The sequence below is a fragment of the Sceloporus occidentalis genome, unplaced genomic scaffold, assembly GCF_023333645.1.
Source record: "Sceloporus occidentalis isolate IW3139 unplaced genomic scaffold, rSceOcc1.0.p SCAF_186, whole genome shotgun sequence".
In the NCBI taxonomy this organism is placed as follows: Eukaryota; Metazoa; Chordata; class Lepidosauria; order Squamata; family Phrynosomatidae; genus Sceloporus; species Sceloporus occidentalis.
The window spans coordinates 427,115-493,436 of NW_028317166.1; the positions used below are offsets into that span (position 1 = coordinate 427,115).

The 66,322-nt window shown below is 38.8% G+C and overlaps 3 protein-coding genes across 3 annotated transcripts; all 3 read left to right on the forward strand.

Annotated features, from left to right (window-relative positions):
* Positions 1-8,140: 8,140 nt before the first annotated feature.
* On the forward strand, positions 8,141-11,616 carry LOC149278660 (regulator of G protein signaling 9-binding protein B-like). The gene is made up of 3 exons (XM_089501880.1): positions 8,141-8,233; positions 9,997-10,306; positions 11,270-11,616. The coding sequence occupies exons 1-3, from the start codon at positions 8,141-8,143 to the stop codon at positions 11,614-11,616; spliced, it is 750 nt and encodes a 249-aa protein (XP_089358006.1).
* Positions 11,617-15,787: 4,171 nt separating this feature from the next.
* On the forward strand, positions 15,788-28,870 carry LOC149278661 (mitochondrial calcium uniporter regulator 1-like). The gene is made up of 9 exons (XM_089501881.1): positions 15,788-15,890; positions 16,002-16,118; positions 21,411-21,514; positions 22,257-22,358; positions 23,475-23,516; positions 23,894-23,965; positions 27,584-27,637; positions 28,163-28,277; positions 28,815-28,870. Exons 1-9 carry the CDS (start codon positions 15,788-15,790, stop codon positions 28,868-28,870), a joined length of 765 nt encoding a protein of 254 aa, XP_089358007.1.
* A 6,955-nt stretch (positions 28,871-35,825) lies between these two features.
* LOC149278662 (ran-binding protein 9) lies at positions 35,826-60,720 on the forward strand. The gene is made up of 14 exons (XM_089501892.1): positions 35,826-35,973; positions 44,313-44,424; positions 49,226-49,278; positions 50,284-50,451; positions 50,972-50,994; positions 52,907-53,082; positions 53,476-53,588; positions 54,183-54,291; positions 54,509-54,600; positions 54,939-55,086; positions 56,100-56,218; positions 56,777-56,928; positions 59,874-59,985; positions 60,590-60,720. The coding sequence occupies exons 1-14, from the start codon at positions 35,826-35,828 to the stop codon at positions 60,718-60,720; spliced, it is 1,656 nt and encodes a 551-aa protein (XP_089358018.1).
* The last annotated feature ends 5,602 nt before the right edge of the window (positions 60,721-66,322 follow it).

The following is a 66,322-nucleotide window of genomic DNA, read 5'->3' on the forward strand; positions in this document are numbered from 1 at the left end:
AGGCCCAGCTGGATGTATTGACTAGGGCTCAACCCAGGTAACAAGGCACACCTTGGGCGCAGGGTGGCCACTAGTGGTAGCAGATTTCTATACCACAGGTATGAAAAAGCCATGGTTCAGGCAGTGAAAAAGTGGTTCCTGACAATTGGTAGGGTACTACCATCAAAAGAGGAAGATTGGAACATAACCTGCACAAAAATCCTGAACAATAATATGGCATGTGCAATTTTGTTTCATGTAACCTCCAAATACCACAAAAAAACAATGCTTATGGGGTATTTCTATAATACATGGATGGATGGAGCATGGATGTGTACATTTAAGTGAGTGTGAGCATGGATGTGAATGCGAGCATGTGTATGTGTGTGGGTTTAATCATGGATGTGTAAGTGTTTGTGTGGGCATGAATGTGTATGTGTGAGCATGGATGTAGATGTGTGTGTGAGAGGGAGATTGTGTCTAAAAATGTGTGCCAGTGTGTATGAGTTTCTTGTGTGGGGCAAAGGGACAATGGGGAGGGTGTCAAATATAGGAACCAGGAGGCCAGGTTCACACAGAAGCAGATGAAGAAATAAGACACATGGAGAAGTCCATTCATTTTCAGACAACAAATTTAGTTTGCTGCCCTATCAGTTCAGAGGAAACATTGGAGATTTTTTTTAATTGGGAAATGAAATTTGTTGTCACTCATCCTCATTAACTCTCTCACACGCCCAGGGCCGGCCTTAGGGGTGTGCGACCTGTGCGGACGCACAGGGCGCCATGGCAACAGGGGCACCTGCCCAGGACTTAAATTAAAACATCGTTTTTTGTTTTGTTTTTTTTTTAAACTTTATTTAACATCCTCCATGGATGGATGTTAAATAAAGTTAAAAAAAAAAAAACAGAAAGTTTTAAGTCCCGGGCAGGGGCGCCGAGCGGTCGTTCGTGAAGTTTTCAGCAACTGCTCGGCGCCCCGCACTCTCCGTGACTCCGTCGCGGTCCCAGCATTTCATGCTCAGCTGTGAAGCGGCACAACGGGAAGTCGGACGCCTCCCACTCCCACCGCAGGACTCAACAAGGTAAGTAAGGATAATGAGAAGTGGGGGAGGGGAAGGCAGTGAGAAGGGGCAGAGGAGGGGAAGACAGCAAGAAGGGGCAGAGTTGGTAGATAGTGATAAAGGGTGAGAGGGGATAGATAGTGACAAGATTTTTTTCCTTTCTTTTTTCGTGATGCCAGAGGAGTAGTCCGCACAGGGCGCCAGAACACCTAAGGCCGGCTCTGCATACGCCCTCTCTTCGGTCCCTTTTCGGCAGCTCTACTTCTTGTCTTGCCTCTTCTTGTTCTTCGCTTCTTCTGTTTTTTTGGTCTGCTTCTCCCCGCTATCCACTGCATTATACAGGCCCCCTGGAGTGCTCCTGAAAAAGGGTGGAGCCTTTATGTATACCCTCTCCCTCGATTGGAGGAATGACCCTGTTGTGGAAGTACTACACCAGGCCAGAATAATGCAGATGGATCTGCGGATAAAGAGAAGTGTATTTCCCACAGGAGCTAAACAATTTGTATTCTGGGTCTGTTTTCCATATTATGCATCAGGCTGATCACACACTTTTTGACCCCTGCTCAAAGATTTTAGAGCTTAAGCGCCTTTTACAGAATTGCTTGCTGTGCGTGTTGCTTCCATTGAAACCTTTTGTGTTCAGTACCCACTATGTGATACTGTCGGAGTAGGCTCTCTTTAATGAAAGAAAATGTTTCTACTGTAATTAGATAATATTTAGCTTGAAATGTGAATAGTTGCAATTTTTTTTACCATGGTCTAGTTTGTATTTTGTGGTAATGCACCATCTCATTTTGCTGTTGGTCATCAAATGATTGGTATACCTCACATTGTCTAATGTATATTTTCAAATGGGCATTCACACCCTCTCTCTAGCCTTTTACATACATTCTTTCACTTCCATATGTGATCAATCAATCTGGATCATAACATCTATTCTGAGTTACTTTTGGAATGACTAACTGCTCCACTTTGATGTCAACCTGTAGGCTTAACTACAGGCTCATCTTCTAGACTTGGACTGATGCCCATGGGCATCGAAATCCAGTGGTACCAACCAAAGGTTGTTCAACAACTAGATCTATTGTAATCCATTTTTTATATGAAAAAGTATCTTTGTTCTTGTCAGTTCTGGTAAGATGTGATCAACCATTGGCAGTGGATAGTGGCTCCCCTTCATTGCCCTGTTCAAAGGGCTTAGGGTCAATTAATATTCTCATTGTTTCCTCCAATTTCTTCTCTTTGGAATTCCAGTTGCCCAGGTGACTTCCATGCTATTTCTTCTTAACAGAGTTTTGCACTTTTATGCCTTTAATCTTGCCAACCGTTGGCAGTGAATAGTGGCTCCCCTTCGTTGCCCTGTCCAAGGGCTTTAGGGTCAATTAATATTGTTTCTTCCAATGTCTTCTGTTTGGAATTTCAATTGCCCAGGTGACCTCCACGTTTTTTCCTCTTAATAGTTTTGTACTTTCATCTTATTGCCAACCATTGGCATCTTATCGCCACAGTCTGCCGCCACCATGTTTCAGTTTAATTGTCTAAAATGTAAGATTTGTGTCTCTGTCCTTAACAGAATAGGGTGACTGGGACACAAACATTCCACATGTTCCACACTTACTGCAGGGTACCATATATGAAATGTATAAATGCCAATGTGCTCACCTGTAGTGATTTTATACTAAAGTATTCATAATCTTGTAACCCTGTTCATTTCAATATATTTTCCATCCCTTTGTCACCCAAAAAGCCAAGCTTCTAAGTAGGAAATTGTCATAATTTTTTTTCCAGTCAATTCACCTATCTGTAAACAGTATGTTATTTGTCAAACCACTGATACTTCATAAGCTTCGAGGCATTAAAATCATGTTGACATTAAAGAGCAAATGTATTTAGCAGATGCCCATACTTAATATCTTAATTGGTCTACAGAGAATTTGCTTGGATGGCATCCCAAAAAACAAATAGCTAATGCTTACAACTGTACTGGAGTACAAAGTAACTAATGGGAAAATAAAGTGAGTAGAATATGCACACTGACATCACTTTGCAAATCACTGATGAAAAATACATTCTTCGTATATTTCATTGTTTGAACCGTTTTAGTCCGACCATTCCATTTTAATTATACCCAAGTGATAGGATGAGAGCTCCGACATGTTATTTCTAATATGATTTTTGTGTGTGTTTGAGCCTTTTGTCTGTGCGTGGACACATTTAAATGTATCTTAATTATTTATTTATATATTAAAAAAAATGCCTAAGAACTGCATTTCCTCCAGATGCGTCAAACAATTTATACCAAGACACCTCTATGCTGAATGGTTCCCCTCCCCAGGCACTAGAGCCACTTACAGCTTAAGACAATAAGCAGAAAACCCTTCACACGATCCCTTAATAAGCTTCTGGCCTTAATACGTAGATATGCTTACAAATCATCTCTTTATGTGAACTACTACTATAGCTGTGCATTGCATGATTTATTGGTTTTTGAGATATATTTATGAAAAAATGGTGAGAGTTGTTTGTAATCAAATTAATAAGATAAAACCATTGGGGACTTAACCACAGTTATAGAAGATATATTACAAACATGATTTGTCTTGACAGACTAGAAATGCCTGGACACTATTTAAATATCTGTTAACCTACAGATCAGCACCCACTGTGTAGTCTATTATTATGATATAATATTTGCCTTATTTTTTTAAGATTTTCTATGCTTTTTTAGGAGCTATTTCAAGACAGAATTAGGGAGAAAGAATGGGGTGAGAGGTGGAAAAAAGAGAGGTATCCTTTAACTTTTTCAAAATCAAACTGTTAGGCACCCCAGGGCATGCCCAAAGTGTAAATGGAAAGCCTTAGAGTAAATAAAGAGCTTTTAAAGTAGATGTTTTATTGAAAAAGAGACTTTGGGCTTTCTAAACCATTAGTTTCTTTGAAGCATGCATCTCGCTAATTTATTTGAAATGTGCGCAATTAATGTAATTCAAAGTACTGCAGAATAAATAGGTGTCTTGTAAGTGACTGGTATAATCAATCCTTGAGCACATAAGAATTATATAGAGGAAAGTATCCTGTGAATATGAGAGACTCCTTATTATTACCTCAGCAAGAAGGCTATTTAAAAAGCTATACAATTGTCATTTATAATGCTAGTGGATAAGAGTAAGATGTATAATTGTAGCCTCACCTGCATTTTCTGAAAACTATTTACTGGTTAAAAAGGACAGAACAAGTTAGTAATTACACACAAACCGGGGCCATTTAATAGTTTGGCATCTTATACTCTATGAATTCTACCTGAAACTCCAGACCATTAATTAACTTGTTTTTAGTATACAGAAAAAAGATGCAGTAATGCTTTTTTTCTGAGGTCAAGCTCAAATGTGCAGTGCCCCCTAGACCATATTGTTGACAAGCACACGTCTAATTAGTAGGTAACAATATTGAGACCAGTTGTATGGTTATCCCTGAATTAATCATTTCATTTTGACATATATGTCAAATATGTAATCATCTACATTCATGCAATTACTGTATATCTAAAAACCCAAGAAAATTGTACTATCCTAAGGATAAAAGGGGGTAAACTTTGGGTCACTGGGTGTTTAGGACAATACATGAGCAGACAAGCATCCCCCCAAATCTTCTACTCTGCCAGTTTCTATATAATGATGTCTAAGGTATGCTATACACTGATGTCAGGGACATCAGATGCTCTGTGCAGTTTTTTTTCTGCATGGAAGGTTGCTGGATTCCTTTCTTCCCAAAAACACAGTCTAGACATCCTTTAGGTGCCATACCTTCCATATAAGGGGATAACATAGTGGGAGAAAATGCAGCTTTTTATTGGTACAATACAGTATTTTCCCTCACTTTGCTTTACACTGTAGGTATAGACAAACCCCAAATGTCATTAAACATCACAAGGACTCTACTGTGAAAGGACCAACAAACAATACAGGTAAAACCTTGAATTTTTGCACATTTTTGCCATTTGCTCAGAAGGCATTCATGAGTGTAAATGTAATAGAATACTGTGTCTTATAGATAAGTATTAGGGTGTGTTGGGTATTGTTTGATGTAGTCAGAGCTCTTACTTGGGCTCAAACATCAAATTTAAATAGAAGAGCATTGGTTGACAGTTACATTTCAGGCCCCTCTATATATATTTAAAAAAATCCCAAAGGCCTAGAAGGATGCCCATTGGTTGTAAATTAGTAAGACATGAGCAGAAGCAGATAAGATACCCGGAAATGAGCAGGACATAAACATGAGTGTATAATCACAAGTGGACAGCGCTACAGCTCCACCATTTTGCTCCATAAGAACAGAACTATGGGGGCTAAAAGTGTAGGATTGTGAAGTTACATTTGGTTACCAGCAGCTTAATATGGAGCTGTGTCAATATGCAGTGTTGCATTTAAAGAGAGTGCAATGAGCTAGGAATTGGTAGTGTGTAAATACAGGAACATGAAGGGTAACCAAAGGAACACTAGTTGCAATATTCTAACATGGCGAGTTGGTGTTTTTAGGGGTATCACAGGGCTAATCTTCCTACCAGGTAACCAAAGCAGCTGCTTAAGGTGCCCGAGTCAGGGAGGGAACGCCATGTCAATGCCCTATCAGTCCTGATTTTGGAGGACTGTTCCATTCAATTAGTGTTGGAACGGGGGAGGGGGTGTCATTTACTTCACATATAGTCACCCTATGTGCTCATGTCCTCCATGATTAGTTGAACTAAGATGGATATGTCATCATACCTGGCCATCAATTGTGGAAATGTAAAGCAGTAAAACCAAGACAATACGTTATAACACTTGTTTTGGATAATGTGTGTTTCCTTAACAATAAACTGGTAGTAGAACCTTATTCTCTATCCATTAGGTCTCATGTACAGTCACTTTAGAATAATCTGTACGCAACATTATTGGTAATAATGGTGAAAGATTGGAACTGATTTGTTGTCTCTCTGCATCCAAAAATTTGTACGAATAGCAGCAAATAGCCAATTGAATTGTATAGGTGGGGTTTCTGTCATCTTAAACATTGCATTATAAAAGAGAAATAAAAAGGATTATGCCACTGCCATCTGCTGGCTGTATACAGCATTGCATAGATCTCCTGACTCAAACACACATCAATCTTTTTATTGTGAGAGCTCAGATACAGGTAAATAGTATTACGTTTTTACTAAAAAATTATTCATTATTACCCCTTAAAGACAGGGCTGTTTTTTTTTAATATTTGTGCCCTACGTGACAATTTAATGTCACATAGTTACATAGTACATAAGGTTAAAAAAAGACCTAAGTCCATTGAGTTCAACCCTTCTATCTAACCTACCTACTCTTGAACCAAAAGAAGGCAAAAACCCCCTAATTAAGCTAAAAAACCCTAATTGAGCTAATGTTCATTTTCCTCTCATTTACTGTACCCCCAGTACTGTTTATTTCCAGACAAGAAGGGCTTTCTTTAGATAAATAATATAAAAAAAAAAATAAAATATGGTGAAAATAAAAACCTTTTGCTGACTTATCTGTCAAAAAACCTGCTAAATAGATTCTAATATTTGTCCAGAGTTTAGACGTGTTGGAAAGTTATATGGCAATAAGTATAAATAGAGTATTGCTATTTCAAAACTACTTAGTTTTGAAAACTAGACATATTTCAAATGCTGGTTTCTTAACTCTTCCCATGTGCTCCTTCTACCACCAGCCTTTGTCAAAGATTGTGTTTTTTCACACACATTCTAGTTTAGGTGTGCAATTACGACTCCTGGTATGTGTCACTGCCAAACACCACCCAACATGTGTTCAGCAACATTTCCTGAGTATAGTTATACCACCCATACATAGCTTTGTAGAGTTGTTTGGCACCTAAAATGTTTTAATGTGGAATTTTGACATCTGGTCATCCTGTACCCATGTCCTATATCTTTGAAGATGGACAATTCAATTTGCCCCATCAAACCATATATTTTTTCAAAACTAGACACCCCCATGGTATTTAAAATGGTGGTATTTGGTGAAATACACTTTCTGATTCATGATTTTTGGAAAGACATTTAGAGCCTTAAGGACTTTTAAGGGCATTTACTTCACATTTTCTTGGACCAGGATGCTTCCCCTTATAATGTCATGGTGACAATTTCCCACTCTTCCCTTCACCTGTTCCCCCTCCCTGACTTTATTATTTTTCTGCTTTGTTTTTTCCCGTTGTTTGTTTTTATTACTTTCCCTTAACCGATTTCCCTAATCCTCCCTTCACCTATTATATTTCTGTTTTTGTTTTGTTTCCCTATTTGTTTTCATAATAACAATAATAAACTGTCAGCATGATACTGATTAATGTTTTATTAATTTTGTATACAGAGGCAGTGTTGAGATAAAACATGTTTAGAAAAAAGTAATATACATGTGAATACAATTTATAGAAAATCTAAATAGTGAGGTTTGCTAAAAGAGCAGGAAGCAAACAGTTTTTAGCTGCCTTGTTTTCATAGTACTTATATTTATTATAAAGTGGTAGATGAGTACACCATAAAGAAGAGTAAAAAGGAAAGTGCACCTATTTTAATCTCATTAAGACTTTTTCAGCTATTACAGTTCTACTTGACATTTGTACCAAACTACCATTTGTAGCTACTAATTGTTGCTAGTTTTAGCAAATCAGGTATTGATTGTTTTATAGAGTATTGCACAGTAAAGCTAGGATATTTGGACGGCTCGGCATAGTAAAAATCCTGGGATAATGTGATTAGGAGAGGCCTGTCATTTCACCGTAGGTTAGGACCTCTTTGTTTAATCCCCAGGATTATTTATCAGCAGTCTTTGCGTTAGCCACTGTCCTTAACTGAAGTCAAGAGAGCTGCTTCACCTGCCTCCATTGTACTTATTTTATTAAAAAAAGATTTACTCCAAGCGCCCGCTGCATATTTTCTTCGGCATAACGGATAATGCTATTGCTAAACTCTCGTAAGAGTTTACTCACCTTATTGACTTCCTCTGTTTAATGACCTTAAAAGTCAAGGACATAATGGATTTCAGAAAACTTCAGTCTGTTTAGCATTGGAGGGTCTTCAGGTGAAGGAGCCAGCAATGCTCCCAAATATTAGGGTGGCCAATGAAGGGACTGTGAACTCTCTGAAAGTGAGAGAGGAGTGCATTGCTGCAGTAGAAGCACTGAACAAGGTAATTGAACACACTATTATTATTATTATCATTATTATTATTAGTGGTGGTAGTAATAGTAGTTTTACAGGTACAACATATTCAGAATTCCTACATGCATCTGCCTGTTGATATAATTTGCATATACAATAAGAGCTTTAGGAGACAAATCTTAGTAATGTGCTTGTTATTTTTACAGATTGTAGAATTGCCACATATGTTACATAAATCTAGATTTTTGGAGTCAGTAGCACAGGGAGTGCTGTTAAATGAGTAGTTTACAGATCACATAATTCAATTTTAGCAGCTTAATAGGCACCTAATTAGAGATACTTAAATCTGTAAATTAAATTGCTTTAATTAATTTGACTCAGATACACAGAGAAGGCAGGGAGTGAAAGGGAAGAGGGATGTTTAATATAATAAGTATAAAATAACATTGTAACATTCAAGTATATTTCAGTTGGTTTACTATTTGCTTTGGAGTGTTTAGTGGAAGCCATTCAACAGAAACATTAGCATAACACGTTAACTTTTATGTCCCGTACTCATGTAAAAGAGCTAAAAGTTTGTATAATAGGCTGCCTGTAGCAGATATTCTCATTGCATATTCCCTGCTCAAAGACTGTGTTTAAAGCAGCAAGCTCATGCGAAGGACACATAAATAAATAAACTGCTTAAATTATCATACAACAGCAGATCTCTGCCTACAATCTTCTGACTGCTTTGGAAGCAAAGTGTACATTTTGTGCTAAGACCATTAATTTTTTAAATGTAGATATTCACATATACATGTATGCTTGCAGAGCTGGTACCACAATTGAACTAGAACTGTGCTCAATGTCAGTTTAAGGTCAAAAGCTGCACCCTGTGTGGAAGGTTAGATGATAGCAGGACAAGAATAAACCTAGCTTTATAAGGATTATACGTGTGGGGTAAATCTGCTGCCTGTAAGTACATAAGAGAAAAATAGGAACATAGGGAAATAATGTGTAAAAACATAACATTTGTTTGCAGTAAATTCTGAAATGACTATCCTAATATCGTCCTATCTTACATAGCTTGTTTTATCTCTTTGCCACTTCTTCTGATAATAAAAACAAATAATTCCATGGTTTATTGCACCCATTTAAGTCTAATTGCATATAGAGCAGTTATTTATGGTGTTATGGCTGGGTAAAAGTTTGCAATATGGAAACCCAAATATTATTATACACTTGCAGATTCAACTGTACCAGAGATGGTCATCTAGTTTTACTCTGATATAACCCCTGGCAACTTTATCCATGCTCTTACAATACATAAGACTGATTAGATGTTTCAAAAACACCAAAGTAGCCAGTAAAGCAAGTTGCATGCAAAATGTTATTATTTTTATACATTCATACTAGATAAGACTGGGCCTCAGAACACTACTCTTGAGCACAACAGTTGGCAATAAAAAAAAAGCAGACCGTGATCTAGCATGGGACTCTCTGCAAGACGGACAGCCAGGCAGACAGATTTAACATATTCTATATCCATATAGCTTTTAAATTTAAATTAGAATAGCGAGGCAAAAACTCTAATCTATCCCATAGTAGATTGTAAACAACTGCAATATGTTGAATAGCTTAAATTCTGTCAAAAATTGGACAGTTTTATAAGAACATTAGAAAAAATTGTGCCAGATTTAGAAATGTCATATTTGATTTGAAACAGGTAACACAATGTTGATAATAGCATTTAACAAGCGCTTAATGTGTTTTAATGTTATTTCTTTTTGTGATTGTTTGGATGGGAAGGTGGTGTCTTGCTATAGGCACTTGGCAGCCTCAGTTGGAGGTTCATTAGACAGCATCCAGCTGCGTGATGAGCTCAGGCGCACCCGAGAGAGAGCCCAAGAACTGGCGCTGACTAACAGAAACAGGCTGACCGCAGCCCTTCGGGACAAAGAGCTGAGCAAGGACGATCGGGAAGATCTAGAACGCCTATGGGTGCAGTTCTCCTCTTGTCTGGAGCTTTTTCATACTGACATGTGTAAGGTCTATGAGTTGGGCCAGGCTCTTCCTCTATCTGCAACTAATCAGCCTGCAATGCAGACCGGTCTTACAGGTGAGCCTGAGTGAAGTGAAGTTAGCTGATTAAACTTGGGCTGGTGTAAAACTATTAATTCCATGATCAGGTAGTATGGGACAGATGTAGAAGTCTTATGTGGCTTTAAAAATACTATGCCATTTACTCAACTTTTTTTTACTGATCTTGAGATTGTTCCTCGGTGAGTTTAGCTCTAATGGTCACTGTTGCCGCATAATGCACTATGTTATATTATAGTACGGTGTGGAAGAATTGCAAACCAAATAGGTAACATTCAATTCAATACAATTAAATCTGTATGGCAGAAAGGCAGAACACTGCAAGTTATGAGATCAGCATTTGGAGTTTATCTGATTATGTACGTAGCGCTGACAGACAGAGATGCCCTATTAATGAGCTTATTCAATCTGTGTACAGATCTTTATAAAAACATTGACATATGTCAGCCCAAATGCTTGTTTTGCCACGCTCAGCATGGAAACGATTAGTTATAACTATATTCCAGTGAAGATTAAGCCATCTCAGTCTTACATAAACACATATGCCTTAATTATATTAATAAATAAGCAGCCTCCCATGCATCATATCACTTCATGTTGCTCTAAACCCCCAATCCCACCTAAATTGAGTCTGAGAACCTATGCTCATTAACTTATCATTAGTGGGACAACTGGGGTCAGGAATTCATACATTCATTTTCCCAGGTAGGTAGCCTTCTACTCACAGTTGCATATATTTAACCATAATTTAGTAGTTAGGAGGGGATACATCTATATATATATATATATATATATATATATATATATAGATATATATATATATAAATAACTCTACATAGCTATTCCCCAGCAGTAACTTCATGTTTGCTTAAACATATGAGGATAGCAGGATTTAGTTTATAAATAAGAACATGTTTCAGGTTTTTTTTTAAATTTATTTATAAAAATGTTTTAACATTTGCCTTAACTTCTCTGTTGGCAGGCGACACTTCACCGATTGCCTCCAGAGCTCTTAGTGTCCCGAATATCACCTACAATGATTTGCCAACTAACAATGCTAACATGGAGCTTAAAGAATTAGACGAAGAGATTATGAAAGTTGATCAGATGATCACCGACATGGAGGCAAAAGTTAATGTTTTAAGGTGGACTGTAGAAGCAAACACAAAGGTGAACGATGAGATTGAGAACAATGAAGCCTCCTCCGTGACTTTGCTTTCTGTGGAAGAAAGGGAGACTCGGAATTGCTGCAATGGGGGGCGGTTAATTGTGTCTTTGCTTTTGTGTGGAGTAACCCTAATCACAGTTACACTTTCATCTGTGTTATAAATTGTTACATATTGGCAGAATTGTTAAATTAGCACTGGGCCAGCATATAAATTCATATATTTAAAAAAAATATATACATATACATCTACATCTCAATTTAGAAGGTCATTTCATTAGAATTAATGTGCCATATCTACTAACCTACTAAAAAATGTATATTTTAAATTACAAATACTGGTTTATTGCTATCACTTTCTACAATCTTCTGGGCCAACAGTACATTCCTTGGTTAGATTTCACAAAAGCACATTGTTCTACCATTGTTCTACATTCACGAATAGAGTACTATACAAGCAGTTCAAGTTCGAGTTCATTCCCCTGTAGTAATTTTTGAGAATTACCGTATTATCATTCAACATCGTAGTTGTCTAGTTGCCTTGAATTTTTGTTAATGAGTCCAGGTCTAACTTTATGCCAGCCAAACAGCTGAAATCCCTGAACTAAAAGCCACAAGCAGCCAACCACAGAAGAAATTTATGTTAATATGTCAAGTATTGTGACAAATCAACAGAAAGTGAATAACGCAGTAATAATATTTCATAATGTTAGTTATAGTAGATAAGGTATATTAATTCTAGCAAAACTTTTGTATTCAATAGTATCCAATAGTTTCATGATTCTAACATACAAAGGGAACAAAAAAAAATCATCTAAAGTATGTATTTATAATAATTTAAACACAGCCTTACATAGTGCTTTTTGTTTGATTGATGTTTGTGGTGCTGCACCCAAGTCTATTTTGGAATCAGGGGTCTAAACAACAGGAAAGATGCCATGAGGACCATCTGCCAGGAGTGATGGACATACCTAGGAGACAAATCTGATCATTGAAATGCAATACTATCCACTACTTAGGAACTCATGAAAATATAGCAAGTTTGAAGGGTATTTAAACTAAAACCTTTTGGAATTCTTGTATTTTTACTAAAGACATCTAATCGCACGAAATACAAATAGCATTAACTTTTGATGCTAAGTGCGGCGATATGTGATTCCAAGTACCGTGGAACGTGCAAACTCTTCCCATAAATATTTTCTCTTTTAAAATTTGGCTTCATTCAGAATTTTGTCTGGGACACTAGTCATGTGACACACAAGGCATTGATTGGTTGCTGCTGCCACTAAAACAGATGCAGTTTATGATGCAGATACAGCGCTGTGTGAGATTAAACCTTCAGAATTAAATGGCGGGCCTGCTAATGTTTATGTGCTTAGCCACCATCCTGGAAAGTGCAATTAATGTGTTTCGCGGAACGGAACCTTTAAAAATACTAAGCACCTACCACATTTAAAAATGAACATACAAAATTACAGTAAAATACGCTTCATTTTAACAAGTCTGCCTGAAACGCGGGTATTTGTTGTGTAGAATCGTCGTACAAAATTTTTTTAGTAACCAACTTCCTGGTTCTTTAACCCCTTCGAGACAAAGGCTGATTTTACTTTTTGTACCCTTTGTGACAATGGCCTTTTTAACATTTCTGCGCTGCTTGTGTTTAGCTGTAATTTTCTTCTTTCCCGTTTACTGAACCCACACACATTAGATATTGTTTTTTTCAGGACAAGAAGGGCTTTCTTTAGATGACATTGTTTTGATTGTATCATATTATTTACTATTAAAAAAATTATAAAATATGGTGAAAAATTTAGAAAAAAATGACTGTTTCTAACTTTTAGTTGAAAAATCTTTTACTCATCTATAAAAGGTAATGAAAAAACCTGCTAAATAGATTCTACTATTTGTCCTGAGTTTAGAAATACCCAATGTTTTTATGTTTTTTTGCTTTTTTCTACCCATTATGGGGCAATAAGTACAGGTAGCGTTTTGCTATTTCAAAGCCATTTTTTCCAAATCTGGTAATTCTTCCCCCCATGTGCCATTTCGGGTATCTTTGAACCCGGCCAATGCAATTTACCCCATCAAGTCATATATTTTTGAAAACTAGACAGCCCAGGGTATTCCAAATGCTAGTATTTTAACTCTTTCCATGCACCATATCTACCACCAGTCTTTGTCAAACTTTATGGTAGTCATTTTTTTGCATTTGTTTTGTCATACACATTTTACTTCAGGTATGAATTAAAATGTTCTCGTATATGTCACTATCACAAAACACCCCAATATGTGTTCAGCAACATCTCCTGAGTACAGCGATACCTCACATGAATGATTTTGCCTGGCTGTTTTGGGGCAAAAGGGCCACATTTGGGGCATGCGCTTTTTTCAATGTTGAACTTTGGCATTTGGGATCCACTGCCCATGCCCTATTTGGTACATCTTTGAGCCAGGCCATTTCAGTGTGCCCAACAAAACCATATATTTTTCAAAACTAGACACCACAGGGTATTTTAAATGCTGGTATTTTAACTCTTTGCATGCACATATTTTACCACCAGCATTTTTTCAAAGTTTGCAGTAATATTTTTGTGTGTGTATTTTTCCCACACACACCTACTTTATGTATGAATTTACAGCTCCTGGTATATGCCGCTGTCACACGACACCCCATAATGTGTTCAGCAACATCTCCTGAGTACAGTGATATCCCACATGCATGGGTGTGTCATTTTTTGGGGGAACTAAAAGGCCACATTTGGTACGTGTGCATTTTTCTAATTGGAAATTAGATGTGTGGCCATCCTTCCCCCCGTGTTAATTGGGACGTTGTTGAACCTGGCCCATTCAATTTACCCCATCAAATCATACATTTTTTAAAAGTAGACACCCCACGGGCATTTAATATGCCATTATTTTAACTCTTTCCATGCGAGAATTGTTTTAAGCTAATATGCTAATTTTAGGACTTGCTCACAAAAATATATTTTTTATATATATATATATATTTATTTTTTTTTTTTTAAAAATTTAACATTTTTTTTCAACTTGGAGGTTCCCCTGATAGTGACATCAGTGGGAAATGATTTTTACATTTTACTGTTTTTTTCTAATTATTATTAATTTTATTTTATTTTTTAATTTATTTTTACTAATCACACTGTGATTAGAAAGCTGGGCTCCATTGACTTGCATGGTGAATGCAGTACCTGTATTCAACCTGCAAGTGGAGCCAAAGTTCTCTAGATGGTCTGGACCATCTAGCGAACTTTTAAAATTTGTGGTTCCTGTTACAGGACGGCGGCCATCTTCCTTGATGGCGAAGATTGCCGGCAGCTGCGGCTGTGACCGCTCTCCGGAGCGGTCACAGCCCATCAAAAGGTTAGTGTTTGGTGTCGCTGGATGCCTCCTGATCGAGGCATTCCAGCGACACCATTTAAGTTTAGGAGGCGATCGTCGATCGCCTCCTAAACGCTTTTAAAACGGGCGTCCGCCGCCATACAAAGTATGGCGGATGTTGACGCCCCGTGGAGGGGCCAGAGATGGCCCCTTCGTGCCGATCGCGGCGTTGCTGAATGCCTCGAGGTCGAGGCATTCAGCAACGCTTTTTGGGTGCAGAAAGCGATAGTAGATCGCTTTCTGCACCCGTTTAAAGACGTGCCGGTCCTGGCACGTCAATTGTCGTAAAGCACATGCTTTTCCGTGCCGTGCCAGGACCGGCAATTGTCATTAAGGGGTTAAGAAATTGCATGTTACCGGATGCCCGAGGATGTTGAATTCATTACATTTCAGCTTTAATCACTAGAGACAGCGCCGCTAAGCACTATATCAGACCAATACCTGTCTGCAGTAGTATGCGCAAGATACAAGCACGGCGGCCATTTTCCCGAAGACTACATCACGGACTGTCCTGCGCAGATATCGTTAACAAAATGACTCCTCTCATGGAGACAGAAAGGGTTGGCGAATAGTGTACCGTGTCCTTGGGCACGTGAGCTCTCATAGCTGTGTATATGACTAATAATGATGGCCAGGACCTCCCGCTGACGTGAGGAAAGCCTCCCTCTTTCCACTGCCTTTCATGTCATATAGTCCTCAAGAAGTTGCTATTAATTCTAATAAATTCCTATTAAATATTAGAGCTCGTTCTGCGCGATCCTAGATAGATGCATTTTTTGCAAAATGTTATAATAATGTTTTAACGATCCGCATCGCTGGTCTTTTCTCCGACCCGGAGAAAGCCGGCGAGTTTCCGCGTCGCTCTCCAGACTTCCCACAGCCCGGTTGTTTGTGTTCCCTTGTGAGGCGCCGTGCAATCTCAGGGCACGGGTGACAATGACAGGGCCGATTTTCCGCGCCCTCGCCACGCGAACTAGCACTGCATCAGCTGGCAAATTGGGCGCGTGTGCGCCAGTGACACGGAACGCGTGCTTCAGAGGTGAGAACGGTGTAAATAATCCAAGTCTGCGTGATGTTCATGTGTTTATTTTAATTATCATGATTTGATAATCCCTAATTATGTATTTATTAATCCCTTTTTTTCCCCCAGCATTAAGTTTAATTCCATCAACACCACAGAATTTGGAGAAAAGAAAGGTATTCTCCTCAGGTGAAAAAACGTTCTACTTTGACACTCATGCAGTAGTACAAATTCTGGAAGCCAAAGGTAATGTTTATGTCCTCACTGTACTTTAAAAGACAAATTTTTTTTTTTAGTGTTTGTTCCGCTCTGAGGACAGGTCATTGTGTGTGGAACCATTCTTTTGTAGCAAATGCATAGTATTGCCATGGCAACCACATCAGCCATTTTTCCCAGGACACACGTGTTTTACACGGGGTGACCGCTTTTTGCTTCTGCTGTTCAGGGACACACTATGAGATCACACACACATAAATCTCACATACGCACCGATTCACATATATACACACACCATCAGATACGCACAAAATGCATTTATATTACTTAATAGGAAGCCTTGGGGACCATGTTGATTTCAGATTTAATAATATATTTATATTATAATATACAGTCATTACCAGACATGAGCGGTTTCAGATAATTAACCTCTCTATTAACAGACATGAGTAGTTTAAGAGCATTAACCCCTCTATTACTAGACATTAGAAATACAGTAGCGCATACAGACACACAGTCACAGAATTCTCATTCCTGTACCATGCATTGTCCCTTTATGGGACTATCTCGGGCAATCCGGGTCATGTGGTCACCCCAATTTTACATGTTAGGGACCAGCACGTATAAAGTGCTACCCCATGTGGAATTAACAAATTAAGACACGAGGGCCAAAAACAGGCTAAGTATTCCTTGTATGCTTGCCTGAAAACAAGAAGTTTAATGAATTGTTAATTGAGATGTCTGTGCCCAAGCTGAGATATCCACAAAATGTGGCCTGTTGGAGGACAGGAGTTGTGCACTCTTGAATTTACAGGTATGTCCTAGAAAAAAGTGGCAGACGTAGTTGCCGGAGCATGAGCATGTGCCACACTGTCAATACAGAAGCAAGCCACTACTGTGGGGTTATGGTAACTTTTTTGTTTAGACAGCATATGAATAAGGTACATACCAACCCGCAATGGACAATGGAGATGTCAGGTCTTGTTGCTCTTCACAGCATTAACGTGCATAATATCACAATTGTACTATGTAGAAGAACAGCACCAAAATTCTGTTGGTGATGCTTATTATTGCATGTTTTGTGCTTGTGAATGCAATCAGTGTTCTTTATGGTAAAGATGTAGGGGTTAAAAGATGCCGAGTATTCTGTCCTGCAAAAAAATTGAACTGTACGTTATGCAGGGTCAGCAGAACCCTTGTCGCAGAAGAAACTTTAATAATGACTTACCTAAAAACTCGTGCTTTAATGAACATACATCAACATCTTCTGTTGTGCTAGTTAATCAAATCACTCCATTCTCCTCAATGACAGAATTCACAACCTCAAAATTACATCTCCATAAGTAGTTTAACACTTTGCTTTCTGATGTTTAGAGACACTGAATTAGGTAGGCCCTAATGAACATGTATATACAGGATATCAGTACTCCCTACAATTTGGGGTATAAAGTGCAGATTGTTTTTGTGTATAATATACACACACCGTTCAGGTGGCAAACAGCAGGAATAAATTGTAAATGCCAAAGTCAAGGTTTTACAGTCTTAGTGCTTTGTGAATACATGTTTAAACAGGTTCCTTGTAGAAAAATAACACATTCTCTTTTATGTGGCTTGTATATACATTTTTTGAATGCAAAAGAAGTACCGGTAATACTTTTAAATATAAGGGGATTATAGAGTCCCCATCCAATAACTGTTGAGGACAGGGGAGGGCTGGCAGCCTAAGGCCTGGGGAGCAAGTCAAGTGAAGTGGCCCGTTGTGCCACGAATCAGCCCACCATACATGCCCATCTTTTCCTGAACGCATATTCATTATAAAAATACAAATATTATTCAACATAAGTAAATTTAATAGCAACAAAGAATGGTAAAAAAAGCAAAACCTAATGTCCCCCTGATGCTCAGCCAGTGAAATGCCCCCATAATACTGGCTGAGGATTATGGGAAGTTTAGTACACAGCAGCAGGAAAATTGTAAAGGCTAATATGAGTATCCTACCAGGATCACACCTTAAAGTGGGCTGATTGGGGACAGAGCTGATACTGAAGAGCTGAATGGGGACAGCAATGACACGGGGACTGAAGGGGGACAGAGGTGACACTGGGAGGGGCTGATTGGGAACAGAGGTGGCAATGTAGAGCTGAATGGGGACAGCAATGACACGGGGGCTGAAGGGGGACAGAGGTGACACTGGGAGGGGCTGATTGGGAACAGAGGTGACATTGGGGAGCTGAATGGGGACAGCAATGGCATGGGGGGCTGATTGGGGACAGAAGTGACACTGGGGACACACTTACATACACACACATACCTATTTTTTTGTTTTTAACGAATACAAAAAAAAATATTATATAGCTTGTACAAAAATAAATTGGTTTACTAACCTTCTACTTCCACTTTTGGGGGGTTTCGTCTAGACCTCCATCCCCTGGTAGCAACAGACTGTTTTCTATGTATACAGGATGTCATTGACACGACATCCGCTGCTCCAGCAGTCTGAGTGCGAGGGGGCGGATCTTTCACCCCTCACGCTGCAGCCATCACGCTGCAGCCATCAGATTGCTGGAAAACTGATCTAAACGGCCGCTGGGTGCTGATGCCGCCGGCCGGAGCTACTTTAATACTTCTTAAAAAAAAAATTTAACATGGCAAGCCAGATCGGCTATTAAATGAAAAAAAAAAAGTATTCAAGTGGCTCTGGCTGTATTAAATTGCCCCCCGGCCCAGCCCGCCCCTGCCCATGTTCCTAGAACCTAGTAAAGTATAATACATTTTAGCTTTACCTGTGTGGTCAGGGGAATTTTTCATTCTGTTTGTTTGGGGTTTTTTTGGAGCTCTACTTTAACCTGCTGCTCATAATTATTTCATATTGATGGGTTTTATTATAATTATTTATTGGTTTATATAGTGCTTTTTGTGGCTACATGCACTATACACAAACACATACATACACACATACTACATACATTACATACTGTACATACATATGAATCACATACACACATACACAGTACCTATTTGAAGCTAGGAATAAAGTCTGGCTCCTTCACACTGCCCTCAGTTGATTGCTCTGTGATGTGGCTGATTCACTCTTCTTATCCAGTTTCTTGCCCTGTGTGTGAAGACTGACAAACTGTCCCGACTAGAGGTTATTTGGAAAACTGATCTAAACGGCTGCTGGGTGCTGATGCCGCCGGCCGGAGCTACTTTAATACTTTTTTTACAAAAAATTGAATATGGCAAGCCGGATCGGCTATTAAATGAAAAAAAAAAAAGTATTAAAGTAGCTACGGCCGGCGGCATCAGCACGCATCGGCCATTTAGATCAGTTTTCCAGCAGTCTGATGGCCGCATAGTGATGGGAGCAGCGTGAGGGGTGAAAGCTCTGCCCCCTCGCACTCACCTTTCACCCCTCACGCTGCTCCCATCACTATGCGGCCATCAGACCGCTGGAAAACTGATCTAAACGGCTGATGCCACCGGCCGGAGCTACTTTAATCCTTTTTTAATTTATTTAATATGCCGGATCGGCTTGCCATATTAAAAATAAATGAAGTATTAAAGTAGCGCCGGCCGGCAGCATCAGCACGCAGCGGCCGTTTAGATTCGATTTCCAACAATCTGATGGCCGCATAGTGATGGGAGCAGCGTGAGGGGTGAAAGGTGAGTGCGAGGGGGCGGAGCTTTCACCCCTCACGCTGCTCCCATCACTAGGCGGCCATCGCACACGGCCGCTGGGTGCTGATGCCGCCGGCCGGCGCTGCTTTAATACTTTTTTTTTTCATTTAATAGCCGATCCGGCTTGCCATATGAAATTTTTAAAAAAAAGTATTAAAGTAGCGCCGGCCGGCGGCATCAGCACCCAGCGGCCGTTTAGATTAGATTTCGGGTGGCCTGGGGGGCAATTGCCCCCCTGCCCAGCCCGCCCCTGGCTGTTATAAAACATAATCTGGCACACGGTCCAGTCGAGAAATGAGGCAAGTCTGCAAGAGCTTTACAGAGTATTCCCATCGCATTACAAGAGGTCATGGAGATGTTAGGTAGCTCCTAAATAAAATCTAACTTTTAATTCTTAACCCCTTTAAGGATTTTACTTCTGTAAGTAGTGTTTACGCCAATATTACTTTTACAAAATTACTGTTATCTTTTATACAGTGCCAACAGATTCCCATATTTCTGTGCAATGAAGTATTCTGACAAACAAAAACAGTAGGTATTGGAGGGCCCTGCTCATCAGACATGATCATTTGAAGGGATGGTAAACCAGATGCACATGTATAATTTACCTAAGTATTATTTTATTGCCGGAAGAAAGAACTTAAAATGTTGCATTATGTGCATTAACAAGCTGACATCTTATATGACCTAAGCTATTATTTCATCAATCTGTTCCATAGCTTGGAATTGGAATTGCAAAGTTGCCTTTGTATAAAAAGTGATTATAAAAGGAGTTTGATAAACAATTGCATGGCCCAGTCGACAGGAACTTTATGTAGCTTGCTTTGATGATAAGATCTCTTTGCACCACAATGCACCACACTTTGCACCACAATGCTTGTTTCGAATATATACCGATATTAGTGGGTCTCAATTTCATATCTGTCAATTTTAATGAATATTGCTTTCTATGACTGACCACAAATGACTCCTGCACTCTTAATGGGATGAAACATAATCTATAGGATAACATCAACATCTTCTGTTGTGCTAGTTAATCAAATCACTCCATTCTCCTCAATGACAGAATTCATTCATTTGTACATATTGTGAAATATATATATTTCTGCACATGATTGCTTTTTAACAGTATTTCTAGTTTTATGTATAAACAGCTCCCTTTCATGCAAACACATTTTTGTACCTTGCCTTTATCTAAACAATCGTAAACTTTTTAATGAGATAAAAATCAATAGTTGCTTTGCTCACTGCAACTGCTCTACTGATTATTCTTGCGGTTTCATGTGTAACTACTCATAAATAAATTACTATAACCTGCACTTTTTTGTCTGCTTTCAGTGACTCATCCCAAATTACATAATGGTGGGTTATGTATAAAAAGTGATTCTGATGCAAATTTATAAAATTGATAGCAATGAATGTAATGGTTATCTCAGCAGGACCATTTCCATTAGTTGCTCTGGTGATAAGGTCACTTCTCAGACTGTGTACTAGAATCACACTTTATACGTAACCCTTGTGACACCTTGTGTGCGGTGAATGACTTGTATCTATTGTACACTTTTATGCAGCCATGCTGACCTGGTCTCTGCCATATACAGTAGTTTGCTGAGAGTTGTCTTTTTCTCTCCCTCACTGACCCAGGATTCACAACTCAGCAATCCGAGATTGTTGTGTCAGCACTATTGAAGATCATTAATGCCAACATGGATCTCCTATACAAGGATATGGTTACCAAAGTGCAACAGGTTAGAAAAAAAGCATGTGGTGTAAGCAAAATAATGTTTCATTAGCTACTGTTTTCCTAAAAGAATAATGAAAATAAACATACTGCATTACGTATCAGGACTGCCCAACAATCTAGTGTGGATGCAAACATTTTTAGTGCCTCCCCAGCCTGCCTGAGCATTGCTTCTCTATGCTCGCCAGTATATACTAGCCAGCATCTTGGCTTTAAACATCTAGACAGCACTAATGAATCATTAAGACTCCACTAGTGAAGGCAGTTGCAACGTAAAGTTAATTTGACGGCAGATTAGAATCAGATGGTTTATTTATGTTGTACTCACCATATCTGAAAACCTCAGACTAGCGTTTTTATATGTTTCCTGTACACTTTAGCTGTGCTATGCTGGAAACCTATTCGCACATTATTTTCAAGCGAGCACCCTAATAGCTTTAAGATGAGACGCTCAGTATTTAAGTGAAACAGTAGCTAAAGTACAGTTGTATCTCGAGTCTAGTAGTGTCAGTGTCAATTTTAGCTATTGTGTTAATATATTATAATTACTATCTTACATTTTTAAAAGGCAAGGCAGCATAAAATCAAGAATACTGCAGTCACAGGCACAAAAATTTGGCAGCTGGACTCCAAGATTTTCCTGGTATCTAAAAAAAAAAATGAAAAAAAAAATAAAAAAATCATCTTTAAACATCATCTTTTTAATACAATTTCACATAGTTATTCATCTTTTTTTTTTTTCTTTACAGGAAATCAGTCTTCAGCAAGTAATGTCACACATAGCCTCTGTGAAAAAGGACATGATCATTTTGGAGAAAAGTGAATTTTCAGCTCTTCGGGCAGAAAATGAGGTATTTGTAAAGCTTTTAAGAAGTCCTTGAAACATTATTGTGTTATGCATTAGTAGGTGATTCAACTGCTGTTTGGAGTTTATATACGTCTAATCATACAACTATATGGTGCAAGTCTTGTATACACTCAGATGTGTATATACATGCACACTATTTTAAGTGAGTTATGTACATTGCAAATGTATTCACACAAAACATGTACATTATTAAGCACAAGCTCGGCAAAATGTTCTTCTATTCTTGTTGTGTTATCCCAGATGACAGCTCTACAGACAACTCTAGTGCCCAGAAGCCACAAACAGAACATGTTTTCAGGATAATATATAACATTTTGATCAAAGATGTACAAATGTTAATTGTCTGTGCACCTGCTCATTAGAAGAAAAAAAACTGGAAGTATTTTAAAAAGTAGGAGTTGCTGTTTCAGTTTGTTGAGTGTATAATTATGAAGAGCCAACCTTGGCAAGTCTCTCGTGCATAAGGTGCTGAGCCAGCCCTTCAGAATGCATGATTCATTTGATGGAATGCCTTTCAGGAAATCTCACTGATTTGACTATGCATTATGCAGGGTTAACAAAGCTCCTCCGCTGGAGAAGCTCAGTGTTTTTTTGTTTCTAAATGCATAGTGAGGTCATTGAGGTGAAACTGCAACCATCCTACAGGCTCTGCTAAATTGGGTAAGGTGTTTTTCTAATTGCATTCACAGCTTTCCTGTGGTTTTTATCTGGGTTACATTATTTTTTTTGCTTGCTAATGTCTTCTGTTATAAGAACTCTTGGTAGGCCTTTGAGACTGTCACTGTACGGCAATACTTAGCCTTTTATGTCACATCACTCAGATTGAACATGGGGATTACTTATCATTCATTACTTGACCAGACTCTCCATAAATTTGCTTATTGTATTTCATGTAGGTGAAATCTAAAGCTGCCTACTGTCTATACAATAGTAAATGAACCAACCAATGTAAATACTCCACTAAGATCTACTTCTTAGACCTGTAAGGTTAAACGTATTAAATTGAATTAACATCAGGGGGTTGTTGAACATTATACCAGTAAATATAACACTTTTCTTCGTATTATACGTAATATTACTTTACTTTTTTCCTTTCAAGAAAGTAAAAATTGAACTACAGCAGTTGAAGAAACAATTAATTGTAAGTATGTTTTGTTTTTTTGAGGAGTATAATGCCATATAATTCACATTGTTTATTTTCCTCAAATACCTGCAATGTGAATATAAGAATAGCAAAACAATATGTGCATGTTCTATTGGTAGAGTAGTGTAACTGTTGTAATGTGCATGTCGCTGAGGACATAGGCTTCGAAAGTGACAACATTCTATTTATTATGCAATGTAGTTAGGACATTACTTAATGGATAATGTAATCTTAGGCCATGAAAATCCACAAAGGGTTTCTTCTGACCTGTGTGTTGCTTTCCGGATAACAGTATTTTATCATATAATGTATATTTATCAACAACTGCATGAATGCATTTAATTTCATCCAAATTTTTGTTTTGTTTCTATAAGGATGAAGTTGTCAAGGTCCGTGCAAACAACAAACTGGACTTTAACCTTGAGAAAAGCAGAGTGAAAGAAATGGTATGTAACGATTCTTGTAGCTAAGGTAGAATGATTTACCATAAAGATGAATAGACGTGCTTTATAAACTTTATTTTTTGGATTGAAAATAAAGGTAGAGTTTGCTTCAGATTAGGCTCCAGGAAGCTTCCAGAAGGTGCAAAGGCGGCTTGTTGGTGATTTGTGAAAAGCAAACATTTTTAAAGATATAGGAACAAATTGATCTGAGGCAACTGTGCCAAGTAGGGCTGCAACAACTAATCGATAAAATTAGTTGAATCGATTTTTATCGATTATAAAATGAGGGTTTTTTCTAAGCAAATGCTCTGAAAAATACCCATCGTTTTATAATCCATTAAAGTGACTCACAGCAGCAGCTCCTACATACAGTTCCTCCCTGCAGTCACTGCCGATTGGGCCGCCCACTTCCTTTTTCCAGTCCCTCCCTGCAGTCACTGCCGATTGGCTGCAAGGAGGGACAGTGAGAAAGGGGCGTGGCCAATCGGCAGTGACTGCAGGGAGGGGGAGGGAGCAAGAAATGGGCGGGGCCAAAGTGCAAATTGGCCCCACCCATTTTTTATACCGTCGACATGGCTCAAGAACTCACTGGTGAGTATAAAATTTATATTTGGGCTGCTGAAAGTTAGGGGCAGTTATAGTTAATGGGGTGTTTAGGGTTAATTTAGGGGCAGTTATAGTTGGGTGTTTAGGGTTAATTTAGGGGCAGTTATAGTTAGTGAGGGGGTTTAGGATTAATTGTGGTTGATGGGGTGTTTAGGGTTAATTTAGGGGCAGTTGTGGTTGATGGGGTGTTTAGGGTTGAGCCTGGGCTCAAATGTGCATAACTGGGTTGGGGGGGCAGGTTGGGAAATAAAAACAAGAAATGCAGTTTTTTTTTCGGCTGTTTGTTTCTTACATCCTATGTTACTTTATTAAATTATTTTAAATAAATGCAAATTTTAAATTTTTTTATCCGATTAATCGAAAAAATAATCGGCCAATTAATCGATTATGGAAATAATCGTTAGTTGCATCCCTAGTGCCAAGCATCCCATACCTTCTGGCCATTTAAGTATAATCAGTAACTTTTTTGGCATTGCATTTTGCAATCAAAGCGAAGGCCATGTATTCCCAATATGCATTAGGATGACCAGCCCTGTATTTAAAAGAGGGAAGGCTTTGAAAATACTGGCTAACCTCTTCATTAACCATAATGTGTGTCTCAGAATAGAAAATGTATAGCTTTTGCTATGTGGAGTTTAGCCATATAAAGCATGTCAAGTATGCATTCCTACTTCTTGTATATAATATTGTGTATTTGATTTTACGTAAAACAAATATGCTATTTACAGTTTATTGCATGTACAATTAGGTGTTTAACCCCTTCGTGACAAAGGCTGATTTTACTTTTTGTACCCTTCGTGACAATGGCCGTTTTAACATTTCTGCGCTGCTCGTGTTTAGCTGTAATTTTCTTCTTTCCCCTTTACTGAACCCACACACATTAGATATTGTTTTTTTCAGGACAAGAAGGGCTTTCTTTAGATGACATTGTTTTGATTGTATCATATTATTTACTATTAAAAAAAGTATAAAATATGGTGAAAAATTTAGAAAAAAATGACTGTTTCTAACTTTTAGTTGAAAAATCTTTTACTCATCTATAAAAGGTAATGAAAAAACCTGCTAAATGGATTCTACTATTTGTCCTGAGTTTAAAAATACCCAATGTTTTTATGTTTTTTTGCTTTTCCATCAAGTCATATATTTTTGAAAACTAGACAGCCCAGGGTATTCCAAATGCTAGCATTTTAACCCTTTCCAAGCACTAATTCTACCATCAGCCTTTGTCAAACTTTATGGTAGTCATTTTTTTGCATTTGTTTTTTCACACACATTTTACTTCAGGTATGAATAAACAGGTTCTGGTTTATGTCACTATCACAAAACATCTCCTGACAAGCGATACCTCACATGAATGATTTTGCCTGGCTGTTTGGGGGGCAAAAGGGCCACATTTGGGGCATGCGCATTTTTCAATGTTGAACTTTGGCATGTGGGGATCCACTGCCCATGCCCTATTTGGTACATCTTTGAGCCGGGCCATTTCAGTGTGCCCAACAAAACCATATATTTTTGAAAACTAGACACCCCAGGGTATTTTAAATGCTGGTATTTTAACTCTTTGCATGCACACATTTTACCACCAGAATTTTTTCTAAGTTTGCAGTAGTATTCTTTTGTGTGTATTTTTCCCACACACACCTATGTAATGTATGAATTTACAGCTCCTGGTATATGCCGCTGTCACACGACACCCCAATATGTGTTCAGCAACATATCCCACATGCATGGGTTTGTCATTTTTGGGGGGAACTAAAAGGCCACATTTGGTACGTGTGCATTTTTCTAATTGGAAATTAGATGTGTGGCCATCCTTCCCCCCCCGTGTTAATTGGGACATTGTTGAACCCGGCCAATTCAATTTACCCCATCAAATCATACATTTTTTAGAAGTAGACACCCCATTTTTTTCTAATTATTATTAATTTTATTTTATTTTTTAATTTATTTTTACTAATCACACTGTGATTAGAAAGCTGGGCTCCACTGACTTGCATGGTTGAATGCAGTACCTGTATTCAACCTGCAAGTGGAGCCAGAGTTCTCTAGAGGGTCTGTAGACCATCTAGCGAACTTTTTCATCTTTATTATTTTTTTTCCCGGGCCGCCATCTTGCTGATGGTGAAGATCACCGGCAGCGGCGGCTGTGACCGCTCCAGAGGTAAGTGTTTGGTGTCGCTGGATGCCTCCTGATCAAGGCATTCCAGCGACACTATTTAAGTTTAGGAGGTGATCGTTGATCGCCTCCTAAACGCTTTTAAAACGGGCGTCCGCCGCCATACAATGTATGGCGGATGTTGACGCCCCGGGGAGGGGCCAGACATTGCCCCTGGTGCCGATCGTGGCGTTGCTGAATGCCTCGAGGCCGAGGCATTACAGCAACGCCGTTTGGGTGAAAAAATCGATCACGGATCCTTTTTTTTTTTTCCACCCGTTTTAACAAATGACGGTCCTGGCACGTCATTTGTCATAAACGACTTGTTTTTCCGTGACGTGCCCGGACCGGCAATTGTCATCAAGGGGTTAAATCAAGGGCCTCTGTTGTATGTGTGATTATATTGCCTACATGTATGTGTGCTTGAACTTTCTTTACAGTAGAATATTAGGAATGGGTCTGTACTTGCTTCAACGCAACTTGGTCATCCTTGAATATCATTGGAGTTTTTGTTTCTCAGTTACTGAACAGTGTTTTGTGGTCTTAGTACGTTGATAATATGGAAATACTCATGGAGAAGTCTCGAAGAGACATAACAACCTTGCCTTAAGCGTTCATTAGAATTCTGGCTTGAAAAATATTCCAAGAAAAGTTGAATAGGGACACATGTTAAGAGAAGGTTGTACACAGACTGCCTTTTGGAAATATTACACTACCTTGTATTATTTATAGTTTATTGAATGTTAAAAATTAGTTTAACTAAAAAAAGGCATGATGCGGTTCAACAAGACTACGTACAACTCATTAGCATTCCTTTTTGTTCCCTAAAAGATGTAAGATTTTTTTTTCTCCATGAACAGCATGCTGAAAAGGGAAGGAAGCTGCAGGAATTCAGAACAGAAATGGTAGACATGGTGAGTACCTTTTGATGTGGCACCATCATCTATAAAGCATTTTGTTTTAAAGGTGCTGTTCCACCTAGTCATTTCCCCCCTACTTTCCCAAATGCTTAAGTTATTACTACTATGGTATACCTGACATCAGGGAGCTTGATCACAGGTCTTCTAGTTTAATCATGACTGGGAGTGGTTGTAGGGAGGTCAGACTGCTGTGATGTAATACAGAGAGGAGAGTTTAGGAAGAATGACAGTTTGTGTGACTGATACAAAGTGTAACACGTGACAGCATTATGTTTAGCAGCAGCTTTATCAAGTGTATCATTTCCATTGCCAGTACCCCCCAGCAAAACAACTTTCCAATCCCTGCAACATGCTTATAACTGTAACATCATCTCAATATATTTTTTAATTTTTGTATACATTTCGTGTATCGCTCACTTTTATTATGTTTTACTGATATTGTTCCTATATCCTGTGTCCCTTGTAGTCTACTTTGTACAGTTATTTTAAACATGCTTACCTTTTCTGAATTGTATTCAGCATGCTCAACAAGATCGTGGACTGACGCAAACCAATAGGAAAATTGACACAGAAGTAGCAGGATTGAAAACCATGCTAGAATCCCATAAGCTTGATACAATCAAATACCTTGCAGGTATTAAATCATTTAAAAATGTTTACTTAGTTTGGCGGGTTGGTGTAGAAGACATCTAAGATCTTTCATACCAGAAACTACCATGACAAGAGGTGCCATCATGGAGCTTAAATACCAGCTGTAAGTGGCCATGTTGCCTGCTATAATGACGTTACCAGCCCATCACAAGGAAGCTTTTCTGTTGCTTTTGCGCACATTGCTACATTATATTTTATTTATGTAGCGCCAACAGTTTATGCGGCGGTACTTACAATACATATATTTAAGGGGTATGCCAAGGCTAGAATTGACAGACTAAGACAAACCGATACATAGTTTACGTTCTTGAGGGAATGGGGTGAGGACAAACATAAGGAACAGAGAAAGGTTAGAGGTATTTTGGTGGCTGTATCAGTGATACCCCACTGTCAAAATCAGTGATACCCCACTGTCAAAAGTTTTTTTTACTATGATGCAAATGCTCTGCTGTTTTATCATGTGTTTGTCTCCTGTTCATGAAGCCCAACTAATACTGGCATTTTTTCTGTTCTACTACAGGATCGGTGTTTACATGCCTTACTATAGTACTTGGATTTTACCGTTTGTGGATTTAAAGTGTTGATCATAAGTGCTATTTCTGCCTTGTTCATAGTTTCTCTAGCATTGTAGGAATGTTAAGCATGACTAATTCAGTGGCATTCAGATGCTTATTTTGACCAATTTAATGTAACTATTCATTGGGGAAAGACCAGACCTGCAATATAGTAGTTTAACAAGATGCCTTATGTGCGGAGTGCTGACAATAAGAATGTAAATGTTCGTTTTGCCGTCCACGCACAATGGTTGTTTTTATTTCACCATTTGTGAAAGATGTCAAGAACTGACACCAAAAATATATATTAACTGTATTTTTACATTTAATTATATTCTCATGTGATCAAAAACATAGTAGCTGTCATCTTTCACCAGGAAGATGTTTATTGCTCCTCTTAGGAGGTAAAGTATAGACTTTCAGGGACTAATTTGTTCTGTTTTGCCATTGATGCTGTGTACCAAAAGGAGAATCACAAAATTATTAAAAACATTTTTTTCTGAGAAATCTAGGTTTATTTTGTGTGTTACTGTAGCATGATTTAAGGTTTATACTAGGTTTCCATGGTGGATTTCTTTTTAAAATTTATTTGCAGCCATTAACCCCTTCCACCCTTTATGACATCATGACTGTCATGAAATAGCAGTCTTTAAAACAATGACTGCATAGAACCTCATGTCAAAAATTATGAAAGGCAGTTTAAGAGTCATCCAATGGAGATTTAGGTTTGGGACATTACAAATTTGGTACAAAGATTACCAAATGATTTCAGTGAGAATCTCCTTTCATTTCAATAGCATGTTATCGCTTATGAAAAAACACAAGTACGCCTTCAGTCAAATTTGTAATGCAGGTCAGACACCAGTGTATTTTGGCATGCCTAGGATGGTACAGAGCAGAACAAAGAAGATAAGTTATTCCTCAACGAATCCCATGAAAGTCAAGAATTCAAATGAAGCTTGAAGTTTTAGCCAACCTAACATAACTTCCACAATACATCAAATGTACCATCGTGGGCATTTAATTCAATAATGCAATAGAAATATTATCCTAACTTGTACCATTTTCTTAAATGCACTACTAAAATTACCTTTTAATGGATAATTACATTTGATTTAATTAATTGCCTTGGATGCTCTATGGTTTTGTGTCTCTTTGTAATTTGTATTTGTAACAATATATTCGAGGTACACACCAGGGTTCTTGTCGCTTCAGTATTTATGCATGTATGTGTTGCTTAGTAGTTAACCCCTTAACGACCAATGATGTGCCAGGCATGTAACGAAAAAAATGGTAAGTTAATGACTGATGATGTCATAGGGTTAAATGAGTTTAGAAAGTGGCCCTTGGCCCTCTTTGCTCAAGGAGTGTTTCTGTAACGCCTTGATGTCGATGGGGTATGGGTACAATAAATTAGAGAGAGAAGAAAATTACAGAAGAAAATAAACACGAGCACCGCAAAAATTTTAACAGCCTCAGTCATGAAGGGTACAAAGAAAAAACAGCTTGGTCCTTAAAGGGTTAAATAATTTTATAACTGTGTAATCTACATAAACTTTCTATGTACTGTATGTTTTAACTCACTGAGATGGTGGTAGGGCCTTACAAAAGAAGCATTTGATGTTAATGCAGTGAGGGACTTCAAACATTCATTGAATAGACGTGAGGTTATCCTGGATACAGAAAAAGCACAAGAAGCAATAGGCTTTGAGGATTTCACGGCAAGAAAAAAAAATGGTTCTTATGTATTGTGATAGAACCTCTATGTTTCGATATACTGCTACCCTTCAACTGACTAAAGTGCAGGATCAATGACAGTCAAGGGCATTGCATACAATAGTATATTGTGGCCTAAGCCGCCTAGGGTCCAACGGGGTGGCTGTCCCAAACCAAGTCCCAAAACCAGGGGTAAATCTTCCTATTGGGCAATCAAGTCATCATTTGCTGCTGCTCAATAGTTCGGTTACAAGGGAGATCTCTGGTGTCCGAAACTAGCCCTTTTTACACTATGGAGGACTAGCATGCAGGATCCACCACTCTGTGACTTGAAGAGACAGAGCATTAGAATATGACATCATAACCAACAGGGCCAGACTGGAGATGACAAGGCGGCCCTGGCACTTTAAGGCTGGTGGCAGCCTGATGACATAAGTATGGCCGTTGGCTGGATATGCATGGCCACGCGTTACATTTTTAAATGCACCTGACATGCGACTGGGTGTATACAGCCGGCTGCCGCAGCACCAGGTCTACCGGTGAAGGAGCAGATCTGGCGCTGTTGGGGTGCTAGTTGCTCAGAACCAAGGATGGTGGCTATAGAGGGGGAACTGCAATAGGCCTGGCTGAGGTAAATACATCTCTGATAGCGTGTCTTGTGATAGAATTTTGTGGTATTTTATCAATCTATAAAGCCTATTTTGAGGAAAAGGGATTCAAAAAAAGTAATGGAAAATATATTGTAATCTGCGGATTTTTTTAAAAATGTTTTCTTGTACAAAAGTACAAAAGCTGTTTTTCTTGCACCTGATTTGTAATTGCAGAGATGCTGTAATGTAAATTTGTTGAATAAAGGCATGCTTGATTTGTGCATTTACACCATTACTGCTGTCCAGGGAGTGAGATGAAGCGGGAGAACGTTCTATGGCTCGTGCATCAAGGAGAATGATTTGGCACTAATATTATGGTGCACTGGAGATTTAGTCGTGATCTGGTGTGTGTTGGATCTTTATGCAAATCAGAGTTTGTTGGAATCTGGCATGTAAACCTAATTTATTCTAGAGAGCACGGTTGCCACCTAGCAACAATTTACAGAATGGCAAGTGTCAAAAACCAAAGAGAAAGTGGCAACTACCTCCTACTTCAAACATGGATACATGGTCACTGATTTCTTATTGTAAACAGGCATTGTGAAGCTAGTAAAAATTAAATGAACAGGTTTTTAATAAGGAGTCTAAATTATTTATAAGAGGTGTGTTAATATTTCACTCGTAAACTTTCAGCTGCGAAACTTTACGGTGTAAATGTATTTTTGAAAGTACAAGTTTCGAGTTTCTCAGGGGCAATGGGAGCGTCTAATCGATATATATATATATATATATATATATATATATATATATATATATATATATATATATATATATATATATAGCTTAGCAATATTATCTCAAGTGCTGTAGGCTGTAGAGACATTTAAAGCCTTTTTGCATTTCAGGATCAGTTTTGACTTCTTTCAGCCAAGTTATTTCTATATTTCAGAATTAAACATATTTTGCTCAAACTGCTACCAGGGGGGCCTAACAGAGGGATCTCCCCGTCCATTAATATAATTTCGGCATAATAAAACCCACTTAAAGCATGTTATTTAGTAATGCTATCAGATGTTAATTCAGCGGCAGTTGGAGTCAAAGCAACCCTATACACTGATCAGGCCCCCCTTTTCCCACCAAAACAGCCCTGACCCGTTGAGGCATGGACTCCACTAGACCTCTGAAGGTGTGCTGTGGAATCTGGCACCAAGACTTTAGCAGCAGATCCTTTAAGTCATGTAAGTTGTGAGGTGGGACCTCCATGGATGCATCCTGGTGCCATGTGTTCTCCAGGTAAGGGAGGAACCCGGCCATCCACGTGATGTAAAAGAAAACGTGATTCATCAGACCAGGCCACCTTCCTCCATTGCTCCATGGTTCAGTTCTTATGCTCACGTGCCCATTGTTGGTGCTTTCGGCAGTGGACAGGGGTCAGCATGGGCACCCTGACTGTGGCTACACAGCCCCATACACAACAAACAAATCTATCAGAACCAGCATTAACTTTTTCAGCAGTTTGAGCTGCAGTAGCTCGTCTGTTAGATTTGACCAGCCTTTGCCATCCACGTGTATCAATGAGCCTTGGCCGCCCATGATCCTGTTGCCGCTTCACCACTTTTCCTTCCTTGGACCATTTTTAATAGGTACTGACCAGTGCAGACTGGCAACACCCCACAAGAGCTGCAGTTTTGGTGATGCTCTGACGTCCAGTCCAGCCCCAAATCCAAAATGTTGTATCTAAAGGAACCTGTATGTGGGGATTATTCTATTTGTGGTATTGTTGAACATGACTAAATGATTCAGTGGGGCCGTGTGGAAAAAAATCCTAATTAAAATTGCAATCTTTGACATATAATTCATAATAAATGACAGAATATAAAAAAATGGTAGAAGGAGAAAGTCCTATCTGTTCTCGAAAGAAACAATATATAATTTTAGTGAATATACTAAACATGGAAAAGAGAAGTCATTGCTGGAGAAAGATATGCCAAAAATGGCAAAAAAAGCTGCGGTCACGAAGGGGATCACTAAAAACAGAACTATCTATGCATATATTTCAAGTCCACGTACATACCAGTGAATTCAGGTCACTGCAGTGGACTGCCCAGTCACAGATCTTAATCTAATGAAGGATCTACAGTATGAGAGGGAACATGACACAAGACCAGCATGCCTGTCAAATATTTTTGACCTCTCAAAGGGTAACGCCCAACATTTTTCTGCATGGGGCATAATTAAATAGCCAGTAGGCAATTTGCAGGATTGATAATCAGATGAAATCTCATGGTTGACCAAGTAAGTATTGTGTTGGCCTCCATGAGGCTTCCGGGCCAAGAGAACTAGATCTCAACTAACAAAGGATCATGGGAAGTTAAGTACATAATTAAGTATAAATTATAAAGTTTCTATTTCCATACAGCCACAGACAATGGCAAATCCTAATCAAAAACTAGAGGGTCGGAAGCTTAGGTCATATAAGGAAATTTTACTTTACTGAACAGGTGGTAGATAAGTGGAGCAGCCCCCCAGCAGATGTGATAAAGGCTAAAACAGTGAAGGAATTACGACAATGCATGGGATAGGCATGAAGCTATCCTAAAATAAGGCGAGACCAAGGACTAAGTAAGGTCTGAGTCTTTACATCTGGAACAATCAGTAGACAAGATGGGCTGAATTGTTTTTATCTGCTGTCAGATTCGATGTTTCTATGTAAAAAAGATAACAAAATTACTGGATAAGATGCATCCATTTTTTATTTTGCTATGTGGTTCTGTAACTGAAGTTTTATATAAAGGGGCAGATATGAATGTTTTGACTGGAAGCCTTAAAGCAGGATGTATTTTGAAATCACCATTTGAGATACAGATACTGTATAACTAGCCTGGGCGACATATTCCTGCCACATTATTTGGCTGGTGAGCAGATACATATCTGGAGGTTAATGTCACTGGCCAATGAGTACATATATATATATATATATATATATATATATATATATCAAGAAATACCTGCATAATGTGTTTATCAGTATAAATAGGTCATTGGAAAGGCATATAGTTCATGTAAATTTTTTCATCATAATTATCTGTACCTGTAAACCATCACATGCTAGTAACATAGTAATTAAGTTCATCAAGGTCAACCCTCTATCTACCCGTTCTGCTTTTGATCCAAACGAAGGTAGAAAAACAAAACCCAATTAAGTTTTTTGGAGGTGTCCATTGTTTTCTCCAAAAATAATGTTATGCTAAATTTGTAAATGTTCCTTATTATTAATAAATTAAAAGAAATGAGCAACAGAAGAAGAGGCAGTTCCTGAGGCCTTCGTGGAGGATTAAACTGGTGTAGGAGAGCCAATGGATCCCACAGCACTGGGAATTTCTCTGGAGAGCCAATGAACCTCACTGTCAATCCAACTTAAAAGAATGTCCATTACTCAGTAACCCGTAAAAGAGATTCCTGGTCCATTTAACTTTTGGCAAAATGACCTAGAAAATGGGTATTTATACCTTGCCTAGCACTGTTGCAATTATGTACACCCGTATAGAACCAGTAATCCACATCTCCTTGCAAGATGACCATCCATGTGTGCCAACAGATGGCATTTACATTACATTATTGAAAATGTAATGTATACAAAATAGAAAAGTGAAGATGTGCACCTAAAATGATCAAATAATGTCCAACAGTAACAACTTCAGACTCGGATAAATCCCTACAAATAATACATAGTTATATAATTCCCATGTCACTACCCGGAGCGGGTACACCCCACCAGCACCCTCACGGACACTCACTGGCCAGAGTATCCGTGCCCGAGTGCCTAATGGGTCAGTCCGCCCCCATATACAGGGTATTAAGTTACAAAAAATATAAATATCACATTATGTTATAATAAATATACACAGCACATTATATCATAATATTATATAATATTTCCAAAGTGCATTATTTTTGTAACATAATGTGCTTTAGATATATTATTATAACATCATGCTATAGGTATATTTTTTGGAACATAATATGCTTCGTATATTCATTATAAAGATAAAATTGTTATGTTATATATTACTTTTTATGTCCTGTCTACCCATTGTACAGCGATATGGAATATTATGGCGCCATATAAACCAATAAACAATATTATAATATTATGTTAGAATTAACATGACTACGCGATAAATGTACTTAATATTATGTTAGAATTAATATACAGAAAACATTATATAAGAATAAACACACACACCACATTATGCCATAAGAAAATATACACTGAACATTTTGTTAAAATAAATATATACAGTACACTATGTTACATGACGTTATAATAAACATAAACATCGCATTTAATATATAAGGAATACACAGCGCACATTATAGCTATAAGCAGTGTATTTTAATAGAATACCTATATAATAATATATAGACTGCTGGCTGGGACATTGTGTAATGTGCGTGTTGACACACAGCTGCGTGACGTCAGTGCCGGCAGAAGCTGTATGGCAGCCCGCGGACTGCGTGTGCGTGTCACGCAGCCTAGCGATTGTGTGGAGCGCTGGATGTGTCACACTGAGCTGTCCTGTGGGCGGCTCCACCAGCTTCCTGTGCCGTGTTATGTGTGCTCTGCTCGGCCCCCGTGTGGTTGTGTCTTGTGTTGTTGTGCGGTGTGTCATGTCGTCTCCTCCTCTCCTCAACCCTCTGCTCGGGGTATCCCCGGGTCTCCTCCTCCCCCGGGACCAGCCGCCCCGAGCCTGGAGCCCCCGCGACAAGTGCAGCTACCTTGGCCTGTCCCACGGCAACCTGCGTGTCCACTACAAAGGTCAGCAGTGGGATCCGTGGCGGCGGCGGGGGAGGGGGTAGTGGGGTCCTTCAAGGGGAAGACAGAGGGAGGAGGTTGTTATGCTTGTTAGAACCGACGGGAGGGGGTTGTTGGGGCAAGCCGCGTGGGGGGGGCAGAGTGGCAGGCCTGGAGTGACAGGGTAGAATTCGGTCGGGGTGGGGGGAGGGGGCGCAGGCTGCTGAGGTGTCCGTCATTTTGTGTTTTTCCCTTTTAAACCCTGTTAGTGATGGTTGTTGTGCTCTGTGCCTGGGCGGTTGGCTGGGCCCGATAACCTTACTGCTGCAGTGCCTAAGCACCTCCCAGCGCAGGGCTTCCCAGTATTTACATCCCTTTGTTGGGAATAACTCTGCTGTATCCCTGCCGGAGTTAGGGAGTCGCTCTGGCCCCGGACCCTCACCTTATATAGATCTGTCTTGTCTCTCAGGCTTGTCTTTTTTTTTGCCCAGGGAGTCACCCCAGTAATCCTTTGTCTACCTCCATTGTAATATTGCCCTCATAGAGCGCCAACATCGTCCGAGGCACAGTATGCTGCACATTTCCGCTTACAAATAAACAGGGACCGTAAGTTTAGTCGCTGCGAGGAATGGGTTTGTAAAGCCGTAGTCTATAGAAATAGATACAAAAACAGGAGTTGGGTAACAAAATGTATTTTTGTGCAGGGGGTAGGTATGTAAAAAATAACTGGATAAATGGAAAAATCAGACAAGGTATTTTTGGTTGAAATCTGCACTAAAAAATATCATGTGTTTTTGTTTAACTAATGAAGGTGCCTGAAAAATACACATTATACTCCTGTTTATCACCCTAGGGTTGTTATTGTGGCAAAAAGGGGAGGCAGACTGGTTTGGGACCCCTGAGTATTATAAAATTTACCCTAGGCACCAACAAGGGGCTTATTGTTACTAGGCCTCACGCTGCTTTAGGGGCAGCTAGGAATTTGTTTTCATTCATTCTGTTGTTTTTACCATCTTGTAAAAATACATTGTATGCCAGGTTTGTGTGTTTCTGACATGATACTTTCTTAAACTACCATAATAACTTATCGAGTACGGGGATTTATCAGATTGCCGGTGTCAATATTTGGAGTAGTTGCGTTATCCTCAAACTACATGAGTTATACTCAACTTTATGTAATATTGAGTATCTGTAATTTGGCCAACAAGGCCCCAGACGTTAATACAGTCTATTTAATTGTCTCTGAGAACAATAAGAGAATATGAGACTCCAAGCCTCTTTTATATGTGTAAGAAGAAGAAGAAGAAGAAGATGATGGTAGATAAAAGGAACAGCCTTGCAGCAGAAGCTGATACAATGAGGGGATTTGAACCTGCATGGCATAAAGTTATCCTGACAAGATCAGTATGAGTATCTTGGTTGTTTTGGTTTTCAGGACATCACTGCATCTGACTTCATTACAGGCTAAAAAAAGCAATGTTGTCGAAAACAAAACCATTTTTGTGGCACCTGGCTGTCCTAGTTTAATTTAAAATAACATTTTCAATATCATAATGGCAGGATCTTGCCGCTTACGGCCCAAACACTGCGCTATTTGTGGCGGTAGCCGCCTTGCCTTGAAATATATCGGCTTACTATAAAAGGAACGCTATATTGCCAGAATGACTCTAGTTTTAATCCCTATGACGTCTGCTTCCAATGGCAATTTAAGAAAAAAATAAAATCTAAAAATATGGCCTTCAAAAATGGTGTGGGTTAACCTTTCTAAATAGTCTCAGGATCTTGCAAGCACAGTATTTTATGAAAGAAAAGAGACTATTCTGGACTCTTACAAAGTAGCTGTTGTTGCATAGAGCAGGGAACCTAAAATGGCTGCTTGATACCTTTTGACAAAAAAGTGCAATTGCATAAAAAAAATAATATATGTAGATGCCCAAATACCTTGTGCCCCTTCCACTAGAAATTACATTTATAAAGTCCTCTCTATGGTCCCCAATCCAAAGTTCAAAGTTTTACTCCTTTATGAATGTGGGTTGTTTTTTTACCCGGGGATGTTGAACACAAATCAGTTTTTTCCAAGTAAAATTGCAAAAATGTGCTTGTTTTATTTGACATCTTTACTGTTGTTTTTGTTTTGTTTACATATTCATAATAAATGGGAGACTATACAAAATGTTTTATCAACCGGAAGCCCTAGCTGTCCTTGGAAGAAAGAAAGAAAAACCAAACAAACAACCCCCCCCCCCCATAATTTGTGTGGGTATACTAAACACACAAAAAAAAATTCACTGTTAACAAATATATGCTAAAACTGGCAAAGCAAGCGCTGGTCATTTAGGGTTAAAACCCGTGATAATGAAGGGATTAAACACAGTTTTGAAGATAGAAAAATTCAGTATCTTCTTTAAAAGTGGAAATGTCAGGTTTTTTTAAATATGTCTGTGTGTATATATATGTAAAACACACCTCTCTTCTGTTGTGCTTCATAGCGGGAGCTTCCATCTTGCATCACATATTTTAACTCCTTCCTGCCATCATGACACTTTGATATGAAAAAGATGGTTTGGGAAATCGTGCTAAAGGTTGTGGTTTACATTCCTGTGCACACAGCTACCTCACAGTGCAGGTTATTGCCTTGTACCGAGGGCAGTCTGCAGGAACTAATAGCGCTATAAAATCACTAGTCTTGAATGTTTAAGTTAAGCAAAAATGGCTGCATGTTAGTAAGTGATCTATTTTAAGATTAGCTGTCCAGATCTCAGGTAAAATTGATCAACATGCAGCCCTTATACCAAGTGAGCCAGGGGCAAGCTTTGTCCTCATGTCTGCTCACCCAACCCAATCATGCCTGAGTGCAAGTGACGTTGGAGGTCTGCGTAGTGGCAGCAGACACGGACCTCTCCACTAGTGATTAGTCTTTCACATTCTGCATGCTGATTGCTGATGCTTACCGGTGTATGATGTCATATCCCGGTGCTCTGCAAAAGCATGTGACGCACAGGCCCAGAGAAAGGACAAATTAATGGAGATTTGTGCTGGCTGCTGTCTAGAAGGTCCATTGAACAGCTGATGTGGGCCCTCAAGGTAACCCTGGACACAGGCCTCATTTTCTGTGTGTTAAAGAAGGCCCACCACCATAGATGCAAAAATTTGTTGAAATTTGTGTTTCACTGCCTTTGTACCATTGTATACGGTTTGTTGGTTTATACATATTGAAATGGTAATCATAGTACTATCTGTATCTTTTGGGGGGGAAAATATATATATAAATTGTGTGGGTCCACTTAAAATAAAAGGGGGACCATGATTGAACAAACACACAGTAAAAATGCCAAAAATAATCCGTATCTTGGGTTACGATATACTTTCAGAAATGAAGAGGTTAAATGTGTACGCTGTCCTCGTATTTGTGATAATCACTGTATAGAGGAACTGCACAACTGTGAACAATCTCCATCACGTACAGTCTACTAAAACAATTAGAAATTTAAGCATCTTGGAAATTGAATATTAAATGAAGATAGTTACACAGGTGTTTGTTTTTTCAGTGCTGGTTACAGTTTCTTTAGAGCAGATCAGCCACATTCCCCAAATTCTCCAATTTGAAGTTCAGTACATTAAATGCAGACAAACAATATGGCGGCAGATGCCTGATTAAAAAGAAAAAAGGCATTCAGTGACACAAAGTCGACCATAGGAGGCACTGTGACAGCTTACAAGCGCCATTGAGAGAGATTTTGTCTCTCTCAAGTTAGCGGCGCCCAGTAAAAAATAAACACATTTCCAAGAGGGTCTCTCCAGCCCCTCCTGAGAACACTGGGCCCTGGTAATTTTTTTTTTTTCCTTTCATGAATATTGTACTTCAGGTATGAATTTATTGCTCCTGGTAAATGTCACTGTCGAACAACATACCAATATATGTTCAGCTACACCCCCTGATATCACCCATGCCTAGCTCTGTGCCACCAGGATTTGGGGAAGATACGGGGCTAATTTTAGCGCTTGCTTATAAAAGTAAACTATGGAGTTTTTTGGTTTGTTTTTTTTTAACATTTTGTTGGAACTGGGTGTTTCTTCTGATGGTGACATCACTGGATAGTTATCTTTACATGTTACCACATTTATTATTATTTTTAACTATTTTTATTTTATTATTAAAGCTGAGCTCCATTGACTTGCATGGATGAATTTTTTTTTATTTTTTTTTTAATGGGCGCTGCCATCTTGTGAGAGGCAAGAGCTCTCGCAGTGGCGCCTGGGCCTGCTCTCCAGACTTAAAACAGCACGGACCTTAAGGAGTTAAACTAAAAATCCCTCAAGCAACTGGAGTGATTCAATAACATATTGAAGTACATTATGAGCATTTATGGGCAGGGTCCTCCTCACTTTTGTTTCTGTAAGGCTGAGTTGTCATGTGATGCACTAATTATGTCCTGTTTACACATTGTGCAGTGCTGCAGGATATGATGGTGCTATATAATTCAATAAATAAAAGTGCAATTTATGTGCAGTTTTGATTAATCTAGTTAGATAAACGCTGTTAAGACAGATCCACTACAGAATAGTATGCAATTGTGATCCTTCAGGAAGTAGCTGTCACCAAAGTACGCTGCTTGTACTGTGTACTAATGTTTAGATCATTTAAAAATCTATTTTTATTTCTCAGTCTAAAAAAAAAAAAAAAATGGACAGCATGCATAGGAGTAAGTGGTAGATCATGTTCTGTTTAAAAATACTTTGTATGAAACTGTCATAACAGACAGAATTTATTAACAGCCTATGTGCATATGAACTGTTTGAAACTCATTTAACAAATTAAATTGTATAATAAAAAGTTACACATTTTACAATTCTATTTAAATTCACACAATGTTTTTGTATTAACCTGAACACTCTCCCCATGGGAAGAAAGATGTCTTATCTTCCTTTTCTCTGGGTCTACATGATTGCTTTCAAAGTGAAAATCATAAAGTAAACTACATAAAATTCTGGGGGAAAATGTCATCTTAAATTACAGATGAACATATTAGTAATATTTTTGGGAAAGCAAGATGTAAATAAACGGATCTTTGTTGTTTTGATTACACTTTTTCATTTACCTATAATCTTCCATGGTGCTTATTCAAAAAGCACATGGCACATCTTTTACCCCTTCTCTGTGGAATAACGTGAACAAAGTGCATTTGTATCATTATTGCCCTTACAGAGTAGGCAAATGCATTGTTTGAATAGAGAAAAATGTTTTGTGGACTCTGACTTGCCATGTTAAAGAAGAGGGCAGGGCCGGCCCAAGGCAAAATGCCCCCTGGGGCGAATTTTAAATGCCGCCCCCCCTTATCTACCCTTCCTCTCCCTCCGTCCCTGCCGCCCCCCCTTATCTACCCTTCCTCCGTCCCTGCCGCCCCCCCTTGTACTTACCTTTCAGCAGTCCTGCGGCGAGTCTCCCTGTTCGGTCTCGGTGCCGGCTTGTAATGCTGAGCGCCGGAAATCTTCCGGCACTCAGCATTACAAGCCGGCACCGAGACCGAACAGGAAGACTCGCCGCAGAGGAGAGAGAGAGGGGCGCCGAGCGTGTACTGACAGCTTGGTAAGCGAAAACCACTCGGCGCCCCTTTCTCTCTCTTTCGCTTAAAAAAAGAAAAAGAAAAAAAGGGCTTGGGGCGGTTGCCCCACTCGGCTCCATTGTCGGGCCGGCCCTGGAAGAGAGAACACAAGGTGCAATGTAGTTTGCCCACCGACCAAGATAATCAACTTGTTCCCCTTTTTTAGTTGAGCTTCTTTGATGACCGCATTGTCTGTTCTGATGGCTGTTTTGGTTCCAACTCCTTGACATCACTATACATATTGTGAAACTATAGGAATTTTAACCAGTGACCCAGGATATGGAATATATTGCACCTATCCTTGTAGCTGCCAGGTGGTTTTGGGTTCGCTGTAATCTCTGCCTCCATATGAACATCAGATTCCTACCTGCTCAAGACACACCTGGTGCTTATTCCACCCAGGGTTGCTTCCAGCTATTGTTGCTGGAGCATTGTTTCCTGACCCTGTGTTGTTTCTCTGGTTTTGCCCCCCCCCCCCCCCTGGCCTTGGACATTGAACCTCTTTTGTACCTTGTTCCGATGACTGTGATTTTCTGGATTTTGACCTTTGGGTGGACTTTGGTTCATTTTGGATTGTCGTTCAGCAGTGTGCACTTGTTCCCACTCAATGTATGACTCCAGTCTCCTGATGTCGTCAGGACTGCTGTTACCAGCAAACACATTATGAGGGTCCAACCCCAGGGAGAGCTTTATTGACCCTGTATTTTTTCACATATTGAATTAAGCATTCAACCGGACTAACGCAGTCCTTCTTGCTGGGCAAACTTGTTTTGGCAATTTATTATGAATAGTGAAATTCAGGGAGTTAAAACCACAACTCTCTTATAGTAAACAACCATAGACTTAACATAGAGTGGTTTATTTACTAAACATTCATCTCTGGGTACACCTGCCCCAGAACATATTGGAAAAAACCCTCCTGGCCTGACTTTTACAATTACGGTTTTGGCAATACTTGTTGAGCCATATAGTTCACCACTAGAATAACAATATAGTCTATTTTTTTTTGCACCAGCTCATTGCAACTAACAGCTGCAGTAAGATACCGCAGTAGGATTTGTGAGGGTCTTGTAAAAAATAATAATGCTATTAATATTATGTATTTAAGCATTAACCACAAGGCATCAATTTTCACAGAGGCTGCTAAAATCACCAAGGTACAGCTGTACGCTTAAGTTCTTTGTAGGCCGTGTTGCGAGAACAGTATTTAAAAAGACTTGATGGTCTCCACCGAGTAAAGAAGTATCTTGTTATATTTCACTGTGTCATCCACCAAAGGGCTCGCTGTCTGCATGCGTTCTTCATTTTGTAGGATAAATGGACACTTGGTAATTCAGTCACAAGGTGAAAAGTCCCTGCTGGGTTTAACTACTGAACCACAGAGAACTGGAAGTGACTGAATCATGATACAGTGACGTTTCGTCAAAACCTACAAATCCTAATAACTCAACCGACGAGCTTCATTTTTCTTGTGTGCTATATGTGTCTACTTATTACAAAGTGTACAACATTAACAATTTATATATACCACATAGCGCATTGCCCCATAAGGATATCTGAGTGCAAAAATACAGGGACCTGGTAGGTAGAAACCAGTCAAAATAAAAGTGCATTACATAAGGAGCATGAGAGTAGCTGAGATCAAGGGGGAAGAGACCGATAGATGGCCAAGGGCTGCTTGTTAAAAAAAAAAATTAAAAAAAATTAATGTGTTAGGGGTGAAGATTTTAAGGAAAGAGAATGGATACCATGGTGTACCTTGAGGAGCCCACAGGACAGGTGTAGAAAGCTAAAGTTACAGGTGGGGAGACTGCAAAGCAGTTTGTGGTTGCCCTTTTATTACTAAGTGGCCAGATAATATCTGTACCAGGACACCCAGTACTAGAGCCCTGCGCAGGGCTGTTTTTTAAATCGCACACCTGCTGAATTTCTGACCATCCTGCCCCCTGCCGCAACATACGTGTCCAATCCTCCCCCCTGCCGCAACATACGTGTCCAATCCTGCCCCCTGCTGCAACATGTGTCCAATCCTGCCCCCTGCTGCAACATATGTGTCCAATCCCGCCCCCTGCCGCAACATATGTCCAATCCCGCCCCCTGCCGCAACATATGTGTCCAATCCCGCCCCCTGCCGCAACATATGTGTCCAATCCCGCCCCCTGGCCCAACATATGTGTCCAATCCTGCCAACCCCCTTACCGGAACCGCAGATTTCCTGTGCAGGCCCGCAAGGCTGCCTTTGCGTCGCTCCCTCACAGCGTCTCTTCTCCTGTTCCACCCAGGAACGCAGCGGAGTCACGGGAATTTGTCACTTCAAGTGACTCCACTGTGTTCCTGGGCGTAACAAGCTAACAAATGCGAAGCATGGGAGCAATGCGAAGGCAGCCTTGCGGGAGTGCGCAGGATTACTGGGACCCGCAGATACATTATCTGACTGCCCACTCCCGCCTGCAACACCCCAAAAAGCGCCCCCAAGTTTTTGATGGGTCCCGTGGGACCCGCATCCGGATGCAGTTCTCTACTGTGTACACCAAAGAGCTATTTTGTTTCAGCTTCCTGTCAGACGTATATTCACACAGATGTACATAATAAATACCGGTATATAATACAAATATAATGCCATAAAGTTTCCACACAAAATGTCAATGTCTGGGTAGTGGCGGTTTTGAACTGTACAAACCTACATATGGGTGTTGACTGATACATGCTTTTCTTAGTATATCTTACAGAGTAATTCCAATGTGTTTACCTCTATTACAGGTCATGGAAAAACCTCAAGAGATGCTGCTTCGGTGCGAGCCACGCACCCTATTCCAGCATCTTGTGGAATATATTACTTTGAAGTGAAAATTATCAGTAAAGGGAGAGATGGGTAAGTACATGAACTCAAATTTACATTTAGACTCAATGGCATGTTATCCTGCTAATCGGGCTAGCAGCCGCGGGCACGAACAAATGCTAGCCAAATTCAAGCTGCCACTTGCTGTGTTTTTAGCGGACAAATATTTTTTTTTTTCTCCTAATATTAAAAAAAGCACCGTGTAGAAGTATTCAGATGCTTTCATGCAAATAGTACATGTTTTATTCTGTAAGATTTATTTATCAATAGAACATTGTGTCCCAACAGGCAAAAATGCTCAACCTTTAATTGAGATATGTCAAATAAAAGCACACAATATATAAATATAAAAATTTGAGTCATCCTCACCCAATAGTATATACTCCCATATTAGCCTACATTCTAGAATTCAGCTAGAGCTAATGCTTAGGGAGTAGCATCAGTTTCCCCCCAAAAAATAAACATATTAGTTTGACAAGTTCCTAAAATTCCCGAGCACTAGAAATGCTGAAGAAACACTTGTACATATTGGAAAGGATTCCAATGAACCAAGTAAGCATGTGTTTTGCCGCTTTGTAGCACTGATTAACCCCTTGATGACAATTGCCGGTCCGGGCACGTCACGGAAATTCATGTCGATAACGACAAATGACGTGCCAGGACCGGCACGTCATTAAACGGGTGCAGAAAGCGATCTATTTACGCTTTCTGCACCGAAACGGCGTTGCTGTAATGCCTCGACCTCGAGGCATTCAGCAACGCCATTATCGGCACAAAGGGGCCATCTCTGGCCCCCCCCCCGGGGCGTCAACATCCGCCATACTTTGTATCAACGATCGCCTCCTAAACTTAAATGGTGTCGCTGGAATGCCTCGATCAGGAGGCATCCAGCGACACCAAACACTTACCTTTGGATGGGCTGTGACCGCTCCGGAGAGCGGTCACAGCCGCAGCTGCCGGTGATCTTCGCCATCTGCAAGATGGCGGCGGTCCGGGAAAATTCAATAAAGAAACAATAAAGTCTAAAAAGTTCGCTAGACGGTCTCCAGACCCTCTAGAGAACTCTGGCTCCACTTGCAGGTTGAATATAGGTACTGCATTCAACCATGCAAGTCAATGGAGCTCAGCTTTCTAATCACAGTGTGATTAGAAAAAATAAATTAAAAATAAAATAAAATTAATAATAATTAGAAAAAAAACAGTAAAATGTAAAAATAATTTCCCACTGATGTCACTATCAGGGGAACCTTCAAGTTGAAAAAAAATGTTAAAAAAATAAAAAAAAAAGGCAAAAAAAAATATATATATATAAAAAATATATTTTTGTGAGCAAGTCCTAAAATTAGCATATTAGCTTAAAACAATTCTCGCATAGAAAGAGTTAAAATACTGGCATATTAAATGCCCATGGGGTGTCTACTTTTAAAAAATGTATGATTTGATGGGGTAAATTGAATTGGCCGGGTTCAACAAGGTCCCAATTAACACGGGGGGAAGGATGGCCACACATCGTACCAAATGTGGCCTTTTAGTTCCCCCCAAAAATGACAAACCCATGCATGTGGGGTATCACTGTACTCAGGAGATGTTGCTGAACACATATTGGGGTGTCGTGTGACAGCGGCATATACCAGGAGCTGTAAATTCATACATAAAGTAGGTGTGTGTGGGAAAAATACACACACAAAAATACTACTGCAAACTTTAAAAAAATGCTGGTGGTAAAATGTGTGCATGCAAAGGGTTAAAATACCAGCATTTAAAATACCCTGGGGTGTCTAGTTTTCAAAAATATATGGTTTTGTTGGGCATACTGAAATGGCCCGGCTCAAAGATGTACCAAATAGGGCACGGGCAGTGGATCCCCAAATGCCAAAGTTCAACATTGAAAAATGTGCATGCCCCAAATGTGGCCCTTTTGCCCCCAAACAGCCAGGCAAAATCATTCATGTGAGGTATCGCTGTACTCAGGAGATGTTGCTAAACACATATTGGGGTGTTTTTTGATAGTGACATATACCAGAACCTGTTTATTTATACCTAAAGTAAAATGTGTGTGAAAAAACAAATGCAAAAAAATTACTACCATAAAGTTTGACAAAGGCTGATGGTAGAATAAGTGCTTGGAAAGGGTTAAAATACCAGCATTTGGAATACCCTGGGCTGTCTAGTTTTCAAAAATATATGACTTGATGGGGTAAATTGCATTGGCCGGCTTCAAAGATACCCGAAATGGCACATGGGGGGAAGAATTACCAGATTTGGAAAAAATGGCTTTGAAATAGCAAAACGGTACCTGTACTTATTGCTCCATAACGTGCAGAAAAAAGCAAAAAAACATAAAAACATTGGGTATTTCTAAACTCAGGACAAATAGTAGAATCTATTTAGCAGGTTTTTTTATTACCTTTTATAGATGAGTAAAAGATTTTTCAACTAAAAGTTAGAAACAGTCATTTTTTTCTAAATTTTTCACCATATTTTATACTTTTTTTAATAGTAAATAATACGATACAATCAAAACAATGTCATCTAAAGAAAGCCCTTCTTGTCCTGAAAAAAACAATATCTAATGTGTGTGGGTTCAGTAATTGGGAAAGAAGAAAATTACAGCTAAACACGAGCAGCGCAGAAATGTTAAAACGGCCATTGTCACGAAGGGTACAAAAAGTAAAATCAGCCTTTGTCACGAAGGGGTTAACTCAAGTGCCATTGGTTTTATTTTGGTTAAGTATTTAAAAAAAACAAAACTGAAATATGTTACTTGTGTAAATATCACCTTATTCACTTTGTGGAAGTGCCCACTGATGAAAGAAACATTAATTACCTTACCATCAGCTTTCACCTCTGAGCCATTAAAGTTGCTACAGAGTTCCAGGGTAAACTGAAACTAATGTTCTACAGGCACTGAAGTAATACAAAATCATAGGAAAAGGGTTCAAAATTACTCAAGTTGTTGTGGTATCCCAGAGAGCAAGATATATCAATAATTGGTAAGAGGGAGCTACATTACAGCACTCACACTCAAAAAAGGCTGTCCCTAACCACTCAGCCTCAACAAGGAGCTACAGACTTAATTGGTTGCCAATGGACTAATAAGTGCTTTGCATAACAGGTCTTTTTTGGAGGATGGCAAGAAAAGCTGTAACTCAAAAAGTACATAAAATTGTCAGGGCAATAATCCTAAGAAAAAGATTTAAGCTACGTCTGAGTAGCTCAACAACAAAAGATGAGTGTCATGGAGTGACCCAATCTAAGTCCCGATCTCACCGAGAATCTTTGGCAATATCTGAAAACTGTGGTCCACAAGTGACATTCAGCCAACATGAACAAGATGAATGGGCCAAAATCACTCTTTCAAATATTGATCTACTAACATGTATATTTTTTATTTTTTTTTATTTGAATATTTAACAAAATAAAACCAGTTAGTAATTGAGGTTCTATTATTTTAAAATGTTGTTTGTAGCTTATGGGAGAAATGGTGAGGGGCTGGAATATTTTATATTTTTTTGAATTATGGTGTTATCTGGTGAATCGGGTGTAAGTTCCTCTGGGGCGGAAAGTTCCCAGCCTGCTCCTGCTTTATGGGGGAGAGAGCTCGGAGTGCCTCCTGGTCCAGTAGATCGACAGAAATCGTATAATAGCGTAGTTTAGAAATAATGTGTTCTTCTTGATGCATGTCTCCTCGGGTCTATTGTAAGGTAATGCATTTTCAAATAGAACTGAAGCACATGTTTGTTTTTCTCGTTTGCAAACTCTGTAACATGGTACATTACACGTGACTGCGAGGAAGTAAATAAGAAAACAAACAACCCCAGTGACCGATTTTACTGCTTTTATATCTCTATTATTTTTTTTTTATATAAACAGTTTGCATACATCATCAAATTTTGATTTTTAAACCCCATTAAATAAAGTGTTAATGTAACATACGTTTGCAGTAATTACATATGTTTATGGAAAAACAAGGTTAGCAAGAGGAGCCCATTGTCCTGGGCGTACAATAATTCTTCTAGTTCTTTCATGTACTGCTGAACCCAGTATATTTTTTGACTACGTTATCTAGTGGCTGTGCCCTGCAGGAACGACCTGGACTGTATATGTTTTCACTAGAAGCCACGGAAAGGACAGCCCTGTCAGCTTGGTTGTGTTTTCAGCGTGCTGCGCTACGTTAAATTAATGGCCCAATTGTGTTTTTTTAACTTTACTCTGTGTTGTGGGTGACGTTGTTTCTGTGTGATTGCATCACGCCAAGTGTGAAAGCCAACAGAATGTGAAGACGTTCTTCTACGGGCGTGTTAATTGATTCATCTGATTATACTACAGGGCGTACCATTAGGTTATTTTTATTACTATATTTTTAGCAGTAGGCAGGAATATATTTAGTATTTGGGTTATCTGTGTTTGCCATTTAAACAATGATATAGAATTTTTTCTCCAACTGTTCCGCAACTAGTTGGCCGAGGTGCTTGATTGATTTTTCTCAGCCCTTTTTATTTTTTGAAGTTTTTTTTTTGTCTTTTTGAGAAATGAGTTCAAAGGTCACCTTCTATCAGTATAGAAAATGTGACTATATTACATTGAGAAGATATCACAGAAATAGCTCAGAGAGAATGAACAAGAAAAAAGTTAATAGCAAAGGTCAGCAACATTTTTTTTCTTCTTTGATCTCTATATGTTTATCTTAGATAAGGTGTAACTGAAAATCATACTAATACCAAAGTTGTGTATTAAAATTGTGACATAGAAGAATAGAGAGGTACACAAAATCAAGACGGGACAGTAATGTTTTCAAACAAAATCCTGAGCGTTCATTTTCTTCCCCCCACAGATACATGGGCATCGGGCTCTCTACCCAGGGTGTCAACCTGAACAGACTTCCCGGTATGTGCCATAACCTGAAACGTGTAATGCCATTAATAGCTATTATCATGTGGAACGTTGGCGAATGAGTCACTTTCTACAAATAGGCCGTGACCGAGGCTTGTTGGCTGAGGAATGTATCCCTGTGAGATGTATTGTTTTTGGGAGTGGGACTTTGCATGCCTCGACATGTCTTCCATGAACAGGTCCCTACGTCCATCCTGCTCATGCATACAAACAAATCACTTGTGATGGCATAAATCAAGAGCCAAACAGTCTTTGAGTTTATCATATTCTGCTGTATGTGATATTTGCTTTATATAAAATATATTATTTTTTGCTGCTGGTATAGAGGGTAACATGTGAAGTCCACCATGAGACATTAAAGCGCATCTGTTTTTCTGTTTGAGATTGAGATGAACATTTGCAGCCCGAGTTGGGTAAATGTGTTCAATCCATGCAAATGAACTCTCATGATCTCAGTTCCCGACTAAAGCAGTGATGAGTGAGAAGATTTTTAACGCTAAATATTACTCGTACTGATATAATATATACATATTTTTTACCATTTATTTCAAAATAATTTGGCTTTGTATTATGCTGCTTGGACATTAAAATACAATGAGAAAAATAAGAAGCTTTCGTGTTATTGCTTAATTTTTAATATAGGGATTACAGATATATGCTGTTTATTCTTGTAATATTGGTATTTTCCATATAAAGTTAAAATTGGTATTTTAATAATATGAATGGCAATTTGTTCCTACCCAGCATCTTAAAGAAGAATAGTTTGATGAAGAAAGCTGTTCTAAAAACCAGCAGCCACTCTTGGACATTTGCTTAGTTTTTTTTAAACTAAATGCATAATGTATGAATAAAATAGATTTTTGTCCAGGAGTATTTTAAAGATAATAACCGGCATAGCAAGAGGTAATACATTCTTGGGGGTGATTACAAATATGACATTTTTACTAATGTGTTTTTTTTTCTTCGGCCGTCTGTTACTTTCCATCTGAAAACTCAAAGGTTGGGATAAGCACTCCTATGGCTATCATGGAGACGATGGACATTCATTCTGTTCCTCTGGAACCGGACAGCCTTACGGGCCAACTTTCACAACTGGCGATGTCATTGGCTGCTGTGTGAACCTAATTGACAATACTTGCTTCTATACCAAGAATGGCCATAGCTTAGGTAATGTAGCACATTCTGTTGTAACCTAGTACTTAAAGTTTAGGCTTAGTTGTAAATATACTTATCTGTTTTTTGTTTAGCAGGCTTGCCTATCGTTTTTTTTTTTAGTTTTTTTTTTTTTAATAATTATACTCGTGCTTTTTTCTAGCTTGTTTATAGCATTTTATTTTAAACAAGTAAAAATATGTCAGGGCAATGGTGGACACACGCTCAGGAGTTGACTAGAATACAATGTATTCTATTGAGCAGCAGGGAATACCTAAGGAGATGGGTTGAAATAAGAGTGACTACTACTGATTAAGGGTGAATTGGGTCAGGGTGGGTGGTAAGTGGATTTCATGAAACATTGGGAAGGAGGTTGAAGCTAGAGTGGGCAGAAATTAGAAGCTTTAAAGTGTGTATATGGGGCTGTTAAGGTAAGGGCTTTTTGAAAAGGAGTAAAGACTAGTTTTTTTCTTTTTCATTTAAAAGTAACTGAAGTCATTTGTTCTTAATATACTTTTCATTGTCTTTTTAACAGGTATTGCTTTTACAGACCTTCCAGTAAGTTTATATTTTATTTCAGCATAAACTCTTGCTCCAAATGTTATATTAAACAGGTCAAACATTTGAAGACTTGAGCTACTCGTTGATTTTCGCTGTTCAGACAACATGCTAAGTTGATTCTCTTATGATAATACTAATGAAGTCCGCTCTGCAGACTTGAATTATGTCTGTCTAAATCATTAACCCCTTCAATCCCCTATAGACGTACCGGGACGTCCAAAAAACGCCTATTAAGAAACCCCTTTGGACGTCCCGCCTTTCTTGCAGTGTCAGGGACACATCTCTGCCATTGCACGGGAGACCAGCCTGGACTCCCCACTGACAGCAGAAGCCGGCATCGCCGGCTTTCTGCTGTCCGATCTACTGTAACAGCTTCCGGGCATTCCCTTCCGGGTTGCGTCACTGCTGACGTAACCCGGAAGGTCATCGGAGGACAGGATATCCCCTGCAGGGGATATCTTGTCCTCCGATGAGGCACAGACGCTGCGATCTCTGTGCAGGTCTGTGAGGACCTGCGTAGAGATCACAGTGTGATCAGTGCAAGGGGATCGCGGGGAGGGGAGTGAGAAACCATCTCTCTCACTCCCCCTCCCGTCCTGAAAGAGAAAAGCAGAAAAAAAAGTTTATTCATTTAAAAAATAGTAAAAAAATCATTAAAATAATATAAATAATACTACAAAAATTATGTGAGCTGTGATGTCATTGTGACATCACTGGCATGTTCAGGAGGTCCCTAAGAGGACCTCTAACCATTTTTGTGTAAAAAAATAAAAAATACAAAAAAAATGAATAAAATATAAAAAAAATATAATAAAAAAAAAAATAATTAAAAAACCTTACATCCCATTGCCCTAGCATAACATCTAGCCAGTATAACCCTCCTGCCACCGTTCACAACCCCCAAACCCGTTAATCCATAGGCATAAAAATTAAAGAAAAAATGTACACCTTATAGTATGCTCCCTGGTGCTGGGAAAGTATGGAAAATCTATATAAATTAGGTATTTCTGAACATCAGGACATCTGAATTGAAAAACTTGGAGGGGATTTTCCATCATTTTACCTAATTTTGTGAGAATTCAGAGGGAAAATGTAAAAAAAAAAATCAGTTTTTTTTTCTAATTTTCTCTAGTTTTTACTAAATTTCTCATTCTAAATTTTCAGCTAATCATCCAACTATGGTATCAAAAGAAAGCTCTATCTCTCCTTGAAAAAACAATATATAGTTTACATGGGTACCCTATTCACAGGAAAAGAGAATAATCTCTGAACCGACATAGCGCAAAAATGGCAAAATTGCTCTGGGCTTTGAGGTACCAAAAACCCCTGGGATTGAAGGGGTTAAGACTGAACCACTGTAGTTATTTTCCTTTAAATGTCAAGTGTGTATTAGTTTCTCATTGCATTTTGTGTTGTGCATCACCCAGTAGTTGATCTACATAATTTTTTAGTTTTTACAAATGGCATTGTCTCTCTCTCTCTATATATATCCTTTATTTATATAGCGCCAACAATCTACGCAGCGCTTAATACAATACATATATTCAAGGGGGTATGACTAGACTAGAATTGACAGACTAAGACAAACCGATACATTAGGTGGAGAGAGCCCTGCTCGCAAGCTTACAATATATATAAGATTTTGTATATACCCAATTATCTGCTTAGGTGTTTCTATTATCCTGTATAAGCTGCCGTAGAGGTTCATTAAAAAGCATGCTTGACAAAATCTGTTTGGCTTTTCAAAATCCTTGTTACTCTAGAAACCTGGTGGCTATATTTGAAGTTCCAGGAAAAACATACAAAAAGGCTTCATGCAGTGGTTTGCAATCTTAAAATCGTGGCACCCCTGTGAGCAATTACCTGTCCCTTTTTCATTGAATATCTTTGCCTGTGTTTTTCTCCCCAGCCAAACCTGTATCCAACTGTTGGGCTGCAAACACCAGGAGAAGTGGTTGATGCAAATTTTGGGCAGAGCCCCTTCGTTTTTGACATTGAGGATTACATTCGAGAATGGAGAACCAAGATTCAGGCCCAGATAGAAAGGTTTCCTGTTGGAGGGGAGTGGCAGTCAATAATACAGAGGTATGTGAATTAGAGCATTATTTGGCCCTGAATTTGAGCAACATTCACAGTGTTTAAAACTAAACAAATGTTATCACTTCTGTAATCTGCATTGTTGTCCGTGAATCCAGTTTGCTCTGACATTCTCTATAGCGTCTTCTCTTGCGTTAGGGAGCTATAACCGTACTAAGATTATATTTATTGCATTCTATTTTTATGTATTTTGGAATTAAATGTTTAGAAAAAAGTACACTTATATGTACTGGACATACTTCCGTGGATTTAATATGATTTACTAAATTGCGCTATGCTAATTTATTTTGTGCCGTTCAAAACATTTTTTGCATATTCTCTAATAGATGCTGAATTTTATACAGGTGCAATAATGTAGACTTTCTTTCTTTTTTTTTATAGAATGGTTTCTTCATACCTAGTGCACCATGGGTATTGTTCCACAGCAGAAGCCTTCGCCAAATCCACAGACCAGACTGTGCAAGAAGAGCTAGCATCCATAAAAAACAGACAAAGTAAGAATGATTATTATTTTCTGTTAGTGCTGGCCAACTTCATTTTCGGGATTTTGTCGGACCAACAAGCTGGGGGGGGGGGTTAGCAATACTAACATAAATGCACATATACGCACACACACATTTAAAACATCCTCGCATAATCATCACAGCTTCACAGCCTTACCTTGTCTGGAGCCGTCATGTAACATTAGGTTAAGTGACCCACTACACTCTCGCCTCTGTGAGTGGGCCAGTCCAACTCAGACAGCCCCGTTTGAAGAACTTTCCCTTTCCTACTTAGCTTGCTGGTCGTCAGTGGATGCAAACGAGTATATGGCAGGTAACAAGCAGCCCACAGACCAAAGTGATTTGCAGTATGAGGCCTACATAATACATTGCATAGAGAATAGCATCCCCTACTCTTGTTAGGCTGCTCTTCTTAACCATAATAATTTTTTTAACATTTGCAGCTGCTACTTGACATAGCGTATGGTTAACAATTTTTGGAAATTTGTAAACAGCCAAAATGATCTGTGAATTGTATTTTTGCTTTTATCATGGGAGGTGCAAAGCTAGCATTCATCTAATCTTTCATCTTTTCTTGGTGGATAGGAATTCAGAAATTGGTTTTAGCTGGAAGAATGGGAGAAGCTATTGAAACAACTCAGCAGTTATATCCAAGTTTGCTAGAAAGAAATCCTAATCTTTTCTTCACGTTGAAGTGAGTTACTTATGTTATAATAAATGGTCTGATTTACCTTGCTTATTGGTAAAGAGATGCATTTCTAGACTGTGTAGACTGGGGACTACATTATTCACTATTTTACATTAATCTCTGTTGCTCCTAAATACAGTCGATACATATTTTGTTACATCCCGTAAACTGTTTACACACAAATGGGACAGTTTGAGCCTGCGGATTTATTTTATATTTTCAGGGTGCGACAGTTCATAGAAATGGTGAATGGCACAGACAGCGAAGTAAGATGTTTAGGTGGTCGGAGTCCTAAGTCTCAGGACAGTTACACAGGTAGGCCTTGAACTAATCTACAAAAACCGATACCTGCTTAATGGTTAACGTGCATGGTTCGTGGTTCTTGTACACAAATCCTTTCCGTGTTGATGTGGTACGCTGTGAACTGCAGCAGAAACACTATGTATTATAGATTTTCCGCTTCTTTCACTCCAGGTGATGATATATATATATATATATTTTTAAATGTGTTGGCCATTGATTTGTGTAACTGCTCAGGTTTTTAAAAAAAAATATTTAAGCATTTATGAATTGCATATTTAACGTTAAGACTGATTGTTTCAAGAATCAGTTATTTTTGCTGCCCAGTGTTTAACCAACATATACTCTCACAGTGTCTGACAACAATTGCAGTAATGGAGTGATATCCAATAAAACTCACCAGTCCAACTGCCGTAGTAAACACCTGCCTTCCAGTGTCAGTGTAACAGAACTCAACAGTATAAACATGACAATGTCACAGCAAGTGAACAACTACACCAGGTAAGACACGTTCACTGCAAGACAAGTCATCTTGAATATGTGCTAATCCAGCAGAGCAGCGTCATGTTATCATATGGCCCAGTTGCCTTCCAACAGTGCTGACTCACCCAAAGAATATATGCTACAAAGGCATGCGATAAGGTATGGGTAGGCTGAAAACCCGTAAAGCACAATTCAGGGGCTTTAGTAATACAATGTAGTTTATTCAGAATACATGCTAATACATAGTAATATATACATACATATGCTGGTATTTTGTTTAAAGCAGTATATAGCACTGCAGAGGAAGAACCAATGCACAAAAAAACACTAGCCATATTAGTAGTGTGTATTTATTTCACCGTTAGGCAAGGAAAGGTGCCAAATTTTTTTGGTTAGGTGGGGGCCCTTTTGTTGGTGAAGCTGCTGATTTGTGATTATTTTTTTTGGTTTATCTGATAATTTGCCTATTTCTATACCTTTGGACAAACCTGTGCTGTTATATTTACCTCACCCCTTCCTGGGTGCCTCCTTCTAATGTAAGTCTATAGAATACACCTAACGTAATTGCTAGCTACTATTGACAGCTAGAACTCACTTTTGTTCTTTTTAATCAGTACCTGTAGTTATTGAGTTAATTAAAACTGACAAATTCAGGAACATGTAATGATATGTGACTTTATGAGGAATCTGTATCATCATTTGTAGGTATCTCCTCTTCATTCTTTAAATGACCCCTTAAGCCAGTGTTGGCCTTAAGCAGCTGCTTAACCTCCACCCTTGGGTCCCATTTTCTCCCATTATTCAACCTTACAAAAAGGGACATGCCACTGGTTGCCAGATGTGGAATTATGCTTTATGATTTATTTGATTTTTCTCTTGGATGTTCCTAGTTTAGAGACCACATTATAATTTAACAGACTGCATATTATTTGGAATCTGACCTTGTCGCGCCCAATACGTATTCTTGCATTTTCAAATTTGTGAATACAATCTAAGCAAATTATAACTAACTTTTTGCCTTGCTCTCTCAGCAGTGATGTGGAGATGGAGACCGACCATTACTCCAATGGTTTCGCAGTAACCTCATCCAATGGCTTTGTGAACGGCAGCTACAAAAATGACCACGCATTGGAATGTGAAACTGAAATGGGTCTGCAGTGACATTTATACATTTCATAAGACAAAAAAACAGGACATAATCCAAACAATTTCATTTCATTTTAGACAAATAAAAGGCCCTTTTGTGTGTGGGTGTCTTGGATTTAACAGCAGAGTTAAATGAATAATCAAATAGAGTTAGTAGATATTATGTGCCGTGAGTACAGACTCAAACCACGAGATGGTTTTTGTTGTGGTAGGACCTGTAAGAGTTCTGTCACTATCCTTTCGCTATGTTCTGTTAACATGTCTTATGTCAGGCATGTCCAAAGTCCGGCCCGAGGACCGGGTGCGGCCCGCGTTCCGGACTGATAAGGCCCCACAGATAAGTTGCCCAAATATATCTGTTTTTTTGATATTAAAGGCAGAGTGATTTAACACCTGTTTAGATTTGTCATCCAAGTCACAAAATGAAAAGTATGCCGTTTGCATTTAATTTTAATGGTTCAAAGAATGTCAGGCAAAATGGTTGGCCCTCGCACATGTTCACGTCATCAAATCTGGCACTCTAAGAAAAAAGTTTGGACATGCCTGTCTTATGTGATTGCAGAGGTTGACACAGCTCAGGTCAGACGCCAGCTGTGCGGAGGCAGCCAGGCCGCCATTGAGAGAATGATCTGTTTTGGGAGAGAGCTACAGGCCATGAGTGAGCAGCTTAGAAGAGAACGTGGGAAAAATGCCACTAATAAAAACATGCTGAAGGTATACTTTGTGCCAGTTTGGTGTTGCCACATTTTTACGCATAAGCATTTTATAGAGGCTTGCCTTAAAGTAAATAAACTAACATTTGTCTATACCCAGTGCATGACAGAACGATTTCATGACATGAACCACTACTACTCAATAACTACTATAAACAAGTAGCTGATTTTTGTAGCTCTACTTCCATTCATGGGCCCAGATATTTCTATTTGATGAGATGATGGGAGAATTGCTCTTCGTTTCTCTTAGAGAAGCTGTACAAAAAATGAGGACTTATTGCTGGTGCATCGATTTTCAACTTTCCTTATCTTGTATTTCCTAAAACATAGAAACATAGAAAGTGACGGCAGATAAGAACCAGTAGGCCCATCCAGTCTGCCCAACCTCTGAGTACTTTTCTTTAGTACTTGCCCTTATTCTATATCTAGCTTGGCCTTATGTCTATCCCATGCTTGCGTAAATTACTTTACTGTATTAACATCTACCACTTCTGCTGGAAGGCTATTCCATGCGTCGACTACCCTTTCCGTAAAGTAATATTTTCTGATGTTACCATTAAACCTTTGCCCCTCTAGTTTATGCTTGTGTCCTCTTGTTGTGGTAGCATTTCTCCTTTTAAATAAACTATCTTCCTTTACCTTGTTATTCCATTTAAGTATTTAAATGTTTCTATCATATCCCCCCTGTCATGTCTTTTTTCCAGGCTATATAGGTTAAGAGCCTTTAACCTATCCTGGTAGTGTTTATCTTGTAATCCATAAACCATTTTAGTAGCCCTTCTCTGCACTTTCTCCAACATTTCTATATCCTTCTGGAGATACGGTCTCCAGTACTGTACACAATACTCCAAGTGAGGTCTCACCAGTGATCCGTACAACGGCATGAGCATTTCCCTCTCTCTACTGATAATATCTCTTTCTATACAACCAAGCATTCTGCTAGCATTACCTGCTGCTCTACTACATTGTCTGCCTACCTTTAAATCCTCAGAAATAATTACCCCTAAATCCCTTTCCTCACACGTTGAGGTAAGGACAGTATCAAATATTCTATACTCTGCCCTTGGGTTTTTATGCCCCAGGTGCATTACTTTGCATTTATCTACATTAAATGCCAATTGCCACAGCTCTGACCATTTTTCCAGTTTACCTAGATCGTTTGCCATTTGGCTTCTTCCTCCAGGAACATCAACCCTGTTGCAAATTTTTGTATCGTCACCAAATAAACATACCTTTCCATCAAGACCATCTGCAATATCACTAATAAAAATATTAAAGAGAATGGGTCCAAGTACAGATCCCTGAGGTATCCCACTGGTAACAAGACCTTGTTCTGAATATACGCCATTGACTACAACCCTCTGTTGTCTGTCACTCAGCCACTCCTTAATCCATTCAACAACATTGGGATCTAAACCCAGAGATTGCAGTCTTCTATGTGGGACAGTGTCAAAGGCCTTACTGAAATCCAGATACGCAATGTCTACTGCACCACCTTGATCAATTACTTTAGTCACCCAATCAAAGAAATCAATAAGATTTGTTTGGCAAGATCTTGCTGAGGAAAACCCATGTTGTTTTTGATCTTGAAACCCATGTGACTTCAGATGTTCAACAATCCTTTCCTTTAACATAGTTTCCATTAATTTCCCCACTACAGATGTAAGACTAACTGGCCTGTAGTTGCCCGACTCCTCCCTACTGCCTTTTTTGTGAATGGGCACAACATTCGCTACTTTCCAATCCCCAGGGACAACTCCCGTTACCAATGATTCGTTAAATATATCAGTTAACGGTTTTGCTAGTTCACCCCCGAGCTCTTTTAATAACTTGGGGTGTATCCCATCAGGCCCCATCGACTTATTTGTCTTTACCTTAGACAGCTGAAGTAGAACCTCCGCCTCGATAAACTCACATATTTCAAATGATTGTCTTTTTTCCCAACTGAGGTCCCATTCCTTCAATTTCATCTGTAAAAACTGAACAGAAATATTCATTGAGGCAGTCAGCTAAACCTTTATCCTCTTCTACATATATTCCTTTTGTTTTTAGTCTAACTAATCCTTGTTTAACGTTCCTTTTCTCATTTATATATCTAAAAAATGTTTTATCTCCATTTTTTACTGAGAGGGCAATTCGTTCTTCTGCATGTGATTTGGCAGATCTTATTTCTTTGCCTCTTTCTGCCTACTTTTATAGATCTGTCTATCTTCCTCACTTTGGGTATTTTTGTATCTACTAAAGGCTAACTTCTTGTCTTTTACGATTTTGGCCACTTCTGCAGAGTACCACAGCGGTTTCTTTAATTTTTTACTCTTACTGACCAGCCTAATACAATTTTCTGTTATCTTCAATAATACAGCTTTTACAAAATCCCATTTCTCCTGAACGCCATTTAAATTGTCCCAGTCTGATAATGAATCCTCTATACATATTCTCATTTTAGAAAAGTCAGCTTTTCTAAAATCTAAAACTTTTGTTTTTGTGTGGTGTGACTCAGTCACTGTTCGTATATTAAACCACACAGACTGATGATCACTAGATCCCAAACTTTCACCTACAGAAATATCTGTTAACAAATCTCCATTTGTGAACACTAAATCCAATATGGCCTCCTTACGAGTTGGTTCCTCAACTACCCGTTTTAAAGATAATCCCAGTAAGGAGTTTATAATATCCGCACTCCGGGTACAACCAGCTACCTTCGTTTTCCAGTTCACATCAGGAAGATTAAAGTCACCCATGATTGTAACATCCCCCTTCACTGCCATTTTAGCTATTTCCTCCACTAGCAGATTATCTATACAAAAACAATATGTATATTCCTGTATTTAGTACCTATTACCAGCGTGTCAAAATCAACATCCACGCGGTTGACGGCAACGGAGCGCTGCCCCATCGTGCATAGCAAACGTCTGTTAATCTTTACTTTTTTTTCTTTTATAGGATGCATTTAGTTTACTAGCGTATTCTGATCCCTGGAATAGCCCAGTTGGGTACCAGCTTGATCCTATACAGAGAGAGCACGTTTGCTCATCTCTTAACAGTGCAATTTTAGGTGAGTTGTCGCTAGCTGTTATAATTTATTTTTTTGCAATACTCCAGTGCACCAGAATTTTACACCCCTGTCTTTTTGCTATGTATATATTAATGATAGGGCTGAGTGAGCTGGCATTGGCTTCAGTCCCTTTCATTCTCTAATGTGATTGCTTCACTTTCTCAAGATTTGCACCAAAATGATTTTTTTACTGTTACAATATTGCCTTGTTTTTAGAAATTCAAAAGAACTACCAATTAGCAGTATTTTTATTGAGTATACGTTATATAAATTAAAAATAACGATAACCTATGTAAACTCAAAAAACATGACTGATTTAAAACTGTCACCAGTTGCTTGTGTATAGCCAAAACAACACACAATAAGGTTAGATGCCACAAAAGCCAAACAAAATTTCATACGCTGTATGAACTGTATCATCATCATCATCTTACGGGCCTACTGTATCAACATGTGTGAAGATCATTAAGTAGAGGATCATGCCTTTCTACTTACATGTACTTGTGTATTTGTATAAACTGCTCCAATGAATGAAAAATATTATGTAACATTAGTATGGCACATTCATTCACTTTATATTAATGTTGTTTTGTTTAATCCACAGATATACACAACCTGCCAAAGCAGCCACCTCTGTCACTGGCTTTAGAACAGGCCTCCCAGTGCCTGGAGATGATGGCTCAGTCAGGCATTGGTTCCTGTGCATTTGCGAGGGTGGCCGATTATTTACACTAGCTATGCATCGGACGACTTGAGTGTTAACTCAGATAGCTCTGTATGGAAATAAATACTAGACCAGCTCTACTTGTTTGGAATTCTGTTTGTTTGCACCCTTTTGAGTGTTAGAGAGATGTACTGTGCATCCCCCGTGGTGCATTGCACGTCCCCCTGACATTCAGAGGGTTACTTATTACTTTTGTAAGGCATGTCTTTATCATTAACTTTAAATGTTTTTTCTGGTTTCATTTTTTGTAAGAGGGTTTTTGTTATGTAATACTGGTTAGACATACCAGCAATAAGTTGAAATGCTGAGTAAACATCAAGATTTAAAAAAGATATATATATACCCCTCAAGTGTAGATACACTCGGTGTTAATGCTAGTGTGCAAGCAGATATGCTTTTACACCGGCTCTGCATTTTTATCTTAATTTTATTTTGTTTTTATTTTGGGGGATCCTTAAGAAGCATGTCTAAGCTTTGCTGTTGGAACAAAGAAATCCAGCGATTGAAAATGTTAGTCATTATGATGCAGTCTGTGGTCACCAGGATTTGATGGCCAACGTATAACTATTGTGAATGTGCACACACTGTAATCATAGACTGGGTCTGGACAGCACTGAGCTGATTGTGGTACTTGTGTATGTTCATTTAGCATGTCTGACCGGTAAAACATCTGCCATAAATGTGACTCCCAACCTTTTTGGTGGTTGGCAGTACTGGAAGTAGTTTTCCAGTATGGCACAGGTTACCATCCCCTGCTAAGTGCATAATAAAAGGCAGACCCTCATGTATTGAACGCATAATACACTGCCTGTCCTATAAATCTTTAGCTGTAACAGTGCAGGGTATTTTTTGCAATGCGATCTTGATACAGTCAGCTTTAGCACTTGTTCCTTAGTGGGCTGCATCAGTGGTTTTTAACTCTTCTGTAATGACAACATTTCTGTAACATATCAACACGGCAGCCCTGTTTAATACCATGTGAGCAGCGTTTCTCTGTAGGACTGCATTGCATTATATTCAGTGACGATCAATGTATGTTTAAACCTTTATAGGAAATAACCAAATACTCAGTCTATTTCCAGGTATCTTAATTTCAACTTTGTACACTTTAATTTTTAAGTGCTAAAAAAAGAAAAATGTAACTGTACTTAAATTAATCATCCAATAAAGATTTAATTCTAGATGCATTTTTTCTTGTTTTTAGGGACATGGGTGTATGTTTTAGAATTGGAATGTATGTGTGTGTGTTTGGGGAACAAAGATGGCACAGACAGGCTGTCTGGGGGCACTGACAAGTTGCTAAAAAAGATGACAATCGGGGGTCAAAGATGGCTCATACAAGAAACTTGGGGGCTATGATGGCATTGATAAGATGGTTGGGGGTGACACTGTGGGACATGTTGCAAGTGTCTGACTAAGGTCTGACTGTGACTCTCCAAAAGGCTTTTATTTATTTTTTTACATTTAAAACCATTCAGTATTAGATTTACTTTGATGTTTTTGAGTTATTGTCCTGCTGCATATATAACTTCTACTGAGCTTCAACTGACATTGTCCTGTATGATACCTTGTTAAATTTGGGACTTCATTGTCCTCTTGCTGATGGCAAGCTGCCCTCCACCATACTTTACCACTGGGATGATTTTATGTGGGTATGTAGTGCTACTTGTTCACAAACAATTTAGCCTTAGGTTCGTCAGTCTAAAAGACATTTGCACAGCATTGTTTTGGAGTGTCAGGGTGCTCTTTGGCAAACTTCAGCTGAACAGCATTGTTAAATTGGAGAGCAGCAGCTTCCTTCTTGGTGTCCTGCCATGGACTAAATGCCTGTTCTGTTTTGCGTACGGTAGACTCATGATGTTTTCCAGTTCCAAGGATTCTTTCAAGCCTTAAACTGTTACTCTAGGGTCCTTTTTTACCTCATTACACATTCTGCCCTTGGAGATGTCTTGGCTGGGCTCCTACTTCTAGGGAGAGTTGCTACTAAATTGACTGCATTTATAAACAGTTTGTCTGTAGACTAATGAATACTCTGACATTACTTGCTTTGTCATTAAGGGGTTAACCCTTTCCAGCTTTACGCTTTTATTCTTGAGATTTAATTAGATTTCTTTTTGTGTGTGGCATGATTCAAATCAGTAGATGCCTCTTGAGAATTACATACACAAAAAGGTTGGAATGCAGCACTCAGTAATGAGATGGTGCACGAGCCAGGGTACCACCACGTCCTTCAATAAATGCAAAATAAAGAAGCAGAGGCTCAACACTCAAATGATAAGGTGAGTTTATTTCACGCAGGCAACGTTTCGACACACAGGTCTTTCTCAAGCCTTGAGAAAGACCTGTGTGTCGAAACGTTGCCTGCGTGAAATAAACTCACCTTATCATTTGAGTGTTGAGCCTCTGCTTCTTTATTTTGCATTTATTGAGAATTACAAACTCAATTTGTTTTATGACACAGTGGCTCAAACACACTTCCAATCCCATACCTTTTCCAACTCACAATGTTTGAATAATGTATTAAATATGGACAATAGTAATTCCAAAGGGTTTGCTTTTTCTTGCCAATGTATATACTAACACTATACATACACACTACTCCCTCCTGCTCTGAGAGTCTGTAAGGAGTGGTATTTATTCTGCTTATTCTCAGATGTGCAAACGTTTTTTGCTCTTTCGCAGAGATACTTTGCTCAGATTGTCTGAGCACTATATCCAAAAAATAAGCCTCCTGTACAGCAGGTCAAAAGGGTCAGCCATCTGTTTCCATATGGTAACGTTCTTCAAATTCCATTACCAAACTGTCAACATGTTCCTCCACTGACATTGTTACTGTAGTTGTACCTATCCACTGGATCACGTAGATGTTTCTAAATCATTTAAAGCAGCTGTAAAAGCCGTTTTAAAACATGTCCCAAAGTAACACAAAACATATGTCTGAATTTACCTTTTCTGCCCAAAAACCCTTACAGTGCAAGACCATAAAGAATGTTAAGACCCAGACATGACATGGTAAATTTGTACCTAGGGGAGTGCCACTTTAAGGGATATTATGTTATACTCCAAACACTTTGGGCCAAATAATAACCATATATAATATAAAACGAAAGTCAGAGTAGACTGATGATATTGGCAAACCAATTCCGCAAGCTGCTTAGAATAACTCTGGATAAACAGCCTAACATCTTTCAGAGTGGCCTAAATCCTTGGCTTGTGTCAGACTGACTGAGGGGGGGAGGACACACGCCATCTGCCATTATTTGCTAAACTGCTTAGTACATATTTCCACAGCTTGTGAGGTTAGCCAGGCAGCGATGATGACGATACATTGTGTTCCACACAGCAAAGTCCAACACACCATACACTGCATTGAAATGGCTTCAATGCCACCTTGCTATGTATATAAATACAGGTTTAGGATCTGCAGCAATAACTCACAACTTTATTTAATTTGGTTTGTTTTTTTAATGAAAGAAAACAGGGTTGTGTCACACACACACACAGTCACTAGGTAAGATATAAAACTAAACTTCTGTACAGCAAATAGCAGCAACTTCCCCATCCCATAAACATGTTATATTTTGAAAGAAACAATGCGAAGGAGAGGGCAGGGAATTTTGGCTAGTCTTTGACCAAAGCAATGCAAGATGTTTCATATCAGTCTATAAACGCTGTACAAACTAAAAAGCTTTGTGCCTGCTTGGGGAACAATATTGTTTAAGGTGTTAGTCCTTTTAAATTAAATCCACCTTTCTTCCAGGTAACTTCACAGTTTTCGTCGGTTTCTCCAAGCAACGGTGAACTTTTCTGCTTTTATCTTCTCATCTTTGGCTAATAAAATATTTAAAGTATAGTGCTTTATTATACAAACAAGGGCATGCAAATATACATTGTAAAACCTTAAAAAAATGCAATGATACTGCACAATCATAGGAGGAAAACTATGCAACATGTAATACAATAGAGTCTGATAAAAAAAAACAAACATACCCCAATTACTGTCTGTAAACAGGACTGCCGGTTTTTTAAATGCTTCTCGTTTGCTTGTCATTGACAGAAACTCATTGGCTGTAAGAGGTAAGAAACAAAGCAAATCTATATGACAAACCCAATGCACAACGATCATTGCTTTCAGAGCAAATATATAAGTGTGTATTTACATAAAAACAATTAAGTAACCAAAGCCAGGTCTAACACAGGCTCTTCTGGTAGAAGCCATGAGCAAAGTGCAGACGACTAAACAGCACTTACGGACAATAATGCAGTATGTAACAGAGATGAATCATTTCATCTTTACCTGTTGTCCTGTTTTTTCCTTTGCCATACAATTGCTTCTGAATGAATTTTTTTGCTTTCTGCTCTTGTAGCTGTATCATACTGTAATCTTCCAAACGTACTACACTGTAGTTGTTTTGCAGCCTGTGATAAAATATACAAAACACACATATTTTGGCAAGAGGAGAGAGTCTGATCCATTTATTTTTATTATTATTTTTCTAGGAAAAAGCGAGTGGCATTATTATCACATGCTCGCTGAAGCAATAGGTATGAAAGAGGAAGAAAGTAGTTTCCTTACATTATTAATAGGAAAGAAAATATATTTAGTGGGAGAGATAAAATGTGTAGCAGAAGGCATGGGAGGTAAAACGAATGAAGATAGGGGGGATGTAATACAAGGGCTTTGCCTCTCAGAGAAGAGTGTAAGGAATCAGAATGTCACACCTTTTTTTAGGCAACAGCTTCTTTTCCTTTGTTTTCTTGGCATGATTCTTTGCTTCTGTGTCATCTGAAAAGACAGTTTTTTTTTTATATGATCACTACATAAAAGAAAAGTTATGTAGTCTTTCTAGAACTTCCGTGACACTGTACCCAAGAATCATTCTCCTCTGAGCGAAGCAAGCACAGTAAAACTTCCATTTTTTTAACTACACCAAACGGGCAAGTTTTAGAAACTAAGCTGAACATGTATTGCAATATACATCATACTTTATGTACATCTACCTGTATAATTTAATTTACCGTATTTGCTCGATTATAAGACGACCGCCAAAAATGTGAATATTAATTTAGGAACAAAGGAAAAAGCCTGAATATAAGACAACACCATAGGAAAAACGTTTTACTAGTAAATATTAATTCACGCGTAAACAATTTTTTTCATATTTGAGAAAAATTATTTTTTGTCATGTCACACTGGTGCTCTGTCATAGAAGTGACAGCACCGGAGGTTGTCTGCGCGCATCCCGCAAATGTTCACCAGCTGTGGAATGCGCACAAACATCCTCCGCTGCTGCCGGCACTTCTATGATGGAGCACCGGAAGGACCGGTCATGTCCACCAGCTGCCAGAGAGGAGGATCCAGGTTCCCTTGCAGCGCTGTGGGGGATCTGGATCTTAATCTTGTAGTCAGACCTCTATTTGAGGTCTCATTATAAGACAACCTCAAATATAGGACGAGGGATATTTTACAGAGCAAATGCTATCGTCTTATAATCGAGCAAATATGGTAAGTGCTTTCTATTTTCTACACCGCTAAAAGCGAACTATTCCCAGTGGAAGAACAATGAAATGTACCAAGTGCCCATACCACATCTAGTACGATGAATCCCAGTA

Excerpts from the sequence above, each read along its gene's own strand:
- LOC149278662 (XM_089501892.1), top strand. The coding sequence starts at position 35,826 with ATGTCGTCTCCTCCTCTCCTCAACCCTCTGCTCGGGGTATCCCCGGGT. Across the intron at positions 44,425-49,225 it reads ATCAGTAAAGGGAGAGATGG|ATACATGGGCATCGGGCTCT; the intron begins GTAAGTACATGA and ends TTCCCCCCACAG. Across the intron at positions 59,986-60,589 it reads TCTTAACAGTGCAATTTTAG|ATATACACAACCTGCCAAAG; the intron begins GTGAGTTGTCGC and ends TTTAATCCACAG.
- LOC149278661 (XM_089501881.1), top strand. The coding sequence starts at position 15,788 with ATGACAGGGCCGATTTTCCGCGCCCTCGCCACGCGAACTAGCACTGCA. Across the intron at positions 15,891-16,001 it reads ACGGAACGCGTGCTTCAGAG|CATTAAGTTTAATTCCATCA; the intron begins GTGAGAACGGTG and ends TTTTTCCCCCAG. Across the intron at positions 16,119-21,410 it reads ACAAATTCTGGAAGCCAAAG|GATTCACAACTCAGCAATCC; the intron begins GTAATGTTTATG and ends TCACTGACCCAG.
- LOC149278660 (XM_089501880.1), top strand. The coding sequence starts at position 8,141 with ATGCTCCCAAATATTAGGGTGGCCAATGAAGGGACTGTGAACTCTCTG. Across the intron at positions 8,234-9,996 it reads CAGTAGAAGCACTGAACAAG|GTGGTGTCTTGCTATAGGCA; the intron begins GTAATTGAACAC and ends TTGGATGGGAAG. Across the intron at positions 10,307-11,269 it reads AATGCAGACCGGTCTTACAG|GCGACACTTCACCGATTGCC; the intron begins GTGAGCCTGAGT and ends CTCTGTTGGCAG.